Source organism: Triticum aestivum, chromosome 5B, assembly GCF_018294505.1.
Source record: "Triticum aestivum cultivar Chinese Spring chromosome 5B, IWGSC CS RefSeq v2.1, whole genome shotgun sequence".
Classification (NCBI taxonomy): domain Eukaryota; kingdom Viridiplantae; phylum Streptophyta; class Magnoliopsida; order Poales; family Poaceae; genus Triticum; species Triticum aestivum.
Genome location: NC_057807.1, coordinates 588,137,078 through 588,209,166, shown reverse-complemented (window position 1 = coordinate 588,209,166; position 72,089 = coordinate 588,137,078).

Here is a 72,089-nt window from a genome sequence, read left to right as displayed (position 1 = left end):
TTTGGGTAGCTCTTTGTGTGGCGATCGTCGCCACATTTCCCTGCGGTGTCCAGCACCTTATTCCATCTTCGGTTGAGCGTATCCTGCGCGGCTTTAAGCCTTTGCTTTTGTTTCTTCAGGCTCCTCGCTATGGCCAGGAGTTTTCTGCGGAGGTTATCTTGTTCCGAACGTTTTTCCAGGATGATGAATGCATCGTCGACCAGACTGTCCTCCTCTTTAAAGGTAGTATGATGAGTTCGGCCCTCTGGATCGCTGCGATTGGGCATCTGCTCCGGTCTGTGTTTGGCGTGACCTGGCTTATCTTGCTTCATCACTGGGTCCCTATGTTCGTTGTTGCCTTCGGAGTCAACCGAAGTGTCATCTTGTTTTGGGTTGTTATTGCTATTTTTACTGTGTCTGGACTTAGAGCGGCGCCTGTGCCATCGTTTTTGCTTTTGTCCGAGGGGTTTATCCTCCATTGTGTCCTTTTTTGTCACCATTGTCTTCTTTAGGCGTGTCTACCATATAGACGTCATATGATGAAGTGGCTGTCCAGCGCCCCGTGGGCGGCGGTTCCAGATCGTCCCCTGCATCAACATCCATACCGTCGATGTTATTGGGGTCGAAGTCAAGCATGTCTGTTAGGTCATAGACAGTGGCTACAAAGTGGGTGGTGGGTGGGACGCGATTTTCTTCGTCCTCCGTATCCCACACAGGCCGGATATAGTCCGGCCAAGAGTCTCCTGACAGAGAGAGAGAGACCTTAATGAATCTAGCACATCTCCGAAGGGTGAGTGCTGAAAGATATCCGCGGCGGTGAACTCCATAATCGGAGCCCAATTAGATTCGATGGGCACGGATGCACGCGGTCCGGGACATACGGCCGGAGACGAGTCCGGAGGTCCGGGGATACAGATTTCCTTAGGAGAGGAGTCTGTGTTCGGCTCCAATGCTGATGAGTGTGCGGCCTTCGGGGTGGGGTCCATCCACCCGTCCTCGGAAGGCACGACCTGCTCCGGAGCGAAGTCCGGAGCTGTAGGAGGTGCGATGTTCCGAATACTGTCCGACTGCAGATCTAGGTCATGCAAGTTGTGATCGTTCGACGCTCCTGACACGGGCCTGAATCCATCGAAGATCAAGTCTCCGCGGATGTCGGCAGTGCAGTTTTGGTTTCCAAACCTGACCTGATTGCCAGGGGCGTAGCTATCGATCTGCTCCAGATGGCCAAGCGAGTTGGCCCGCAGTGCGAAGCCGCCGAATGCGAAGGTCTGTCCGGGGAGAAAAGTCTCACCCAGAACGGCGTTGTTGAAGGTTGGAGAAGCCATCGAGCCTTATAGCGACGACACAGAGGAACTCTCAATGAAAGCGCCAATGTCGGTGTCAAAACTGGCGGATCTCGGGTAGGGGGTCCCGAACTGTGCGTCTAAGGCTAATGGTAACAGGAGGCTGGGGACATGATGTTTACCCAGGTTCGGGCCCTCTCGATGGAGGTAATACCCTACTTCCTGCTTGATTGATCTTGGTGATGTGAGTATTACAAGAGTTGAACTACCACGAGATCAGAGATGCTAAACCCTAGAAGCCAGCCTATGGTATGATTGTTGTTGTGTCCTACGGACTAAACCCTCCGGTTTATATAGACAAGGAGGGGGCTAGGGTTACACATAGTCGGTTTACAGAGGAGGAGATCTACATCCAAATCGCCAAGCTTGCCTTCCACACCAAGGAGAGTCCCATCCGGACACGGGACAAAGTCTTCAATCTTGTATCTTCATAGTCCAACAGTCCGGCCAAAGTATATAGTCCGGCTGTCCGGATACCCCCTTATCCAGGACTCCCTCACCCTTCCCGACCCAGTCTGAATGGGTCTTCCTGAATTTTCAAGCATTCCGTTGAAGAAACGCCACAGCTGGCTCCCTCGGAGCCTTGAGGGGGAAGATAGCATGGAAGTCAGTCAATTGATGAGCAAGATAAAGACACGTGCCCAGTCCGGATTATCAATAGTCGAGGTAATGGCGACTTCCATAGTACGAGGGGTTCAATCACTCCAATACAGAAGGCTTCCCATGTGGCACTATAATGGGGAGATGACACCTCCCATTGCGGTCGGAAGGGTCCGGGCACCCCCGCCGCTTTGGCCAAAATACTGGCTGAACTATACAAAGGGAAGAAAGAGGAATTCACTCGTATTAAGCGCCGAGATGGATATTCCATGTACAATCCTCCTAGCTGGGTGAGTTACAATCCCACCACTCTACTCAATCTACTCCCTGAGTCACTTTCCATTTACTTTTAATCCGTCCACCTATAACAAGAATGGCGGAAGATCACCAAGGGGCTCCACAGCCCCGCGCCCCAGCCAGAGGACCACAACAGGGACCTCGACCCCGGATTCGAAGAGGATCTGGACATATTCGTGACGCTCGAGGATGGGGTGTTCTACCAGGCGAGCTATGACGGCACGGAAGTGGCCATCACCACTGACTATCCCGGTCTTCTCCCTACCTCATATGTAAGTAATAAGGAGACATCTCCTCTAAAAGAGCTTCCTCGTTCTGCCTCACCCATCGCACTATCTCGTGCTCCAAAGGGGAGGCGCTCGACGCGCCATCCCGCACTAGAGGTGACTCTAAAGAGAGCAGCGCCTGCACTGGGCAAACTTTCAAAGAGGAAGGCAAGCGAAGACACATCGGAGCCATCATCAAAGAGGTATGGCTTCGTAAATATGCCCTTTGGCGGTCACATCCAACTGCGACATTATCCGTTCATGTCTTACCAGGAAGAGAACTCGTCGGACTATGTTCGGGAGGCCTACTAGTCACACTCCCAACAGCCAGGTTCTAAACCCTGCCGTGCCGATGAGGGCTAATACAGGAGTGCCGCCGAATTGTCCTTTGGCACAGGATTTGGATGATGTGTCCTTCACAAACTCGAAAGTGGAGAGCATAATGAACCATCGGCGCTGGAGGACTACTTTTTGCGACCTTGGCTTTACAAAAGATGCATTCAGTGCCTTCAGCTCGGCTGATGCATACATCCGAGCTGCTCGAGACGGGCTTGCCAGAGCCATAGACCAGCATTTGAAAGATATGCGGTTGAGCTCACATTGTATAAACCTGATAATTATATACCAGTAGCCCTCGAGACTTGAAGCAGTTGATTCAGCTGATTTAAGGATCATTGTAAAACCAGGTGCTTACAAAGAAGAACAACATGTTGTCTCAAGAGCTGGAAAAGTGTCGGACCCAGCTAGCTTCTGTGTGAGCTGAACTGGAGAAATCCAAGGAGGCATCGCTTGGTAATGTGTCCCTCCATCGAGAAAAACATAATTATATTCCAGCAATGCTAACACAGTTGCATATCTTATGGCAGGATCAACAGATCATCCGGGCAAGCGGGCAATAAAATCCAAAAGGCAACTGGCTGCTGGCGAATGTATACTTACACGGGCCAGGGAGGAGAAAAAAACTCCAGGATTCCAACACCTAGCTGGGCGAAGAATTGAAAGATGTGCGGGCCCAGCTGGCTGAGTCCATGAAGGAAAATAAGAGGCTGCGAGGCAGCATTTTATTATGTGTTCAAACTTACCTCCGCGTAATTCGGCAAGGAAAGGAACTGACAGGGTATACTGACTGGCCGCCCCGAAGAGGAGATGTCCGGATCTTCAGGCGATCTGCAACAATAGTTGTCACAAATGCACGAGTGAGCTCGGCAGGCGATGCAGAGTGTTGCCAAGGCCTTATGGCCATCCGCCTCCCCTCCAGGAAGTATGGAGGAGCTTGTACAACTATTTAAGGGAGCACGGCGACGTTTCCAATTATGGAAGATATCAGCCTGCCGGAAGGTGCGTGAGAGGCATGGGCCATGGTGAAAACACGGTATACCAAGCTTGATCCGAATCATATGGCCCGGGTTGGACCTTTAGGGTCAGATGGAAAATAAATTCTCGTTAGTTTGGTATATGACCAGGTAAAAGTAACCACAAAATATTCTCAATAGGATTGTAAGCTAGACAACCTGTTGGACGGCATAGAAGAGGAAATTTTTGAGTCCAAGTGAACTGTGTACTTTCCTTGACATATTTGTCCCTAGCCGGATTGTATAGCATTTGTCATGGTAGACCTTTTCACTTCGACCTCTGGATCCGAATGTGCGGAGTGTTTCCGAATACCTGAGTGGCAAAATAAACCGGGGTATGCATGGAAACCAGGCGTAGGGGTCATAGTTGCTTGAACAAACAAGTTGTATCCGGCTAGCTATGTCATATTACATTGTGACTGTAAGAAACATCTTCCAGAGAGAATAGTTTCGATAGGGGTTCCTTTCCCTGGGTGATCATGCGTTAATGTGCATGCCCGAACTGTGATTGAAAAATCGCAGTATACATAACATCTGGGGGTTCATAGTGTAATTAGTAAAAAACATCATTAGTCCGCCGACCGGATATTCCCTTAAGAATGCTAGCTTTCGGCTTCACCCAGTCTGAGGTACACATCTGGATGACCTGACAGTAACAACCACAGAGGTGCTCCCTTTATGCCCTGACCGAATTAACAGGAATGTAGGGCATAAGCACAGGATCCAGGCAACCCAGCTTGGCCAAAACTTAAGTCATATCAATGCATATAATGGCGAAGAAAAGGTACATATGAGGAAAATACACATCTACAAGAGCTGTCACAAATGCATGAGCGAGCTCGGCAGGCGATGTGGAGTGTTGCCAAGGCCTTATGGCCATCCGCCTCCCCTCCAGGAAGTATAGATGAGCTTGTACAACTATTTAAGGGAGCGCAGCGACGTTTCCGATTATGGAAGATATCAGCCTGCCGGAAGGTGCGCGAGAGGCATGGGCCATGGTGAAAACATGGTATACCAAGCTTGATCCGAATCATATGGCCTGGGTTGGACCTTTAGGGTCAGATGGAAAATAATTTCTCGTTAGTTTGGTATATGACCAGGTAAAAGTAGCCACAAAATATTCTCAATAGGATTGTAAGCTAGACAACCTGTTGGACGACATAGAAGAGGAAATTTTTGAGTCCAAGTGAACTATGTACTTTCCTTGACATATTTGTCCCTAGCCAGATTGTATTGCATTTGTCATGTCAGACCTTTTCACTTCGACCTCTGGATCCGAAGGTGCGGAGTGTTTCTGAATACCCGAGCGGCAAAATAAACCGAGGTATGCGTGGAAACCAGGCGTAGAGGTCATAGTTGCTTGAACAGACAAGTTGTATCCGGCTAGCTATGTCATATTACATTGTGATTGTAAGAAACATCTTCCAGAGAGAATAGTTTCGTTAGGGGTTCCTTTCCCTGGGTGATCATGCGTTAATGTGCATGCTCGAACTGTGATTGAAAAATCGCAGTATACATAACATCTGGGGGTTCATAGTGTAATTAGTAAAAAATATCTTTAGTCCGCCGACCGTATATACCCTTAAGACTGCTAGCTTTTGGCTTCACCCAGTCTGAGGTACACGTCCGGATGAACCGGCAGTAACAACCGCAGAGGTACTCCCTTTATGCCCTGACCGAATTAATGGGAACGTAGGGCATAAGCACAGGAGCCAGGCAACCCAGCTTGGCCAAAACTTAAGTCATATCGATGCATATAATGGCGAAGAAAAGGTACATATGAGGAAAAGACACATATGTGGTTAGCTTTAATGCTCAAAAAATAATAAAAATAAGCTTCTGTACAAGAAGCCCCCAGGTATAATGGACGTACATATTTGAGGATGCATGTGTCGTAGGTGCACGGTTTTAGCCGCACGAAAGCTTTAGGAGTAAAAAGAAGGAAAAGCGAAAAGAGAGGGATAGAAAAAATAATGAAAACAAAAGGGGGAAGAAGACTAACAAAGAGTTCGATGCTAGGCATAGAATCTTTGGAGTCTGGCCACGTTCCATGGGTTCGTCTCTAGGCGATTGTCTGATGCATCACGCAGGCGATACGCTCCTCAAGTGAGAACTTCGTCAATGATGAAGGGACCCTCCCACTTGGGCTTGAGTTTGTCCTTTTTCTTCTCCGACAAGCGTAGAACAAGTTTGCCAACATTATAAGTCTTGGCCTGTACTTCTCTGCTTTGATATCTGCGGGCCTGTTGTTGATAAAATGCGGAACAGGCTTTTGCGACGTTGCGCTCCTCCTCCAGGGCATCTAAGTTGTGCTGCCGATCAAGCTCGGCCTCTCTCTCTTCATACATGCGCACTCGAGGTGAGTCATGAATAATGTCGCAGGGTAACACAGCCTCTGCGCCGTACACCATGAAAAAAAGTGTATATCTGGTAGTACGATTGGGCGTGGTCCACAGCCCCCAGAGTACGGAGTCGAGCTCCTCGACCTAGTGCTTGTCTGATTCTTTCAAAGACCACACAAGTCTAGCCTTAATGCCGCTCATAATAAGACCATTGGCTCGTACGACTTGACCGTTTGTTTGCGGGTGATAGACGGAGGCGTAATCGAGCTTAATGCCCAGATTAACACACCAGGTTTTCACCTCATCGGCTGTAAAATTGGAGACGTTATCGATGATGATGCTGTGTGGAACACCATAACGGTGCACAACACCAGATATGAAGTCTATCACTGGTCCGACTTCGGCCATTTTAACTGGTTTGGCCTCTATCCACTTAGTGAATTTATCCACCATGACCAACATATATTTTTTCTTATGGCTTCCTCCTTTAAGGGATCCGGCCATATCAAGCCCCCAGACCGCGAAAGGCCAAGTGATGGGATTGTTTGTAGAGCTGTGGGTGGCATATGGCTTTGGTTGGCGAAAAGCTGGCATCCGATGAAACGTTGGACAAGGTCCTGTGCATCTGCTCGGGCCGTCGGCCAATAGAAACCTGTACGGAAGGCCTTGCTTACAAGGGCCCGAGCCGCGGTGTGGTGACCACCGAGACCGGCATGAATTTCAGTCAATAGCTGCCGCCCCTCTCCCTCGGAGATACATCTTTGAAGTACTCCGGTAGCGCTTTTCTTGTAGAATTCTCCGTCATGAACCTTGTAGGCTTTCGAGCGCTGGACAACGCGACGCACCTCATTTTGATCCTCAGGGAGTTCTTGCCTATTAAGGTAGGCCAAGAAGGGTTCGGTCCATGGGGCAATGACTACCATGATAAGATGGGCCAATGGTGTTATTTCGGTGGCTGAGCCCCCGATGATATTGGTGTGTTCGGAATCTGGGGTTATAGTCGGATCCGGACTGGTGTTGCCGCTCTCCCCTTGCCACACCACGAATGGCTTGAAGAGCCTTTCCAGAAAGATGTTAGGTGGGACGGGGTCACGCTTGCCACCAATGCGAGCAAGGACATCCGATGCTTGATTACTTTCTGGAGCCACATGATGAAACTTGAGCCCCTTGAACCGAGCCGACATTTTTAGAACGGTGTTACGTTAAGATGCCATTTTTGGATCTTTGGCATCGAAGTCTCCATTTATTTGAGATATTGCGAGGTTTGGATCCCTGCGCACTTCCAAGCATTGTATGCCCATGGAGACAGCCATCCGAAGACCATGCAATAAGGCCTCGTACTCGGCTGCATTGTTGGAGTCTGTGAATAATATTTGGAGTACGTACCAAACTATATCTCCGATGGGGGATGTTAGTACAACACCCGCTCCTAGGCCCGCCAGCATTTTGGAGCCGTCGAAGTGCATGACCCAGTTGGAATATGTGTTGTATTCATTAAGGAGTTCGACCTCTGTCCATTCAGCGACGAAGTCGGCCAGTATTGGGATTATTGGCCTAGCATGGTCTGTATGTTATGTCGAATGGGAGGAGCTCAATGGCCCACTTGGCAATCCGGCCCGTGGCATCGCGGTTGTTTATTATGTCATTGAGTGGCACTTCGGAGGCCACCGTGATTGAGCACTTTTGAAAGTAGTGTCGTAGCTTCCGGGATGCCATGAAGACCGCATATGCTATTTTTTTGGTAATGAGGGTACCCGGGTTTGCATGGTGTGAGGACAGTGGATACATAGTATACCGGCTTCTAAAGCCGGAATTTGTATCCGTCCTCCTTTCGTTCGACGACGAGCACCACGCTCATGACCTGGTGATTTGCCGATATGTATAATAACATGGATTCGTCGATGTTTGGTGCGGCCAGGATTGGGTTGCTCGCTAAAAGAGCCTTTATTTCTTCTAGTATGACCGTTGCTGTGTCCATCCACTCAAGTAATCGGTGCTTCGGAGAAGGCGATAAAGTGGCAATGCTTTTTCTCCTAGTCTAGAGATAAAGCGGCTTAAATCTGCCACACATCCGGCAAGTTTTCTGACTTGTTTAAGGTCTGTTGGTGTAGCCAACTATGACAAAACTCGGATTTTAGCTGGGTTCGCCTCAATTCAACTATTGGAAACGATGAAGCCCAGCAATTTTCTAGTGGGAACGCCAAAAACACACTTTTTCGGATTGAGCTTGATGTCATATGTACGGAGGTTGTCGAATATGAGAAGCAGATCATCTATTAAAGACTCGATGTGCCTAGTTTTGATGATGACATCATCTACATATGCTTCAACTGTCTTGCCGATCTGTTTCTCTAGGCATGTTTGAATCATGTGTTGGTGGGTGGTGCCGGCGTTTTTGAGTCCGAAGGGCATAGTGTTGAAGCAGAATGGCCCATATGGGGTAATGAATGCAGTTGCGGCTGTGTCAGACTCCTTCATTTTGATTTGATGGTATCCGAAGTATGCGTGAAGGAAACACAGTGAGTCGTGTCCGGCTGTAGCATCAATAATCTGATCGATGCGAGGGAGGGGGAATGGATCCTTAGGGCAGGCCTTGTTGAGGTCTTTGAAATCGACGCATTGGCGCCAGGATTTATCCTTCTTTGGTACCATCACCAGGTTTGCCAGTCAGTGCGGATGTTTAATTTCTCTGATGAATCTGGCCTAGATTAACTTGGCTAGCTCCTCCCCCATAGCTTGTCGTTTGGGTTTGGAAAAGCGTCGTAGTGTTTGCTTGACTGGTTTATATCCCTTCAGTATGTTTATGCTAGGTTCAGACAACCTGCGTGGGATTCCTGGCATATCAGAAGGGTGCCAGGCGAATATGTCCCAGTTCTCGCGCAGGAACTCTCGTACCGCAACGTCAACCATTGGGTCCAGTTGTGCCCCGATGGATGTTGTCTTCTTGGGGTCCGTCGGGTGGTCTTGAAATTTGACTATTTCATCTGCTGGTTTAAAGGAGGTGGATTTGGGTTTCTTGTCCAGCATCACGTCATCCCTATCCACCATGGAGCATAGTGCGATTAACTCTTCAGCCGCGAGGGCTTCAGACAGTGCCTCGAGGGCCAGGGCTGTGGTTTTGTTTTCGGCACGGAGTGCTATGTCCGGATCATTGGCAAGAGTGATAATACCATTGGGCCCGGGCATCTTGAACTTCATGTACCCGTAATGAGGTATAGCTTGGAAGCGTGTAAATGCATCTCGCCCTAATAAGGCGTGATATCCACTGCTGAAAGGGGCCACTTGGAAGGTTACCTCTTCAGACCGATAATTCTCTGGCGCGCCGAATACCATGCCAAGTGTGATTTTTCCCACGCATCACGCCTCCTGACTGGGAATGATTCCTCAAAAGGTCGTGCTACTTTGCTCAATGCGGCTTCTGTCTATTTCCATTTTGTTGAGGGTTTCCTCATGCGGCTTTTGTCACGGGAATCTGGCCCAAAAGTGATGGACCGTTTCTTGAGACTACTGTCGTATGTACATAAGATCGCGTGTATCTGCGTGGGTGGGTGGATTTAAGTCCGAACCCTAACCCAATTTGGGACCCGGAGTTTGAGAAACTTTCAAACTTAATAGTTCGGGCTTCAGGATATCATCTGATTTTTTAGGCATGTTGTCCAATTCTAGGCTCGGAGGGCCGGGCGTGTTGTTCCGTAGACGGGTATCCGACTCTTCAAGCCCGGAGATCCGAACATAGTTCTTCCTCAATACAGAGGGAGAGTTGTTGTTTCGCTCCTCGATTACTGCTACCTGATGGGTAATCGGTGGAGATTTGATTTCTCTCTGGTCGGGTTTAAGCCCAATCCGATCGTAGTCTATAGCGACCCCCAGTGCGGTGATGCGATCAAGGAGTTCGTTTAAAGACGACAACTCCGTCGGATCCATCCGTTTGGAGTGTTCGAAGTCAACACGAAGGCGATTTTCGATGACCTGAGAAGTCATCGTTGGCTCGACGGCCGAACGGCGGTCATGGTAAAGCTGCCCAGCCGGAGGGTTTGACCTAGGGCCAGAGCTCCTCCGAAGGTGATAGTGTCCTTGATAACGAGGGGAGCCATCAATCCTGTCTTGGACGTCACATCGGAACTCTCAATGAAAGCACCAATGTCGGTGTCAAAACCGGCGGATCTCGGGTAGGGGGTCCCAAACTGTGCGTCTAAGGTTGATGGTAATAGGAGGCGGGGGACACAATGTTTACCCAGGTCCGGGCCCTCTCTATGGAGGTAATACCCTACTTCCTATTTGATTGATCTTGATGAATATGAGTATTACAAGAGTTGATCTACCACGAGATCATAATGGCTAAAACCCTAGAAGTCTCGCCTATATGATTATGATTGCCCCTACGGACTAAGCTCTCCGGTTTATATAGGCACCGGAGGGGACTAGGGTTATACAAAGTCGGTTACAGAGAAAGGAATCTTCATATCCTGGGCGCCAAGCTTGCCTTCCACGGCAAGGAGAGTCCCATCCGGACACAGGTGAGAGTCTTCGGTCTTGTATCTTCATAGCCCATCAATCCGGCCCATGTCAATAGGTCAAATGCCCAAGGACCCCTTAATCCAGGACTCCCTCACCCAACACACCCAATACAATGCAAATTGTATAGGTGCACTAGTTCGGTGAAGAGATGGTGAGAAAAGTGTAGTAATGGTAGTAGATATTGATTTTTGTAATAGGAACAATAAATAAACATCAAGGTATCAATTGATAAAACAGAGCACAAACGGTATTGCAATGCTTGAAAATGAGGCCTAGGGTCCGTACTTTCGTTAGTGCAATCTCTCAACAATGCTAATATAATTGGATCATATAACCATCCCTCGACGTGCGATGAAGAATCACTTCAAAGTTTCTATCTAGCGGAGAACATAATAAGAAATTGTTTGTAGGGTACGAAACCACCTCAAAGCTATTTTTTATGATCAATCTATCCTAGAGTTCGTACTAAAATAACACCAAGCTATACTTTTCGATCGATCTAGCCAAGAGTTCATACTAAAATAACACCATATGATACACATCAACCAACTCTAATGTCACCTAGATACTCCAATGTCACAGCGAGTATACGTGAGTTGATTATACGATATGCATCAAACAATTTCAGATTCATAATACTCAACCCAACACAAATAAGCTCAAAGAGTGCCCAATATTTCTACCAGAGAAACAAAGACAAGAACGTGCATCAACCCCTATGCATAGATTATCCCAATGTCTCCTCGGGAATCTGCGAGTTGGTGCCAAAACACATATCAAGTGAATCAATATGATACCCCATTGTCACCACGCATATTCATAGCAAGACATACATCAAGTGCTCTCAAATCCATAAAAGCATTCAATCTGATAAAACAAAATCTCAAAGGGAAAACTCAATTCAGAATAAGATAGAGAGGGGAAACACCATATGATCCAACTATATTAACAAATCCCGCAATACATCAAGATCGTGACATCTCAAGAACACGAGAGAGAGATTAAACACATAGCTACTGGTACAAACCCTCAGCCCCGAGGCTGGACTACTCCCTCCTCATCGTGGTGGCTGTCGGGATGATGAAGATGGCCACCGGTGATGATCTCCCCCTCCGACGAAGTGCCGGAACGGGGTCTAGATTGGTTTTTCGTGGCTACAGAGGCTTGTCGCGGCGGAACTTCTGATATAGGGTTATTTCTGGTGGTTTCTCTATTTATAGGATTTTTTGGCGTCGGTTTAACGCGAAGATGGGCCTCAAGGTGAGCACAACCCACCAGGACGTGCCTGGGCCCCTTGGCACGCCCCGGTGTCTTGCCCTACTCCTACACCTTTTGGTCCTTCCATGAAGCTTCGGGGGTCTCTTTTGTTCCAAAAAAATCGTCAAAAAGTTTCAGGTCATTTGGAGAACTTTCATTTCTGCACAAAAAACGACACCACAGTAGTTCTGCTGAAAACAACGTCAGTCCGCGTTAGTTCCATGCAAATCATACCAAAGCCATATAAAATTATTGTAAACATGGCATGAATGCTTCATAAATTATAGATACGTTGGAGATGTATCAACATCCCCAAGCTTAATTCCTACTCGTCCTCGAGTAGGTAAATGATAAAAGAAATATTTTATGATGTGTGAATGCTAGCAAAGTGCATAAGTTTGATAAATGATAATTTCAATCACTTTTCCTAGCATCATAACAGGAACTCTTTCTCATAAAACTCATCATGATAAAGTAACAACTGAAATAGAATTTTTGATGTGGAATGCTACCTATCATATTCATCATAAAGTTTTTTCTTTTGTCATGCACATTTGGACTTGAATGATTCAAAGCAATAGTCTATAATTTTACATGAGGACATCAATACTCAAGCATATCAACAAGCAACCGTTTCTTTCAAAATATCAACACTAAAGAAAGCTATCCCTAGCCCATCATGCTCAATCATTGATCTATTCATGAAACGCACTCGCATATTAGCTACATCCAATGCTCAAGTACGATCATAGTGCCCCTTAGTTGGTGCTTTATAAGAGAAGATGGAGACATAAATAAAAATAAAAGTTGCATAAAGTAAATAGATAGGCCCTTCACAGAGGGAAGTAGGGATTTGTAGAGGTGCCAAAGCTCAAAAGTGAAAAATATAGAGATAAAACATTTGGGGTGGCATGCCTTTCCTATCAATGAAAACGACCGAGTAGTTCCCAATACTTTCCATGCTAGATGTATCGTAGGCGGTTTCCAAACAGAAAATAAAGTTTATTCCTTTTTCCACTATACTTTCACATTTTACGGCTAGCCGTATCTACGGGTACCGTCCATACCAACACTTTCCAGGGAATTTATTATTTGACAACATAAAGTAAATTCATTTTTCATTTCGGGACTGGGCATCCCTAATACCTTTGCCGTACTCTCGTGCAATGACAAGTGAATAAACACTCATCTTGAGAATAACACATCTAGCATTGAAAAATATCAGCCACCCCCTACCGTTTCATGAGCGGTACGAGCACACAAAAAGGAAATTTATTTTGAAAATTAGAGATGGCACATACAAATTTGCTTAGAACGGCATGGAAATACCACATATTGGTAGGTTCGGTGGATCATATGGAAAAACTTGGTTTAAGGATTTTGGATGCACAAGTAGTATTCCCACTTAGTACAAATGGAGGCTAGCAAAAAGATTAATAATCAACCAAAAAGAATTGAAAATTCACATAAGCGAGCATTAAGCATAACTAACACCGAATAATGCACCATAAGTAGGATGTAATTTCATTGCATAACTATTGACTTTCATGCTTGCGTAGGGAATCACAAACCTTAACACCAATATTATTACTAAAGCACAATTACTCACCAACATGACTCACTATCTCCATATCTCAAAACTATTGCAAGGAATCAGACTTATCATATCCAATGATCTACATGAAAGTTTTTATTATATCCTTCTTGGATATTCCTCATATTAGGAAATATTTCAAAGCTTGTGCAAATTGTCATCACTAGTGTAAACTCTCAAAATAATATAAGTGAAGCACAAGAGCATTTGACAAACTACTCCAAAAATATATAAGTGAAGATCAAATGAGTAGTGAAGTAAATAGGTAGCTATGTGAGAACTCTCTCTTATTTAAAAGTTTCAGATCTAAGTATTTTATTAAAATGACAAGCAAAACAAAATAAAATGAAATTCTAATAATGGCACACATCATGTGAAGAAGTAAAAACTTAGGCTCAAGCGAGGCTAACCGATAATTGTTGATGAAGAAAAGTGGGATGCCTACTGGGGCATCCCCAAGCATAGATGTTTGAGACTTCTTAGAATATTAACTTGGGATGCCTTGGGCATCCCCAAGCTTGAGATCTTGGTTCTTCTTCAGTCCTCTCATATCACGGTTTCCCTAAATCTCAAAAACTTCATCCACACAAAACTCAACAAGAACTCGTGAGATAAGTTAGTATAAATCAATGCAACACCTTATCATTCTCCACTGTAGCAAATCACTAAATTATAATTTGGCATTGCCTACTAAATGCCTCTGCATATTTAATACTCCTATCCTAAAATAGAATCATTAAACAAGCAAACATATGCAAACATAACAACAATCTGTCAAAATTGTATAGTCTGTAAAGAATGCAATATTCATCATACTTCCCTAACTTCAAAAATTCTGAAAAATTACCACACTGTAGAAAATTTATTGTAGATTACTATGCAAAAAATTCAACATTTTATCACATCCTGACTTTTCTAGAGAATTTTTGCAACAACAACAAACTTTCTGTTTTGAAACAGCCACAAGTAGACTCGCAAAATAAGCATGTCAAAGGTTATACTTGACATTTTTATTGAAATAAAAGATGCGAAACATTATTATAGATAACAACAAGCAAATCCTAACAAAAGAAAATGACGCTCCAAGCAAAACACATATCATGTGATGAATAAAAATATAGCCTCAAGTAAGGTTACCGATAATGTTGGAGACGAAATAGGGGATGCCTTCCGGGGCATCCCCGAGCTTAGTTGATTGGATCTTCCTTGAATATTACCTTGGGAGTGCCTTGGGCATTGAGGGAGTTCCGGATTAGGGGGTGTCCGGATAGCCGAACTATCATCATCGGCCGGACTCCAAGACTATGAAGATAGAAGATTGAAGACTTCGTCCCGTGTACGGATGGGACTTTCCTTGGCGTGGAAGGCAAGCTTGGCGATACGGGTATGTAGATCTCCTACCATTGTAACTGACTCTGTGTAACCCTAGCCCTCTCCGGTGTCTATATAAACCGGATGGCTTTAGTCCATAGGACGAACAACAATCATACCATAGGCTAGCTTCTAGGGTTTAGCCTCCTTGATCTCGTGGTAGATCCACTCTTGTAACACACATCATCAATATTAATCAAGCACGATGTAGGGTTTTACCTACATCAAGAGGGCCCGAACCTGGGTAAAACATCGTGTCCCTTGTCTCCTGTTACCATCTGCCTAGACGCACAGTTCGGGACCCCCTACCCGAGATCCGCCGGTTTTGACACTGACATTGGTGCTTTCATTGAGAGTTCCTCTGTGTCGTCACCGATAGGCTCGATGGCTTCTTCGATCATCATCAACGACGCAGTCCAGGGTGAGACCTTCCTCCCCGGACAGATCTTCGTATTCGGCGGCTTCGCACTGCGGGCCAATTCGCTTGGCCAACTGGAGCAGATCGAAAGCTACGCCCCTGGCCGTCAGGTCAGATTTGGAAGTTTGAACTTCACGACTGACATCCGCGGGGACTTGATCTTTGATGGATTCGAGCCATAGCCAAGCGCGCCGCACTGTCATGACGGGCATGATTTAGCTCTGCAGCCAGACAGTACCTTGGAGGCCGCACCCGAGTCTGCTCCGATCTTCAATTCAGAGCCGGCTGCGCAGATCGAGGACGGATGGCTAGACACCGCCTCGGGGGCTGCAACCTCTACGGCGATAGAGCCGAACACTGACCTTGTCCCTCACAAAGCTCGTGACTCCAAGGTGCCGGACTCCTTGCCGGACTCCAAACCTCCCGCGCCCCCTCCGATCGGATCTGATTGGGAGCCGATCATGGAGTTCACCGCAGCGGACATCTTTCAACACTCACCTTTCAGCGACATCTTGAGTTTGCTAAAGTATCTCTCGTTATCAGGAGAGCCCTGGCTGGACTGCGGTCAGGACGGTTGGGATGCGGACGATGATGAAATTCAAAGCCCACCCACCACCCACTTGGTAGCCACTGTCGACTATCTAACCGACATGCTAGACTACGACTCCGAAGACATCGACGGTATGGACGACGATGCCAGAGACGACCAAGAACCAGCGCCCACCGGGCACTGGAAAGGCACCTCATCATATGACATATACATGGTGGATATCCCAAAGGATGGGAATGGCGAAGGAACAGCGGAGGATGACCCCTCCAAGAAACGGCCTAAGCGCCGGCGTCAGCGGCGCCGCTCTAAATCCTGCCACAGCAAGAATGAAGATTCCGGCACCGGAGATAATAATACACCGGACAGTGCCGAAGACAAACCACTCCAGCAAGATCCAGCGCAGGAGGACGGAGACGCCAGCTCTCATGAGAGAGCGGCAGAAGAAGAGGTAGAGGATTATATGCCTCCCTCCGGAGACGAGGCAAGCCTCGACGACGATGAATTCGTCGTGCCTGAGGATCCCGTCGAACAAGAGCGTTTTAAACGCAGGCTTATGGCCACGGCGAACAGCCTCAAGAAAAAGCAGCAACAACTTAGAGCTTATCAAGATCGGCTAGTCGACAGATGGGCTGAAGTCCTCGCGGCCGAAGAGCATGAGCTCGAATGCCCCTCCAAAAGCTACCCTAAACGCAAGCTGCTCCCCCGATTAGAGGAGGAGGCGTATGAACCCGCATCACCAAGAGACAATACGGCTGACCGACCACCCCGTGGTCGCGACAGAGAGGCCTCTAGGCCCTTCACTAGACCCGTACCCCGGCATCGCTCGAAAAGCACAAGGCCACAGGGGAACACTCCGGACTTGCGAGATATATTGGAGGATAGGGCAAGACAATCAAGATCGATCTATGGATCACGTGAGCGCCCCAAGATACGTGACGACAACTGTCGCGCCGGACACAGTAAGTCCGGCCGGGCCGAACAAAATAGACAAAGCTCTTTCGAGCTCCGTCGTGATATCGCCCAGTACAGAGGCGCCGCACACCCACTAAGCTTCACAGACGAAGTAATGGATCATCAAATCCCCGAAGGGTTTAAACCCGTGAACATTGAATCTTACGATGGCACAACAGACCCCGCGGTTTGGATCGAAGACTATCTCCTTCACATCCACATGGCCCGCGGTGACGATCTTCACGCCATCAAATATCTCCCCCTCAAGCTTAAAGGACCAGCCCGACATTGGCTTAACAACTTGCCAGCAGAGTCAATTGGGAGTTGGGAAGACCTGGAAGCCGCATTCCTCGATAACTTCCAAGGCACGTATGTGTGGCCACCAGACACTGATGACCTAAGCCACATAATTCAGCAGCCAGACGAATCGGCCAGACAATTCTGGACACGGTTCTTAACTAAGAAAAACCAAATCGTCGACTGTCCGGATGCAGATGCCCTTGCATCCTTCAAGCACAATATCCGCGATGAGTGTCTTGCCCGGCACCTGGGACAGGAAAAGCCGAAATCCATGGCAGCCCTCACATCACTCATGACCCGCTTCTGCACGGGTGAGGACAGCCGGCTAGCACGCAGCAACAACCTCAGCAAAAATTCTGGCAGTCCGGATATCAAGGACCGTAATGGCAGGTCGCGTCGTAACAAAAACAAACGCCGCATTAACGGCGACAATAGTGAGGATACGACAGTCAATGCCGGATTCAGAGGCTCTAAACCCGGTTAGCGGAAAAAGCCATTCAAAAAGAACTACTCCGGGTCCATCCAATTTGGACCGAATACTCGACCGCTTGTGCCAGATACACGGCACCCCCGAAAAGCCAGCTAACCACACCAACAGGGACTGTTGGGTATTCAAGCAGACAGGCAAGTTAATTGTCGAAAACAATGACAAGGGGCTACATAGCGATGACGAGGAAGAGACCCGACCGCCGAACAATAGAGGACAGAAGGGTTTCCCCCCACAGGTGCGGACGGTGAACATGATATATGCAAAGCACATACCCAAAAGGGAGCAGAAGCGTGCACTCAGGGATGTATACGCGATGGAGCCAGTTGCCCCGAAGTTCAATCCATGGTCCTCCTGCCCGATCACTTTTGACCGAAGGCACCACCCCACCAGCATCCGCCACGGCGGATTCGCCGCATTGGTCTTAGACCCAATCGTCGATGGATTTCACCTCACCAGAGTCCTGATGGACGGCGGCAGCAGCCTGAACCTGCTTTATCAGGATACAATGCACTAAATGGGCATAGACCCCTCAAGGATTAAACCTACCAAGACGATCTTTAAAGGCGTCATAGCAGGTGTAGAAGCCAATTGTACAGGCTCAGTTACACTGGAAGTGGTCTTCGGATCCCCGGATAACTTCCGAAGCGAGGAGTTAATCTTCGACATAGTTCCGTTCCGCAGCGGCTATCATGCCCTGCTCGGACGTACCGCGTTTGCAAAGTTCAACGCGGTGCCGCACTACGCATACCTCAAGCTCAAGATGCCAGACCCTCGAGGAGTCAGCACAGTCAACGGAAACACTGAATGTTCTCTCCGCACGGAGGAACATACAGCGGCTCTCGTGGCAGAAGTACAATGCAGCCTCTTAAGGCAACTCTCGAGTCCGGCCGTTAAGCGGCCGGACACAGCTAAGCGCGCCCGGAGTAACCTACAACAAGACCACCTGGCATGTTCCGAGCACGCGTAGCAGTGCGGCCCCAACTCCAGCCCCTGTAAAACGTCAAGACAGGTCCTTCGCGTACACCATTACGCTCTGAAGATACCATGGGCATGGGGAGAGGGGCGCGACCACGATAGGCCCAGACTGCGGCTCAACCACACCAGGGGCTCTCAAGTGTATCGTTCTTTTTTTCCTTTTTCCTTTTTATTTTTACCCATAGGACTCCGTTCGTCAGAGGCCCTGTCCGGCAGTAGACCTGCCGAACTCACGATGCAACAGCCAGGGAAGAAGAAAGGCTACAACGAATATCCAGGTGGTCTCCATTACGAGCATTAAATCTGTTTTATGCACCATTCCGCAGCCTCCCCCTGGAGGGGGACATGTTTAACAGTCCCATCCCTTGCTTACCGCACCATTTGTATCGTTCTGCACTTACAGCAGTTTTTCTTGAATAAGTAATGCAACACCTTTTTGCTTTCAATTGCATTTCTCTTTTATACATATGCTCATTTGTGACATGTCGCATCCGTACGTTTTGGTACGGCTAAATACACCAGGGGCTTATGTTTCCCGCATCATGGTGTGATAAGTCCGAACACTTTCACAAGTGCGGCACCCTGAACTTATAGCATTATATGCATCAGCTCCGAATCATGTCTTGGGTCAATAGTTGGGTTTGCCCGGCTCCCATGTTTTGGTACCTTACGTTCTGTTGTATCGGCTAAGGTAGCACTAGGAGAACCACTGCGATTGCGCCCCAGTTGAGCTGGGTTAACGCCTCAGTGGAGAAAGCTAAAACTGACCGTCATGATGAGGCGAGAGCTGGTCGCTGTTCGAGAGGTTTTTTGCGAGTCCCTAAAAACTTATGCCGCTTAGAGCGAGGAGCCGGTTTTTGTCCGGCCCAGGCGTGGATAACGCCCCAAATTCGGCCTTCTGAAGACTAGGGGCTTCGCCGAAATTTAAAATTATAGAATTCTATGGCTAAGTGAGAGTGTTCAAGCATTGTAAGTCCGGTTGCCTTGTTCGTTGTGTTGAGCGCCTCCCTAGATGGACCCAAATATGGGAACAAGAGTGCTCAAATTTATCCCGAACACCCCAGCACTCGTGGCATGGGGGCTGAAGCCGACGACTTGCCATCTCTCAGATTTGATAAACAGCCGCACAGAAGGTAATATTTTAAATTAAAATGCGTTGCTTAGCACAAATGAACTAAGGTTTCAGCGCACAGGATAACAAAATGCGAGTCTACTCAAATATTACATCTTTGGAGCACTCACCCGCAATAGTGCGGGCGCCCTTCAGCACACTCTTATAATACATCTCGGGCGTGCGGTGCTCCTTGCCCTGCGGTGGCGGGTCCGTCACGAGCTTCTGGGCATCCATCTTGCCCCAGTGCACCTTTGCGCGGGCAAGGGCCCGACGGGCACCCTCAATACAAGCGGAGTGCTTGATGACTTCAACCCACGGGCACGCATCCACTAGCCGCCGCACCAGGCCAAAGTAGCTCCCAGGCATGGCCTCCTTAGGCCATAGCCGAACTATGAGGCCCTTCATGGCCTGTTCGGCCACCTTGTGGAGCTCGACCAGCTACTTCAGCTGGTCGCTAAGGGGCACCGGATGTCCGGCCTCAGCATACTGAGACCAGAAGACCTTCTCCGTCGAGCTCCCCTCCTCGGCCCGGTAGAATGCGGCGGCATCGGATACGCTATGAGGAAGATCTGCGAACGTTCCTGGAGAGCTCCGAATTCGGATAAGTAACAGGTAATTAACACTCACATGCTTACTTTGCATGAAAAATGCCTTACCCGCCGCTATTTTCTTCAATTCCTCGATTTCTTGGAGGGCCTTGTAGGCTTCGGCCTTAGCGGCTTTGGCACTCTCAAGAGCCGTTGCAAGCTCAGACTCTCGATTCTTCGAGTCACGCTCCAGGCTCTCATGTTTTTTCACGAGATCCTGGAGCTCTTGCTGTACCTCCGCCACCCGCGCCTCCTGCTTCTCTTGCTCGGTGCGCTCCGCGGCCGCATTGCGTTCGGCCATGGCCACCGCCTCTTTTAGGGTCGCCACCTAGTTAGTGGCCCCTGCAATAACCACGTTATCCTTGTCATTCTTTTTGCAACCAAAATCCTTTTCTGTAATGTACAATTTTAATAAGGTGTTACTCACCTTCCTTGTCCTCGAGCTGCTTCTTGGCACGGCCGAGTTTGTTCTAGGACCGCTCGAGGCTTTCCTTCAAAGTATTGACCTCCGCAGTCAGTGCGGCAGAGGTCAGCAGCGCAGCCTGCAATCCCATATTGACATATTTTTTATGACTCCTGCGTATATCTTCTTAAGATCCTCAGTCCGGCTTTTCTTTCCGAACACTGAACCGAGCATCAGGGGCTACTGTCTATGCGGTACTATTTTACACATATCAAAATTCTTACCTCAAAGCCTGTTAGAAGGCTGCTACAGGCTTCAGTCAGCCCGCTCTTGGCGAGTTGCACCTTCTGAATCACCGCACTCATAACAGTGCGGTGTTCCTCTTCGATGGAGGCTCCATTAAGCGCCTCCAGGAAGCTATCCGGCGCCTCCGATTGGACGGAGGCTGCCGGTGTCGCGGTCTTGCCCTTCTTACGAAGGGGCCGCCCGCCGGACTCCGGAGCCACTATGGGATCCGGAGCCGAGTCTGGTGCAAAGTCCGGGAGGTTGTCCTGCGACACCTCCGGGGCCTCCTCCTCCTGGCGGGTCCCTTCCCGGGATCCCACCTCGGCATCGTCCGTGTCACGGGGGGTGGAGGCGGTCGGAAGAGAATCCATATCCGACGCACCTAAGTACCCGATCGACGAAGCGGGAAGATCGTCCTTGGGCGGACTGCAGGGTTGTATGCGGTATTAGAAAGACATTGTGTGGCAAAAAATAGAAACCATGAAGTTATTCGGGAGTCCGGATACTCATGATCTCGCCAGGGGCTTGGCCCTTGGAGGCCAGTCCTCGTCGTCGTCACTGGCGTTGGCAGAGCAGTCCGGGGGAAGAGTTTTTCCCTTCTTGGCCCCTTCGTCCTCCCTCGTTGGGGAGGCCTTCCTTTTCTTCTCTCCCCCATCTGGGGGAGAGGCTTCCTTCTTCTCCTCCTCACCTTGGTGAGAGGAGTCGGCCTTGGAGTCATCGTCCGATAGCACCTGAAAACGGGAACTCTTTCGAGTCCCCGTGGCCTTCTGCTTGGCCTTCTTCTCCGGCACCACGTGGGGTGCCGGAGCCAGCAACCCCGTTAGGCGGGCGTCCGCTGGGTCCTCTGGCAACGGGGCCGGACAGATAGTCTGTTCGGCCTTCGCCAGCCAGTCCTGTCAAAGGTAAAGGGAGTTTAGATCCCGCATAGAGTCAAACTATGGAAAACGAGCGTTCTGTAAAGGACAAAATCACTTACCTCGTCAGCCGGACGCTGCGAGCTGAATCCGCGATCTTCGGTAGCGGATGCGGGAGCCTCGGCGCCCTTGAACAACACCTTCCAGACATCTTCGTACGTAGTGTCGAAGAACCCACTCAGAGTCTGGTGCTGCGCCGGATCGAACTCCCACATGTTGAAACCCCGTCATTGGCACGGGAGAATCCGGCGGATGAGCATGACCTGGACTACGTTGACAAGCTTGAGCTTCTTGTCCGCCAGCTTTTGGATACAGGCTTGGAGTCCGGTCAGCTCCTCCGAATCACCCCAGATCCGGCCACTCTCTTTCCAGGAGGTGAGCCATGTAGGGATGCCAGATCTGAATTCGGGGGCCGCTGCCCATTCAGGGTCACGCGGCTCGGTGATGTAGAACCACCCCGATTGCCACCCCTTAATGGTTTCCACGAAAGTGCCCTCCAGCCAAGTAACGTGGGACATCCTGCCCACCATGGCGCCTCCGCACTCCGCTTGGCTGCCCTTCACAACCTTCGGCTTGACGCTGAAGGTCTTGAGCCACAAACCGAAGTGGGGCTGGATGCAGAGGAAGGCCTCGCACACGACGATAAACGCCGAGATGTTGAGGATGAAATTCGGGGCCAGATCATGGAAATCCAGGCCGTAGTAGAACATGAGCCCCCGGACAAAGGGATGAAGTGGGAAGCCCAGTCCGCGGAGGAAATGGGGAAGAAATACTACCCTCTCATGGGGCCTGGGGGTGGGGATGAGCTCTCCCTCGTCGGGGAGCCGGTGCGCGATGTTTCTGGACAAATATCCGGCGTTGCACAACTTCTGGATCTGCCCCTCCGTGACGGAGGAGGCCATCCACTTGCCTCTCGCTTCGGACATAGTTGGAGAAGGTTGAGGTGAGAAGTGCGGACTTGGGCGCTGGAGCTCGAGTTCACGGAGTTGTATAAGCCAAGGAGGAAGAAGGCGCAGGTAAAAGGGTTGGATCTTTATCCCCTTATATGGGCGGACACAAACATGCGTCCCCACCAGCCTGATAAAACTCGCTTATCCCCCAAGTGCCACAATCAATGGTGCGGTTGGGTTACCCACGTCCGTATTGATGGGAATCCCGGAATAAGGGGAACACGATCTCTGCTTCGACAAGACGTGCCAAGGAAACCACTTCGCTAAACGCGCTGAGGTGGTACAATAAAAACGATTCTAGTAAAGGCTTGGTAGTGGTGTGACGTCACGCCGCAAAATATGTCAGCAGATTGAACTTGTGTAATATTATTCTCTCTACGGTGGTGCATGGAATTTATTTTTGCAGAGCCGGACACTATCCTGGTGTTCACAATCTTCTATAAATTATTCGGAGGAAGAACCCGCCTTGCAATGCCGAAGACAACATGCGCGCCAGACTCGTCGTCATTGAAGCCTGGTTCAGGGGCTACTGAGGGAGTTCCGGATTAGGGGGTGTCCGGATAACCGAACTATCATCATCGGCCGGACTCCAAGACTATGAAGATACAAGATTGAAGACTTAGTCCCGTGTCCGGATGGGACTTTCCTTGGCGTGGAAGGCAAGCTTGGCGATCTGGATATGTAGATCTCCTACCATTGTAACCGACTCTATGTAACCCTAGCCCTCTCCGGTGTCTATATAAACTGGATGGCTTTAGTCCATAGGACGAACAACAATCATACCATAGGCTAGCTTCTAGGGTTTAGCCTCCTTGATCTCGTGGTAGATCCACTCTTGTAACACACATCATCAATATTAATCAAGTAGGACGTAGGGTTTTACCTCCATCAAGAGGGCCCGAACCTTGGTAAAACATCGTGTCCCTTGTCTCCTGTTACCATCTGCCTAGACGCACAGTTCGGGACCCCCTACCCGAGATCCGCCGGTTTTGACACCGACAGGCATCCCCAAGCTTTGGGACTTGTCACTCCTTATTTTCCTCATATCAATATCTCACCCAAAACATGAAAACTTCAATCACACAAAACTTCACGGAACTTTGTGTGATAGGTTAGTATGATAAAGAGCAAACCATTCACTTTGGTACAGTTGGGGATATAACTATTGGGTATGACCCGCCCAGGAGGAGCCGGGTCATACCGTTGGCGGTTCATAACAAGAAGGCCCATGAAGATGGCGGTTCATGAAGCAAGCTTACTGAAGGCCCAAGACCCGGAGGAGACTTGAGGTCCACTAGCGTAAACCGCCATATGTTAACTTGTATGTTAAGGAAAGTGTAGTAATGTCACCAAGCCGGAAAAGTTGTGTATGAGCCGGCTGGGACTCTGTAAGCCACCGGGCATCAGCCTGTGTATATAAAGGGGTGACCCGACGGCAGGTTAAGGCGAGAAATGACAAGTCGAGAACTAGGTCAAGCGTATTCGCTCCCTGGTAATCGAAACCCAAGCAATACAACCTAAAGCAGGAGTAGGCCTTTGCCTCATTTTGAGGGGCCAAACCTGGGTAAACTCTCTGTGTCCCTTGTGCCGTTTTAACCCCTTCAAGCTAACCTCGCAGCGATGGATCCACACCGAAGTCCTCATGCTAGGGCATCTGCCGTGACAATTCCACGACAGTTGGCGCCCACCATGGGGCCAGCGCACAGTTGTTTCGAGTTCTTGAAGGGAAGCTTCGCAGGGCTCAAGCGATACGCCATGGGTCAGATGACTAAGAGTCATCGCAGTGAGTTCTACATCAATGACGAGGTCTGGAGCCCCGAGGCCGGCTCAATCGAGTTCGGGTACCGTGTCCCCTTTGGTGGAATCCATTTCTTCATTGGCAAGATTGGTGAGTCGGAAGCTAAGCTGGACATCTTCACCAACATCGTCGAGACGGCTCGGCGTGCGCGATCCGCCAAGGCTCAAGCCGCCCCAAACATGTCTTTGTTGGCTTTGTTCAAGGAGCAGATCTAGAAGGAGGATCTGAGTCTGGTGGTGAGACGGTTGTTTATTCAGGCGACGAGTCCTCAACTGGTAAGACCAACTCCATCTATCAGGTACAGGACGGTGGGCTTGGGGGCTGTTCTGATGGTGACAGTATTCCGGACCCTTACGAGCTACCAAACCGGGTTGCAATCTTCATGGCCAGTACACAGCCAGGGCAGAATTCTTCAATGGCAGCAGAAATGATCTCCGGGTCAGCAATGGCAGCGCCAGCCGGGGCAGGAGGCCCTGTGCGCTTGCCGGCTTAAGTTTTATCTAATATATTGGATGCCCTGGCAACATTGTTAACGGCGGAGGTAAACCCGGTGAACCAAACTCAGCATAATGCGGACATTGCAAAGTTGCGTGACGAGTGCTACATCTTGAGCATGCGTTGGTTTTTCCCTTGAAGAGGAAAGGGTGATGCAGCAAAGTAGCTGCCATGTCTTGAGCTTGCGTTGGGTTTCCTTGAAGAGGAAAGGGTGATGCAGCAATAGTAGCGTAAGTATTTCCCTCAGTTTTTGAGAACCAAGGTATCAATCCAGTAGGAGACTCCTCACAAGTCCCGCGCACCTACACAAACAAACAAGAACTCGCAACCAACGCAATAAAGGGGTTGTCAATCCCTTCACGGCCACTTGCGAAAGAGAGATCTGATAGACATAATATGATAAGATAAATATATTTTTGGTATTTTATGATATAGATTGGAAAAGTAAAGATGCAAATAGAAGTAAATAGCAAGCTTATATGATAAGAGATAGACCCGGGGGCCATAGGTTTCACTAGTGGCTTCTCTCAAGATAGCATAATTATTACGGTGGGTGAACAAATTACTGTCGAGCAATTGATAGAAAGGAGAATAATTATGAGATTATATAGGCATAATCATGTATATAGGCATCATGTCCGTGACAAGTAGACCGACTCCTGCCTGCATCTACTACTATTACTCCACACATCAACCTCTATCCAGCATGCATCTAGAGTATTAAGTTCATAAGAACAAAGTAACGCATTAAGAAAGATGACATGATGTAGAGGGATAAACTCATGCAATATTATATAAACCCCATCTTTTTATCCTCGATGGCAACAATACAATACGTGCCTTGCTGCCCCTGCTGTCACTGGGAAAGGACATCGCAAGATTGAACCCAAAGCTAAGCACTTCTCCCATTGCAAGAAAGATCAATCTAGTAGGCCAAACTAAACTGATAATTCCAAGAGACTTGCAAAGATAACTTAATCACACATAAAAGAATTCAGAGGAGATTCAAATATTTCTCATACATAAACTTGATCATAAACCCACAATTCATCGGATCTCGACAAACACACCGCAAAAAGAGTTACATCGAATAGATCTCCAAAAAGATCAAGGAGAACATGGTATTGAGATCCAAAGAGAGAGAGGAAGCCATCTAGCTAATAACTATGGACCCGAAGGTCTGTGGTAAACTACTCACAACTCATCGGAGAGGCTATGGTGTTGATGTAAAAGCCCTCCGTGGTTGATTCCCCCTCCGGTGGAGCGCCGATGAAGGCTCCAAGATGGGATCTCGCGGATACAGAAGGTTACGGAGGTGGAAATAGTTTTTCGTGGTTGCCCCTGATGTTTTTGGGGTACGTGAGTATATATAGGAGGAAGAAGTACGTCGGTGGACGCTCGAGGGGCCCACGAGACAGGGGGCGCGCCCAGTAGGGCGGGGGGCGCCCTCCACCCTCGTGGCTTCCTCGATTGCTTCTTGACTTGCACCCCAAGTCCTCTGGATTGCGTTTGTTCCAAAAAGATCGCTCCCGAAGGTTTCATTCCATTTGGACTCCGTTTGATATTTCTTTTCTTCAAAATACTGAAATAGGCAAAAAAAAACAGCAATACGGGCTGGGCCTCCGGTTAGTAGGTTAGTCCCAAAAATGATATAAAAGTGTAAAGTAAAGCCCATAAACATCCAAAACAGGTAATATAATATCATGGAACAACCAAAAATTATAGATACGTTCGAGACATATCAAGCATCCCTAAGCTTAATTCCTGCTCGTCCTCGAGTAGGTAAATGATAAAAACAGAATTATGTGGAATAGTACCTAGCAAAATTCTCAATGTAATTTTCTTTATTGTGGCATGATTGTTCAGATCCAAATGATTCAAGATAAAAGCTTATAAAACATAAAAATAGTAATACTCAAAGCATACTAACAAATAATCATGTCCTATCAAAATAGCATAGCCAAAGAAAGCTTATCCCTACGAAATCATATAGTTAGGCCATGCTTCATTTTCATTACACAAAATACTCCCATCATGCACAACCCCGATGACGAGCCAAGCAATTGGTTCATACTTTTTAACGTGCTTCAGCTTTTTTCACTCTTATGCAATACATGAGCGCAAGCCATGGACATAACACTATGGTGGTACATGGTGGTGGTTGCGAGGAAAAAAAGGGAGAAGATAGTCTCACATCAAATAGGCGTATCAACGGGCTATGGAGATGCCCATCAATAGATATCAATGGGAGTCAGTAGGGATTGCCATGCAACGGATGCACTAGAGCTATAAATGTATGAAAGCTCAACAAAAGAAACTAAGTGGGTGTGCATCCTACTTGCTTGCTCACGAAGACCTAGGGTATTTTGAGGAAGCCCATCGTTGGAATATACAAGCCAAGTTCTATAATGAAAAATTCCCACTAGTATATGAAAGTGACAACACAAGAGACTCTCTATCATGAAGATCATGGTGCTATTTTGAAAAACAAGTGTGGAAAAGAGATAGTAGCATTGTCCCTTCTCTCTTTTCTCTCTTTTCTTTTTTTCTTTCTTTCCTTTTTTTTCTTTTCTCCTTTCCCCCCTTTTTTCTCTTTTTTTATTTGGTGGGCTTCTTTGGCCTCTTTTTTGTGGGCTTCTTTGGCCTCTTTTATTTTTATAAAGTCCGAAGTCTCATCCCGACTTGTGGGGGAATCATAGTCTTCATCATCCTTTCCTCACTTGGGACAATGCTCTAATAATGAAGATCATCACACTTTTATTAATTTACAACTCGAGAATTACAACTCAATACTTAGAACAAAATATGACTCTATAAGAATGCCTCCGGCGGTGTACCGGGATATGCAATGAATCAAGAGTGACATGTATGAAAATTATGAGGGTGGCTTTGCCACAAATACGATGTCAACTACATGATCATGCAAAGAGCAATATGACAATGATGGAGCGTGTCATAATAACGGAACGGTGGAAAGTTGCATGGCAATATATCTCGGAATGGCTATGGAAATGCCATAATAGGTAGGTATGGTGGCTGTTTGAGGAAGGTAAATAATGGGTGCATGATACCGGCGAAATTTGCGCGGCATAATAAGGGCTAGCAAAGTGGAAGGGTGAGTGTGCGTATATCCATGGACTCACATTAGTCATAAAGAACTCATATACTTATTGCAAAAGTCTACTTAGCCCTCGAAGCAAAGTACTACTGCGCATGCCCCTAGAGGGATAAATTGGTAGGAAAAGACCATCGCTCGTCCCCGACTGCCACTCATAAGGAAGACAATCAAAAGAGTACCTCATGCAACAAATTTGTCACACAACTTTTACCATACGTGCATGCTACGGGACTTGCTAACTTCAACACAAGTATTTCTCAATTTTATAATTACCCACTAGCATGACTCTAACATTACCACCTTCATATCTCAAAACAATTATCAAGCATCAAATTGATCCTAGTGTTTAATGCACTTTCTATGATAGTTTTTATTATACCCAACTTGGATGCTCATCATTCTAGGACCAAATTTATAACCATAGCAAATACCATTCTATTCTAAAAGACTCTCAAAATAATATAAGTGAAGTATTAGAGATCAACAATTTCTTCAAAATTAAGCCACCGTTGTGCTCTAAAAGATATAAGTGAAGCACTAGAGCAAAAACTATCTAGCCCAAAAGATATAAGTGAAGCACATAAAGTATTCTCATAAATTCTAATCAAGTGGGCTTCTCCCAAAAGGTGCGTACAGCAAGGATGATTGTGGTAAACTAAAAATCAAATACTAATATCATACAAGATGCTCCAACCAAAACACATATCATGTGGCGAATAAAAATATAGCTCCAAGTAAAGTTACCGATAAACAAAGACGAAAGAGGGGATGCCTAGGCTTTTGGCTATTCTTGAATATCTGGTGGTTCCATGGGCATCCCAAAGCTTAGGCTCTTTCCACTCCTTATTCCATAGTCCATCAAATCTTTACCCAAAACTTGAAAACTTCACAACACAAAACTCAACAGGAAATCTCATAAGCTCCGTTAGTGAAAGAAAGAAAAACCACCACATAAGGTACTGTAATGAACTCATTATTTATTTATATTGGTGTTAAACCTACTGTATTCCAAGTTCTCTATGGTTCATACCCTTAAATACTAGCCATAGATGCATCAAAATAAGCAAACAACACACAAAAGGCAGAATCTGTCAAAACATAACAGTCTGCAGAAATCTGTAACTTTCGAATACTTCTGGAACTCCAAAAATCCTACCAAAATAGGAAGTCCTGGGTAATTTGTCTATTGATCTAAATCAAAAATAATCAATGCAAAAGCACGTTTATGTGATTTATTGAATGTTTTCTCGTGAGCGCAAAGTTTCTGTTTTTCAGCAGAATCAAATTAACTATCACCATAGGTTATCCTATAGGTTCTACTTGGCACAAACACTAAATAAAACATGAGAACACATCTAAACAGAAGGTAGATGCAAAATTTATTACTAAACAGAAACAAAAACAAAAAACACAAATAAAATTGGGTTGCCTCCCAACTAGCACTATCGTTTAATGCCCCTAGCTAGGTATAAAAGCGAGGATAGATCTAAGTAGTGCCATCTTTGGCACTTGATTCATAAGTAGCTCACATGATAGATTTATAAGGTAATTTAATTTTATTTCTTGGAAAGTGCTTCATGCCTTTCCTTAATGGAAATTGGAATCTAATATTCACTTCCTTCATATCAATAATTGCACCAATCGTTCTAAGGAAAGGTCTACCAAGAATAATAGGACATGAAAGATTGCAATCTCTGTCAAGAACGATAAAATCTACGGGCACCAAATTTGTATTTGCAACAATGAGAACATCATTGATCCTTCCCATTGGATTTTTAATGGTGGAATCCGCAAGGTGCAAATTTAAAGAGCAATCATCAAGATCATGGAAACCTAGAATATCACATAAAGTTTTCGGAATAGTGGAAACACTAGCACCCAAATCACATAAAGCATAACACTCATGATCTTTAATTTTAATCTTTATAGTAGGTTCCCACTCATCATAAAGTTTTCTAGGTATAGAAACTTCCAAATTAAGTTTTTCATCAAAAGATTGCATCAAGGCATCAACAATATGTTTGGTAAAAGCTTTATTTTGACTATAAGCATGAGGAGAATTCACAATGGATTGCAACAAGGAAATACAACTTTCTAAAGAACAATTATCATAATTGAATTCCTTGAAATCCAAGATAGTGGGTTCAACGCTATTTAAAGTATTGACCTCTCCAATCCCACTTTTACCAAATTTAGCATCAAGATCTAAAAACTCTGAATCATTGGGACGCCTTTTAACTAAAGTTGACTCATCTCCAGTCCCATCAATATTAAGATTCATATTGCAAAACAAAGATCTAATAGGGGACACATCAATAACATTAAGATCATGCCTTTATAAAGCAATGTTTCTTAGCACGCAATCTAGCGGTTCTTTCTTTGCACTGATCAATGGAAATTCTCATAGCTTTGAGAGACTCATTGATATCATGCTTAAGAGGAGTAGATCTAAGTTTTAAAGAATCAACATCAAGCGAAAGTCTATCAACGTTCCTAGCCAAATCATCAACTTTAAGCAATTTTTCTTCAAGCAAGGCATTAAAATTCTTTTGAGAGATCATAAATTCTTTCACACTATTCTGAAAATCAGAGGGAATCTTATTAAAATTACTATAAGAATTATTGTAGGAATTTCCATAATTATTAGAGGAATTACTAGGGAACGGTCTAGGATTAAAGTTTCCTCTATAAGCATTGTGGCCAAAATTATTCCTACCAACAAAATTCACATCCATAGATTTATTATTATTCTCAATCAAGGTAGATAAAGGCATATCATTGGGATCAATAGAAGCACTCTTAGTAGCAAACAATCTCATAAGTTCATCCATCTTTCCACTCAAAACATTAATTTCTTCTATAGCATGCACTTTTTTAATAGTAGATCTTTCAGTGTGCCATTGAGAATAATTAGCCATAATATTATCAAGGATTTTGTAGCTTCTCCTAAGGTGATTTCCATAAACGTGCCTCCCGCGGCCGAATCTAAAAGATTTCTAGAAGCAAACTTCAATCCGGCATAAATTGTTTGTATGTTCATCCATAAATTCAAACCATGAGTAGGGCAATTGCGAATCATCAATTTCATTCTTTCCCAAGATTGGGCAACATGCTCATGATCAAGTTGTTTAAAATCCATAATATTGTTCCTAAGAGAGATGATCTTAGGAGGAGGAAAATACTTAAGAGATAAAAGCATCTTTGCACTTATTGCATGAATTAATACTATTCTTAGGCAAAGACGAAAACCAAACTTCAGCATGATCTCTAAGTGAAAACAGAAATAACTTCAATTTAACAATATCATTATCTGTATCTTTCTTCTTTTGCATCTCACACAAACCAACAAAGTTGTTTAGATGGGTAGCGACATCTTCACTAGGAAGGCCGGAGAATTGATCTTTCATAACAAGATAAGATAAATATATTTTTGGTATTTTATGATATAGATTGGAAAAGTAAAGATGCAAATAAAAGTAAATAGCAACCTTATATGATAAGAGATAGACCCAGGGGCCATAGGTTTCACTAGTGGCTTCTCTCAAGATAGCGTAATTATTACGGTGGGTGAACAAATTACTATCGAGCAATTGATAGAAAGGCGAATAATTATGAGATTATCTAGGCATGATCATGTATATGGGCATCACATCCATGAAAAGTAGACCGACTCCTTCCTGCATCTACTAGTATTACTCCACACATCGACCGCTATCCAGCATGCATCTAGAGTATTAAGTTCATAAGAACAGAGTAAAGCATTAAGAAAGATGACATGATGTAGAGGGATAAACTCATGCAATATTATATAAATCCCGTCTTTTTATCCTCGATGGAAACAATACAATACGTGCCTTGCTGCCCCTGCTGTTACTAGGAAAGGACACCGCAAGATTAAACCCAAAGCTAAGCACTTCTCCCATTGCAAGAAATATCAATCTAGTAGGCCAAACCAAACTGATAATTCGAAGAGACTTGCAAAGATAACTTAATCACACATAATAGAATTCAGAGGAGATTCAAATATTTCTCATAGATAAACTTGATCATAAACCTACAATTCATCGGATCTCGACAAACACACCGCAAAAAGAGTTACATCGAATAGATCTCCAAGAAGATCAAGGAGAACATGGTATTGAGATCCAAAGAGAGAGAAGAAGCCATCTAGCTAATAACTATGGACCTGAAGGTGTGAGGTAAACTACTCACAACTCATTGGAGAGGCCATGGTGATGATGTAGAAGCCCTCCATGGTCGATTCCCCCTCCGACGGAGTGCCAACGAAGGCTCCAAGATGGGATCTCGCGGATACAGAAGGTTATGGTGGTGGAAATAGTTTTTCGTGGTCGCCCCTAATGTTTTCGGGGTACGTGAGTATATATAGGAGGAAGAAGTACGTCGGTGGATGCCCCAGGGGCCCACGAGATAGGGAGCGTGCCCAGTAGTGGGGGTGCCCTCCATCCTCGTGGCTTCCTCGATTGCTTCTTGACTTGCACTCCAAGTCCTCTAGATCACGTTTGTTCCAAAAAGATCACTCCGGTTTCATTCCGTTTGGACTCTGTTTGATATTCCTGTTCTTCGAAATACTGAAATAGGCAAAAAAAAGCAATACGGGCTGGGCCTCCGGTTAGTAGGTTAGTCCCAAAAATGATATAAAAGTGTAAAGTAAAGCCCACAAACATCCAAAACAGGTAATATAATAGCATGGAACAATAAAAAATTATAGATACGTCGGAGACGTATTAGTAGCGTAAGTATTTCCCTCAGTTTTTGAGAACCAAGGTATCAATCCAGTAGGAGGCTCCATGCAAGTCCCTTGTACCTACACAAACAAACAAGAACCTCGCAACCAACGCGATAAAGGGGTTGTCAAACCCTTCGGCCACTTGCGAAAGTGAGATCTGATAGAGATAATATGATAAGATAACTATTTTTGGTATTTTTATGATATAGATTGAAAAGTAAAGATTGCGAAATAAAGTAGATCCGAAACTTATATCATAGAGAATAGACCCGGGGGCCATAGTTTCACTAGTGGCTTCTCTCAAGATAGCATAAGTATTATGGTGGGTGAACAAATTACTGTCGAGCAATTGATAGAAAAGTGCATAGTTATGAGAATATCTAGGCATGATCATGTATATAGGCATCACATCCGCGACAAGTAGACCGACTCCTGCCTGCATCTACTACTATTACTTCACACATCGACCGCTATCCAACATGCATCTAGAGTATTAAGTTCATAAGAACAGAGTAACACATTAAGCAAGATGACATGATGTAGAGGGATAAACTCAAGCAATACGATATAAACCCCATCATTTTCTCCTCGATGGCAACAATACAATATGTGCCTTGCTGCCCTTGCTGTCACTAGGAAAGGACACCGCAAGATTGAACCCAAAGCTAAGCACTTCTCCCATTGCAAGAAAGATCAATCTAGTAGGCCAAACCAAACTAATAATTCGAAGAGACTTGCAAAGATAACCAATCATACATAAAAGAATTCAGAGGTGATTCAAATATTTCTCATAGATAAACTTGATCATAAACCCACAATTCATTGGATCTCGACAAACACACCGCTGAAATAGTTACATCGAATAGATCTCCAAGAAGATCGAGGAGAACATTGTATTGAGATTCAAAGAGAGAGAAGAAGCCATCTAGCTAATAACTATGGACCCGAAGGTCTATGGTAAACTACTCACAACTCATCGGAGAGGCCATGGTGATGATGTAGAAGACCTTCGTGATCGATTCCCCCTTCGGCGGAGTGCCGGAAAAGGCTCCAAGATGGGATCTCACAGGTACAGAAGGTTGCGGCGGTGGAAATAGGTTTTCGTGGTGCTCCTCGATGTTTTCGGGGTACATAGATATATATAGGCGAAGGAAGTCGGTCAGGGTAGCCACGAGGGGCCCACGAGGCAGGGGGCGTGCCCTGCACCCTCGAGGCGCCTCGCTGCTTCTTGACGTCCACTCCTAGTCTCCTGGATTGCGTTTTTTCCAAAAAGATCGCTCCTGAAGGTTTCATTTCGTTTGGACTCCATTTGATATTCCTTTTCTGCGAAACACTGAAATAGGCAAAAAAACAGCAATTCGGGCTGGGCCTCCGCTTAGTAGGTTAGTCCCAAAAATGATATAAAAGAGTATAGTAAGCCCATAAACATCCAAAATGGATAATATAATAGCATGGAACAATCAAAAATTACAGATACGTTAGAGACGTATCAAGCATCCCCAAGCTTAATTCCTGCTCGTCCTTGAGTAGGTAAATGAAAAAAAACAAATATTTTGATGTGGAATGCTACCTAGCATATTTCTCAATGTAATTTTCTTTATTGTGGCATGAATGTTCAGATCCAAATGATTCGAAATAAAAGTTCATATTGACATAAGAATAGTAATACTTCAAGCATACTAACAAGTAATCATGTCTTCTCAAAATAACATGGCTAAAGAAAGTTTATCCCTACAAAATCATATAGTTAGGCTATGTTTCATTTTCATGACACAAAATACTCCCATCATGCACAACGCCGGTTTCAGCCAAGCAATTGGTTCATACTTTTTAACGCGCTTCAGCTTTTTTCAACTCTCACGCAATACATGAGCGTAAGCCATGGATATAGTACTATGGGTGGAATAGAATATAATGATGGAGGTTGTGTAGAGAAGACAAAAAGGAGAAAATCTCACATTGACAAGGCTAATCAACGAGCTATGGAGATAACCATCAATTGATGTCAACATGAGGAGTAGTTATTGCCATGCAATAGATGCACTAGAGCTATAAATGTATGAAAGCTCAACAAAAGAAACTAAGTGGGTGTGCATCCAACTTGCTTGCTCATGAAGACATAGGGCATTTTGAGGAAGCCCATCGTTGGAATATACAAGCCAAGTTCTATAATGAAAAGTTCCCACTTAGTATGAAAGTGACAAAATAAAAGACTCTCTATCATAAAGATCATGGTGCTACTTTGAAGCACAAGTGTGGAAAAAGATAGTAACATTGTCCCCTTTTTTGGGGGCCTTTATCTTTTTTTGAACTTTTTTTCTCGGCCTTTCTTTTGGCCTTTTTTATAAGGGACGATGCTCTAATAATGATGATCATCACACTTCTATTTATTTACAACTCATGGATTACAACTCGATACTAGAACAAGATATGACTCTACATGAATGCCTCCGGTGGTGTACCGGGATATGCAATGAGTCAAGAGTGACATGTATGAAAATTATGCATGGTGGCTTTGCCACAAATACAATGTCAACTACATGATCATGCAAAAGCAATATGTCAATGAATGAGCGTGTCATAATAAACAGAATGGTGGAAAGTTGCATGGCAATATATCTCGAAATGGCTACGGAAATGCCATAATAGGTAGGTATGGTGGCTGTTTTGAGGAATATATAAGGAGGTTTATGTGTGATAGAGCGTATCGTATCATGGGGTTTGGATGCACCGACGAAGTTTGCACCAACTCTGAAGGTGAGAAAGGGCAATGGACGGCACCATAGAGGCTAGCAATGATGGAAGGGTAAGAGTGCGTATAATCCATGGACTCACATTAGTCATAAAGAACTCATATACTTATTGCAAAAAATTTATTAGCCCTCGAAGCAAAGTACTACTACGCATGCTCCTAGGGGAAGGGTTGGTAGGAGTTAACCATCGCGCGATCCCGACCTCCACACATAAGGAAGGCAATCAAAAGAGCACCCCATGCAACAAATTTGTTACACAACTTTTACCATACGTGCATGCTACGGGACTTGCCAACTTCAACACAAGTATTTCTCAATTGCATAATTACCCAACTATAATGACTCTAACATTACCACCTTTATATCTTAAAACAATTATCAAGCATCAAGTTGATCATAGTATTCAATTCACTTCCTATGATAGTTTTTATTATACCCAACTTGGATGCTCATCATTCTAGGAACAATTTTGTAACCATAGAAAATACCATGCTGTTCTAAAAGACTCTCAAAATAATATAAGTGATGCATGAGAGATCAATAATTTCTACAAAATAAAACCACCGCCGTGCTCTAAAAGATATAAGTGAAGCACATAGAGTATTCTAATATATCCGAATCATGTGTGTCTCTCCCAAAATGTGTGTACATCAAGTATGATTGTGTTAAACCAAAAATCAAAGACTCATATCATACAAGACTCTCCAAGCAAAACACATATCATGTGGTGAATAAAAATATAGCTCCAAGTAATGTTACCGATAGACGAAGAAGAAAGAGGGGATGCCTTCCGGGGCATCCCCAAGATTTGGATTTTGGTTGTCCTTGTATTATCTTGGGTTTACATGGGCATCCCCAATCTTAGGCTCTTTCCACTCCTTATTCCATAGTTCATCAAATCTTTACCCAAAACTTGAAAACTTCACAACACAAAACTCAACAGGAAATCTCATGAGCTCCGTTAGTGCAAGAAAGAAAAACCACCACTTAAGGTACTGTAATGAACTCATTATTTATTTATATTGGTGCTAAACCTACTGTATTCCAACTTCTCTATGGTTCATACCCCCCGATACTAGCCATAGATTCATCAAAATAAGCAAATAACACGCGAAAAACCGAATCTGTCGAAAACAGAACAGTCTGTAGCAATATGTAACTTTCGAATAATTCTATAACTCTAAAACTCCTACCAAAATGGGAAGTCCTAGGCAATTTGTCTATTGATCTACTTCAAAAAGAATCAACTCAAAATCACGTTTTTGTGATTTATTACAATTTTTCTCGTGCGCGCAAAAGTTTCTGTTTTTCAGCAAGATCAAATTAACTTTCACCCAAGATGATCCTATAGGTTCTACTTGGCACAAACACTAATTAAAACATAAACACATCTAAACAGAGGCTAGATGAATTATTTATTACTAAACAGGAACAAAAAGCAAGGAACAAAAACAAAATTGGGTTGCCTCCCAACAAGCGCTATCGTTTAACGCCCCTAGCTAGGCATAAAAGCGAGAATAGATCTAAGTATTGCCATCTTTGGTATTCAATTCTTCAATAGAACAATTATAACCCTTAGGAGATTCTGTCTTTTTAGTAATGATTAAACTCCTAGGCAAGAAATCAAGATATTCGATTGTAGCAAATAGTTCCGTAATGAAAGCAAAGAAGTTGGAATGAACACTTATTGATTTGAGATCCGCATTTTCCTTACTAGAAGATTCACCCTTATTTTTAGGAACATACCTTAATTTGGCAATTTTTGTAGGAGGAGTTGGAGTATTTCTCACGGATGAAAAGGCAGACCCTAAGTTGGTAATAATATCCTCAAGTTTACCGATTCTTGTAGAATCTCGATCTATTATTTCGTTAACTATAGGTTCCTTCTCCTTAAAAAATTTCAGAGTAACTCCAACCTTAGATCCATATTGGGTAATTTGGTTGTGGATATTTTTATCCAAATTTTGAACTAACTCAATAGTTGCAACTTTATTTTCAATAATTTCAAGCCTTTGTATCACATGTTCTAAAGTTAAAATAGTTCCATTAACCAAAAGAGGTGGTGGACCAAACAAATCTAACATGTCATTATAAGCATCAAAAGTATGGCTACCCAAAAAATTCCCTCCTGTAATGGTATCAAGAATGTATCTATTCCAAGTCGTAATGCCTACATAAAAATTGCGAAGAAGAACGGAAGTAGATTGCTTCCTAGTAGATCTATTTTGAGCATTGCAAATTCTGTGCTAAGGATCTTTTAGATTTTCTCCCTCCCTTTGTTTAAAATTAAGAACTTCATGATCGGGAATAGTAACGATGATAGGAGGACTTGCCATGACGACAAAATAAATGATCTGACACACGAGCACACAAGAGACAAGCGAAAAAGAGGAGAACGGAAAAGAGAGGGCGAATAAAACGACACGGGTGAAGTGGGGGAGAGGAAAACGAGAGGCAAATGGCAAATAATGTGATGCAAGGGAGATGAGTTTGTGATGGGTACTTGGTATGTCTTGACTTGAGCGAAGACCTCCCGAACGGCGCCAGAAATCCTTCTTGCTACCTCTTGAGCATGTGTTGGTTTTTCCCTTGAAGAGGAAAGGGTGATGCAGCAAACTAGCGTAAGTATTTCCCTCAGTTGTTGAGAACCAAGGTATCAATCCAGTAGGAGGCTCCACGCAAGTCCCTCATACCTACACAAAAAAAGAAGAACCTTGCGGCCAACGCGATAAAGGGGTTGTCAATCCCTTCACGACCACTTGCGAATGTGAGATCTGATAGAGATAATATGATAAGATAAATATTTTTGGTATTTTTATGATATAGATTGAAAAGTAAAGATTGCAAAATAAAGTAGATCAGAAACTTATATGATAGAGAATAGACTCGGGGGCCATAGGTTTCACTAGTGGCTTCTCTCAAGATAGCATAAGTATTACGGTGGGTGAACAAATTACTGTCGAGCAATTGATAGAAAAGTGCATAGTTATGAGAATATCTAGGCATGATCATGTATATAGGCATCACGTCCGCGATAAATAGACCGACTCCTGCCTGCATCTACTACTATTACTCCACACATCGACCGCTATCCAGCATGCATCTAGAGTATTAAGTTCATAAGAACAGAGTAACGCATTAAGCAAGATGACATGATGTAGAGGGATAAACTCAAGCAATATGATATAAACTCCATCTTTTTATCCTCGATGGCAACAATACAATACGTGCCTTGCTGCCCCTGCTGTCACTGGGAAAGGGCACCGCAAGATTGAACACAAAGCTAAGCACTTCTCCCATTTCAAGAAAGATCAATATAGTAGGCCAAACCAAACTGATAATTCGAAGAGACTTGCAAAGATAACCAATTATACATAAAAGAATTTAGAGGAAATTCAAATATTTCTCATAGATAAACTTGATCATAAACCCACAATTCATCGAATCTTGACAAACACACCGCAAAAAGAGTTACATCAAATAGATCTCCAAGAAGATCGAGGAGAACATTTTATTGAGATTCAAAGAGAGAGAAGAATCAAAGAGAGAGAAGAAGCCATCTAGCTAATAACTATGGACCCGAAGGTCTATGGTAAACTACTCACAACTCATCAGAGAGGCCATGGTGATGATGTAGAAGCCCTCCATGGTCGATTCCCCCTCCGACGGAGCGCCAGAAAAGGCTCCAAGATGGGATATCACGGGTATAGATGGTTGCGGCGGTGGAAATAGGTTTTCGTGGTGCTCCTCGATGTTTTCGGGGTACATAGATATATATATATAGGAGAAGGAAGTCGGTCAGGGGAGCCACGAGGGGCCCACGAGGCAGTGGGCCTCCTTGGGCGCGCCCTGCACCCTCGTGGCTGCCTCGGCTGCTTCTTGACGTCCACTCCAAGTCTCCTGGATTGCGTTTGTTCCAAAAATATCGCTCCCGAAGGTTTCATTCCGTTTGGACTATGTTTGATATTCCTTTTCTGCGAAACACTGAAATAGGCAAAAAAAACAGCAATTCGGGCTAGGCCTCTGGTTAGTAGGTTAGTCCCAAAAATGATATAGAAGTGTATAGTAAAGCCCATAAACATCAGAACCGGGTAATATAATAGCATGGAACAATAAAAAATTTATAGATACGCTGGAGACGTATCAACGAGATAGCCCAAGCCATGGAGGAGCTAAACGCAGAGAACACTCGGATGGCAACGGAGCGAGCCGCCTTGTAGAAGGAGGCAGAACGGCTTCAGGCAGAGAGTTTTCGCTTAAGCCTGGACTGGGACGCATCAAACACTGTCTTTAACAGAAGGCATGTGAGTTAATTACACCTGGTTTATGACACGAGGAACCTATTCAACATGCCTAGGGCAGGAACCAGTAACCCGCCTGGTGTGGATCGGACTGTTGAGGTGCCGGCGGCTGGAGAACCGGTTCAACCACATGCTACAGATCCCCCACGTTTGAACTTGACCCCTCCTCATCATGTTCCAACGCCCCCGGGGCATTTTTCTAACCCTTTGGATAACATGATAGTTGCGGCTACTCGACTGGCGGCTCTCCCAGTTCAGGATGAGTCACCAGCGGTGATGGAAATATGGAGAACCAGAGAACTTCTTCAGACGGATGTGCCTCAACAGTCGGCTTATTCATATAGTCATGATCGTCTCCATTCAACACCCCGTCCAAGCCGGAGTTATAGCAGGCATATTGAAGAACCAGCCATTTCAAGCAGTGAGCGGCACCGCAATCAGCCTCATAGGCGTGACCCGCAGCGTGCTGGTAGTGATGCTCAGGCTGTGGTGGACCAGGGCAGAGCATGGCGTGAGGCAGAACTGGCGGCTCAGCTAGCAGCTCAGCAGTATTCTCCGGTTTATCCGTCGGCATCTATGGAGGCAAGAGTAACTTCTAGAACCTTGGGTGTGCCGTGTCTAGTGCCATCTATACGCAATGAGTGCTTGCCTAAGGATTTCAAGGGCCCCCGTAAGGTGCCTAATTACACGACGGATCAGCCCCCGGAGGCTTGGATTGAGAGCTATGAGATGGCTATGGAGATGTTGGATGTTAGTGATGTTGCATGTGCTAACTATTTCCCCATGATGTTGGATGGGCCGGCTCGTACTTGGTTGAAAAGCATGCCCGCTAACTCCATTGGGTCATGGGCAGAATTGAAAAGGCGGTTTATTCAAAATTTTAAAGACACGTGCAAGAAGCCTATGTCAATTCTGGTTCTGGATTCCTGCGTTCAAGGTGAAGGTGAGTCGACAACCAATTGGGTGCGCCGAATCCCAGCTATTATACACTCATCAGACAGTATCAATGCCGGTTTAGCAGTCTAGATGTTAGAGAAGAATTGTTGCTTTCTTCCCCTTAAGCAGAAATTGGGGTGGCTTAAGCGTAATTGCAATGATATGGGGGAGCTCATGGCGGCTCTCGTCAACTATGTCGACTCTGATAGCACTAAGGACCCTGAATCTGATGAGGAGAATATTGGGAAGGGGAAGAAGAGTGGCAATGCAAAGGGACATCATAACACAACGGGTCAAGGTGGTAATGGTAAACATAAGGCAGACGACGGTTTAGACTTCGTGTCTAACACCAACATGCAGAATAACAACCAGCATCATAAGAGGAAAACACAGGCGCCCTGGTTTGGAGGGCTGAAATTCAACCTTGAAGCCATGATGAATCAGCCTTGTCCGAAGCACGGGACCCAGGATAAGTCGGCCAGTCATCTGTGGAAGGATTTCTTCATCATGAGGGAGTATAAAAACTCTATCTTCTTTTAGAACAATCATGGCCCGCACGGCGGTTTAGGTTCCGGCTCTCACGGACCTGGCTTTAGAGGTGGCGGCTCAAGCTCTGGCTTTCAAGGCCAAGGTAATCATAGTGTCTTTAATCAGCAATCTGGCCAAGGGAATCAACAGCAGCAGTCTGGTTACCAGAGTAATCCAAAGCAGCTAAATGGTGGTTAATATCATGTGTTCACCACAAGCCTGTGCAAGCGAGATCAGAAAATCCATAAGAGGGTGGTGGACTCTGTTGAGCCGGCGGTGCCTCGTTATTTAAGGTGGTCTGAGAAGCCTATTGTATGGAGCCGTGAGGATCAACCACCCCGGGTTGACAATCCAGGACAGTTGGCACTGGTGGTTGCTCCATAGGTAGGAGGATATAAGCTTTCGAAGGTGCTAATGGATGGGGGCAACCATATCAATATCCTTTACTATGAGACTTTTCGTCGTATGAATTTGACTGACAAAGATCTTAAGGCGTCTTGTACTGTTTTCCATGGGGTGGTGCCTGGTAAGTCGGCGTATGCCGTGGGTAAGATAACATTGGAGGTGGCTTTTGGAGATGATCATGATTCCAGAGCTGAGAAATTGACCTTTGAAGTGGTAAATATCAGAAGTTCGTACCATGCTTTGTTTGGGCGGCCAGCTTACACCAAGTTTATGGAACGACTGTGTTATGTTTATTTGCAGCTTAAGATGCCGGGTCATAAGGGCGCCATCATGGTGCATGTTGATAGAAAGATTGCTCTGTATTGTGAAGAAGGTGATGCTGCGCATGCTAACTCAGCTTGTGCTACAGAGGAGTTGAAGTTTTATAAAGACAATGTTGACCCAGCGGATATGACGCCTTTGAAGAATCCAAATACAGAAAATGACCCCTATTGAAGTTTAAATCAGCAGATGACACTAAGTTGGTTGATTTTGTGCCCGACGACTCATCCAAGCAGTTCAACAGCAGTGCTAATATGCATCCGAAATAGGAAAGCGCGCTCATCGAGTTCATCCGTGAGAACCAGGACATCTTTGCATGGAAACCTTCTGACATGCCAGGTGTACCGAGGGAACTCGTGTCGTGACCGGTTTTCCGGGTATTAATTCCCAGAAAATGGCCCTTGTACTCATCAGCCCCAGGATTACTGTTAGCTGATAAGGCACCAACTTGATACAGAAATTCCAAGCAAAACACAAAATATGTAGTACAAGACCATTATGGCCTGTGAGTACAACAAATGGTTTCTAGTGGTTGATGGCGGAAGCGGGTTGTGAATCATCAGTGTCTATGGGACTCCATTTCCCACAGGAACAGCTGACCAGGTTAACTCCTATCTTCGCGAGGCTGTTATCACCGTTGCTTAGGTTCCGGGCTGTCATCACAGTCGCTCCTCTCCGCGCAAGAAATCTGGCCAAGACAATAGCGAGGGACAAGCCAGTGAGTACTTTGAATGTACTCGCAAACATTATGGACACGGGTATAATATAACAACAATGTTCTGAAATATTTTATGCTCATGACGTCTGTCACAAAAGATAATAAAAACTCTGATGCATGCAAGCAGGTTATTTATGAATATGCAATCTCATAGTAATAATAAAATGCACCGATTGGGTGTCTGAAGCGACGCCTCGAAGGGTTAGTAAACAAGAGAAATGCCTCAGTCGGGCGTCTGAGCGACACCTCATAAAGGGCTTATAAAATAAATAACAAGCATGCCACAGTCGGGCGTCTGAGCGACACCACATAAAGGGCTTATATAAAAAAAATAACAGCATGCCACAGTCGGGCGTCTGAGCGACACCACATAAAGGGCTTATAAAGTAAATAATCATAGTAAATATCCAGGAGGTAAAACCGTCCCAGGGATACTCAATACTTTAGATAATATCGAGGGGTTAGTCCATAATAATAATAATCATAGTCATCATAAGTCACAAGTCACGATCCATGTTCTGGTTTAACAGTTTCTCCTCCGAAGACCGACACTAAGACCGACACTTGACCCATCCCAGACTGTAGTCCTTAACCATGGACACGGCTATTTGAATAGGTTTAATCTCTGCAGAGGGTGTACTCTTTACGCACGAGTAACGGATTCCTTTAGTTCATCGGGACTAATTCCGTCTACGATCTTTTTGTTGAAAACACATCTAACTTGCACACACCAGCTTAACTCACACGTGTCTAGAATCACCCACGACACCTGTCAAGCAAACTCTAAGTGGGGAGGCTACAACCTCGCGTAGCATGGGATCAAATTTATATTGCGCGCTCTAAGGGGTGGCCTCCCCTCTCGGTCTCAACCGGGAACACCCATGCCCCCGGACCAGGTGGCCTGCCTACCAGCTACAACCAGTATCTTCCACCATGGCCTCTCTGTACGGTGTGTGCTAGAAAGAGGTTGACAACTTACTGAACCGTAATCTACTTGTTGTAGAGACGAGTGGTAGTACGAAACAAGTATGGGGGTTACTATAACAAGACTCGATCTAGGGTCGACTCAGGAGGTTTAAGTATTCCCTGCATGATTAGCATAACGAATATATTTCATCCAACAGACAGAGTCACCACTCATCATACCCCTCATGCTATGCCGGACACACTCGTCTCGACGAGGAACTAGGGACAAGCTCGGGTCTACCCAAGACAGAGACTTTCCCGTTTTCCTTCCGGTAGGCACGAAAGGCATACGAGGATGATCATCATCCCAAGCATGTCCATTTCCAACAGCAAGGAAATTCCAATAAGCATTCATGCAAATGATCATATCGCCACATAAAATAACGAGTCCTATGTAATGAGGTGGTGTCATGATTGTGTCAAACAATGCATGCAAAATATTATGCCAGGGTTCAGGATGCTTGCCTTCAATGTGTGGAAAGGCAGGGTGCACTCCCAAACTTTTGAAACTTTTCTCCTCTCTCCAAAATCCTATTTAATAATATTTTTGAATCAATATATAGTTTCAAAAAAAGTACCAAAAAGTTGTCTGAATTTTTTTGAAATAAATCTTAAAATAAACTAGACAATATTTGAGAGAGGTAGGAAAAAGAATCAACTCATTTGGAGTTGTATTTAAAAAGTTATAGCCAGTGAAAGTTTAGTCAAAAATCTGGTTTTAAAATAAAACAGAAAATAAAACGATTTGAATATACACGTACACGTCGAAAGCGTATTTTGGATTTACGCTTCCACTTACTCCAGCGTGGTCGGTGCGCGTGTCACTGATAGTGGGCCCGCCTGGCCCACTGGTCAGGTTTGACCAGTCTATCTCTCCCTCCTCTTCCTCTGCCCAAACGGAGGCGAGGCAACGGCGATCAACGCCGGCGAACGGCGGCTCCCCGCGGGCTCCAGAGGGTCGGGATGGATCCGCAAGACCGGGGCGGTTCTTCCGATGGTCGAGGGAGTGATGGGGATGGAGGGAGTCGTCACCGACGAGCTTCGCCGCGGCCGGCGGCGTTGGGAGTAAAGTGGTTTTGGGGCTGTGGTGGTTCCCGATCAAAATCAAGCAGGGGGGAGGGTTCACGGGAGGAAGAGAGAGCTTCTGGTGGAGAGAGTGGAGAGGGGGAGGCCCTGGTGGCGCCGGACTGGCCGGGGCAGCGGCGGCGGCTGCGGTTGTCGGAGATGGGGAAGGAGACCTCCCCGAGTTGATTGGCTGCCAATGGGGGTCCTAGAGAGATGGCTTGGGACTGCCTGCGTGCGGGGATGAGCTCGGGGCGCCTTATATAGGCGATTAGAGTCGGTTCCGCGGCGGCCGTGGATAAGGTCGCCGGCGACCGTCTTTCTGTAGCTTGCAGGGCGACGTGGAGGCGACGAGAGCTAGCCGACGAGCGAGGGGATAAGCTTGCGTGGCTCCCAGGGGCAGGTGGCGAGCCGGGGTGGCTCGGACGGCGCCGATCGTGGCAGAGGCGCACTGCGGACGCCGGCGTGCCGCCAAAAGTGCCCTAACAGCGGCGCTGTAGGGTGCCAGGGTGGTCGGGGTGGAGTGGCGGTGCAGGAGGGGAGTGAGTGGCGTGGCTCTATAGGGCGGGCAAAACCAGGGGCGCCACGCGTCGGCTCGGGCGCGGCACGTGCAATACGCGTGCTCTGCTCGCGCCCAGAGCACGCCCGGGACGTGTTCGACGAAATGCCAGGGCATGCTAGAGGTCGCGGGTGAGGCTGGCAAGAAACAGGGCTAGGTTATGGGTTAGTCAGAAGTTAAATGGACATGGTGGTTAGGTCAGGTGGCCAAGTTCACAATGTAGACTTGAAATCATGCCAAATCTGGCTATGCACTCAGGGTGTTTGTCAAAATGCCAAGGGCATCTAGGCAAAACTTGGGGTGGCCAAATTCTCCAGATCAGTGTCTCTTTGGATGGATAAGGGGGTGGCGAAGCTAGTTTGACAAAAGGAGAAACTTGTTAGTGCAAGTTGTGCAAAACTTCAGTTCTGGACAGGAGGTAAATGGCATCATCTCATGGACCAAAAGTATTCCAATGGTTGCATGCTCCTGGACTTAGGGGGTTTGTAGGGTGGTCTACAAGCAGGGGAAAGAATCGAGGGCCAAAGAGCAAGCAAGAATGTGGTTGTTGTACAAACCATCATGTTGGACCAGAATCAAGATGAGGTTGATTCACTCAAAATTTTCAAATAACATCACTGGGTTTTTGCATAAAGTGGAATCATATGTTGCTACTAACATCCCATAATTTTGGAGGAAGCTAGAAAGAAATATTTAAATGAGTTGCAGTGCAAAATTTGCCCACTGGACCAGAGAAGAAAATTGGGTGTAGAGCTCAAAATATTTCATGAATAAAAGATATTTTTGCATAAAAGTGATTTTAAAACATCACCTGACATCTCCAAATTTTGGTTGGAATTTTAAGAGAATTTATCAAATGGTTGTAGTTTAGATATGGCCAAATAATCTTGGAAAACCATTTTTCAAGAAAATAAAGATCAAGCAAATTAATTATGTAATTAGTTCTACTAATAAAAGAAAAGTTTTTCTTGAGAGGTTAAACAAGCCCAAAACAATTTTGAAAGGTTTTCTTTTTGGGGAAAACTCCATAATAACAAGAGAGAAAAAAAGTCCAAAAATCAAAAGGGAGCCCAGAAAATAAAAAATTTAATTTCCTGGTAAAATTTTAATTAACAAAACAAGGTCAAAATTTTGGGGTGTCACAACACTACCCCCCTTAAGAAAAATCTCGTCCTCGAGATTTGCTAAGAGCGGTTTTGAAAAACAAATACCCCACGGTTACGTGTCTTTGCAAGCATGCTATGTGTTCGAGCGGAGGTGAGTCTGCTGCCGTGGTGCTGTGTGAAATAAAGTAATCCACGGCGTGAGGAGATATACGATGCAGCAACTCAGGGAAAAGAGATCTAACTCCATGATTTTCGCGAGAGAACAATAATATAATAGAGTCAAACCGCAACAGAACTACTCACATTAATAGAAACTAAATAATTTACTCGCCGCACAAACTCGGGGTACCACGCATAAGTTACAACACATAAGTAAAAGTTGCAAGAATAAACATAGCAGCGACGTCTATAATGCAAATGGTAACTGGACGGGGTCCCGAGAAAATATCTCTGGAACTGGAACGCACTCCTCTTCTATCGGGGAAAGCGGATTGATCAGACGATGAATGTGTCTCTCTTGGTCTGGCCTCAGTGGTCTGCCGATGGCGATCTGAGGATTTAAGTCCGCGAGACTCTGGAGGTAACCCATTACTCGCTGGGTCAAACGTTCTTGAGCGATGACGTACTGGACCAGGTTGGCCAGTACTGGGTCTCTCTCAATCCGTCTACCGGGAAAAGATGTTACTTCTCCGGGTGCTGCACGGCTCGGAAAGTAATAATACCCTCGTTCGCTGGCATAGGGTACCGCGAATCGAAGGCGAGCGAGTGCTTCGCAAGCAGCAGCTTCTATGGCCATATGTGGGGTTGGCATTGATTTCCCCACGAAGGAGACTTCCGTTGGATCTTGGTTGGAGTCTACGGGAGGGATGTGTACTGCTGCCCAATATTTCGAGGTGGAAGGTGTGATTCTCGATTTGAACAGCTCGTACTGGGGTGGCTGGGTAGAACCCATGGTACTGCAGGTAAAGTCCCACAATATTTTGACAAAGCTACCCGGGGTTGCATCTGGGGTTCTCAGATAAATACTAGGGCTTGGCATGGCAAGAAAATGTTGTGAGGGTGGTGCACAAGGGGTGGGGTGCTTGGTAAGGTCACGAGGTGGCCTTTTTATAGCACTGAAGCTGGGTCATTTTACCGTGGTGTAAGGTAATAAATTTGCCAGCTTAGCTCCAAGGGTCGAGGTCAAGTCACAGATACATACCTCACTAAAGTGACGTATCACTGTGGGGGTTGTCGGGGTGGTCTTGGTAGCTGTGCTTGAGAAAATGTGCAATTGTATGCTGACATAAATATGCAAGGTTACTATCTAAAACAGAGGCACAACAACCGGCTGCGTTAATTCACAAGGTCACATGATTACAAAACGAGGATACACTGAGACTCGGCATTACTCGGGTGACTTAGTCTACCTCGTTTATATCCAAACGGGCGTGCCTTGTGGATGTCGAGGTTTCTCCACGGGTCTCACCGTTGGAATTAGCCGGAGATGGTGGAGGAACTGCAGGGTCGGGGTAGCGATGATGACCATCGCGGGGATTGTTAGCCACAACCCCGTTGGAGTGTGCTCCCAAAAGGCGACGAAGCACTTCTGGGGTCATCAAAGCATCTCGGTTGACGGCTGGGGCTGATCTTAAGGTCTCGATTGGTTGTCCGAATAGCACGACTGGGTTGTCGGCGTCGGGCTCGTCTTCTCCTCTCGCTGGGGCTCGACGAACCAGCTCTCCACGAGTTGTGATCAGATCAATGGTGATTTGATTGAATAGTGCCGCTAGTGCACCTACATAGCGCACTAGGTGCAACAATGCAGGATCCGTCTCGTGATCCCCGTTGGCAACTTGGGGTGGTCTACCATACCCTTCACGTCTGGGTTAGTAGTAGAACGAGCGACAGTTAACTCTGGGCGACAACTGCCGGAGTTGAACTATAGCCTCTCGAGCAGCTATCTGGATGGCTTGTGGCTCGAAGGAAGTTGTCCTTCCGGTGAACCTGTAGGGGCATTCTGGAGATAGACCCCTACCGTAGATGTGCACAGTGGCCCAGAATTGACGGCTTTCACCGCCCATGGGTCCTTGGTACACAACATATTCTGGATCTCTTCTAACGCATAGGCACGACGGGTGAGGTTTGCGAGTATGGTCACAAAACCTCCAAGGTTGGTTGCTGTGGTCTCGTTGTGCACTACGGGGCCTGGCATTATGGCTCGGTTTGGGGTAGAGGCTGTGCTGTGCTATCGTTGAGGCTAGCATGCCCTTTTTATAGAAAAAGGTGGATGGAGTCTTCCTTCGCACGCTTGCCAATAAGACAGATTTTGTGTCGGTCACTGGCGCGGGATCGACAGGCTAGGTTGATAGGTTGGGCACCGACTGCAAAAAGTGTCGGTGTCACTATGTGGCTATCTTGCACGGGAAGCTTGGTTGGGGTTTTGGTTAGGGTCTGGTGGGTTGGTTTGCCTAAGTTTTTTCCGACCTGGCTAAGATAGGATTAGCCAATGGTCAGCCTGGCTCTGATACCAAGTTTGTCGCGACCGGTTTTCTGGGTATTAATTCCCAGAAAATGGCCCTTGTACTCATCAGCCCCAGGATTACTGTTAGCTGATGAGGCACCAACTTGATATAGAAATTCCAAGCAAAACACAAAATATGTAGTACAAGACCATTATGGCCTGTGAGTACAACAAATGGTTTCTAGTGGTTGCTGGCGGAAGCAGGTTGTGAATCATCAGTGTCTATGGGACTCCATTTCCCACAGGAACAGCTGACCAGGTTAACTCCTATCTTCGCGAGGCTGTTATCACCGTTGCTTAGGTTCCGGGCTGTCATCACGGTCGCTCCTCTCCGCGCAAGAAATCTGGCCAAGACAATAGCCAGGGACAAGCCAGTGAGTACTTTGAATGTACTCGCAAACATTATGGACACGGGTATAATATAACAACAATGTTCTGAAATATTTTATGCTCATGACGTCCGTCACAAAAGATAATAAAAACTCTGATGCATGCAAGCAGGTTATTTATGAATATGCAATCTCATAGTAATAATAAAATGCACCGATCGGGTGTCTGAAGCGACGCCTCGAAGGGTTAGTAAACAAGAGAAATGCCTCAGTCGGGCGTCTGAGCGACACCTCATAAAGGGCTTATAAAATAAATAACAAGCATGCCACAGTCGGGCGTCTGAGCGACACCACATAAAGGGCTTATAAGAAAAAAATAATAGCATGCCACAGTCGGGCGTCTGAGCGACACCACATAAAGGGCTTATAAAGTAAATAATCATAGTGAATATCCAGGAGGTAAAACCGTCCCAGGGATACTCAATACTTTAGATAATATCGAGGGGTTAGTCCATAATAATAATAATCATAGTCATCATAAGTCACAAGTCACGATCCATGTTCTGGTTTAACAGTTTCTCCTCCGAAGACCGACACTAAGACCGACACTTGACCCATCCCAGACTGTAGTCCTTAACCATGGACACGGCTATTTGAATAGGTTTAATCTCTGCAGAGGGTGTACTCTTTACGCACGAGTAACGGATTCCTTTAGTCCATCGGGACTAATTCCGTCTACGATCTTTTTGTTGAAAACACATCTAACTTGCACACACCAGCTTAACTCACACGTGTCTAGAATCACCCACGACACCTGTCAAGCAAACTCTAAGTGGGGAGGCTACAACCTCGCGTAGCATGGGATCAAATTTATATTGCGCGCTCTAAGGGGTGGCCTCCCCTCTCGGTCTCAACCGGAAACACCCATGCCCCCGGACCAGGTGGCCTGCCTACCAGCTACAACCGGTATCTTCCACCATGGCCTCTCTGTACGGTGTGTGCTAGAAAGAGGTTGACAACTTACTGAACCGTACTCTACTTGTTGTAGAGACGAGTGGTAGTACGAAACAAGTATGGGGGTTACTGGAACAAGACTCGATCTAGGGTCGACTCAGGAGGTTTAAGTATTCCCTGCATGATTAGCATAACGAATATATTTCATCCAACAGACAGAGTCACCACTCATCATACCCCTCATGCCATGCCGGACACACTCGTCTCGACGAGGAACTAGGGACAAGCTCGGGTCTACCCAAGACAGAGACTTTCCCGTTTTCCTTCGGTAGGCACGAAAGGCATACGAGGATGATCATCATCCCAAGCATGTCCATTTCCAACAGCAAGGAAATTCCAATAAGCATTCATGCAAATGATCATATCGCCACATAAAATAACGAGTCCTATGTAATGAGGTGGTGTCATGATTGTGTCAAACAATGCATGCAAAATATTATGCCAGGGTTCAGGATGCTTGCCTTCAATGTGTGGAAAGGCAGGGTGCACTCCCAAACTTTTGAAACTTTTCTCCTCTCTCCAAAATCCTATTTAAAAATATTTTTGAATCAATATATAGTTTCAAAAAAAGTACCAAAAAGTTGTCTAATTTTTTTTAAATAAATCTTAAAATAAACTAGACAATATTTGAGAGAGGTAGGAAAAAGAATCAACTCATTTGGAGTTGTATTTAAAAAGTTATAGCCAGTGAAAGTTTAGTCAAAAATCTGGTTTTAAAATATAACAGAAAATAAAACGATTTGAATATACACGTACACGTCGAAAGCGTATTTTGGATTTACGCTTCCACTTACTCCAGCGTGGTCGGTGCGCGTGTCACTGACAGTGGGCCCGCCTGGCCCACTGGTCAGGTTTGACCAGTCTATCTCTCCCTCCTCTTCCTCTGCCCGAACGGAGGCGAGGCAACGGCGATCAACGCCGGCGAACGGCGGCTCCCCGCGGGCTCCAGAGGGTCGGGATGGATCCGCAAGACCGGGGCGGTTCTTCCGATGGTCGAGGGAGTGATGGGGATGGAGGGAGTCGTCGCCGACGAGCTTCGCCGCGGCCGGCGGCGTCGGGAGTAAAGTGGTTTTGGGGCTGTGGTGGTTCCCGATCAAAATCAAGCAGGGGGGAGGGTTCACGGGAGGAAGAGAGAGCTTCTGGTGGAGAGAGTGGAGAGGGGGAGGCCCTGGTGGCACCGGACTGGCCGGGGCAGCGGCGGCGGCTGCGGTTGCCGGAGATGGGGAAGGAGACCTCCCCGAGTTGATTGGCTGCCAATGGGGGTCCTAGAGAGATGGCTTGGGACTGCCTGCGTGCGGGGATGAGCTCGGGGCGCCTTATATAGGCGATCGGAGTCGGTTCCGCGGCGGCCGTGGATAAGGTCGCCGGCGACCGTCTTTCTGTAGCTTGCAGGGCGACGTGGAGGCGACGAGAGCTAGCCGACGAGCGAGGGGATAAGCTTGCGTGGCTCCCAGGGGCAGGTGGCGAGCCGGGGTGGCTCGGACGGCGCCGATCGTGGCAGAGGCGCACTGCGGACGCCGGCGTGCCGCCAAAAGTGCCCTAACAGCGGCGCTGTAGGGTGCCAGGGTGGTCGGGGTGGAGTGGCGGTGCAGGAGGGGAGTGAGTGGCGTGGCTCTACAGGGCGGGCAAAACCAGGGGCGCGACGCGTCGGCTCGGGCGCGGCACGTGCAATACGCGTGCTCTGCTCGCGCCCAGAGCACGCCCGGGACGTGTTCGACGAAATGCCAGGGCATGCTAGAGGTCGCGGGTGAGGCTGGCAAGAAACAGGGCTAGGTTATGGTTAGTCAGAAGTTAAATGGACATGGTGGTTAGGTCAGGTGGCCAAGTTCACAATGTAGACTTGAAATCATGCCAAATCTGGCTATGCACTCAGGGTGTTTGTCAAAATGCCAAGGGCATCTAGGCAAAACTTGGGGTGGCCAAATTCTCCAGATCAGTGTCTCTTTGGATGGATAAGGGGGTGGCGAAGCTAGTTTGACAAAAGGAGAAACTTGTTAGTGCAAGTTGTGCAAAACTTCAGTTCTGGACAGGAGGTAAATGGCATCATCTCATGGACCAAAAGTATTCCAATGGTTGCATGCTCCTGGACTTAGGGGTTTTGTAGGGTGGTCTACAAGCAGGGGAAAGAATCAAGGGCCAAAGAGCAAGCAAGAATATGGTTGCTGTACAAACCATCATGTTGGACCAGAATGAAGATGAGGTTGATTCACTCAAAATTTTCAAATAACATCACTGGGTTTTTGCATAAAGTGGAATCATATGCTGCTACTAACATCCCATAATTTTGGTGGAAGCTAGAAAGAAATATTTAAATGAGTTGCAGTGCAAAATTTGCCCACTGGACCAGAGAAGAAAATTGGGTGTAGAGCTCAAAATATTTCATGAATAAAAGATATTTTTGCATAAAAGTGATTTTAAAACATCACCTGACATCTCCAAATTTTGGTTGGAATTTTAAGTGAATTTATCAAATGGTTGTAGTTCAAATATGGCCAAATAATCTTGGAAAACCATTTTTCAAGAAAATAAAGATCAAGCAAATTAATTATGTAATTAGTTCTACTAATAAAAGAAAAGTTTTTCTTGAGAGGTTAAACAAGCCCAATAACATATTTGAAAGGTTTTCTTTTTGGGGAAAACTCCATAATAACAAGAGAGAAAAAATGGTCCAAAAATCAAAAGGGAGCCCAGAAAATAAAAAATTTAATTTCCTGGCAAAATTTTAATTAACAAAACAAGGTCAAAATTTTGGGGTGTCACAACACTACCCCCCTTAAGAAAAATCTCGTCCTCGAGATTTGCTAAGAGCGGTTTTGAAAAACAAATACCCCACGGTTACGTGTCTTTGCAAGCATGGTATGTGTTCGAGCGGAGGTGAGTCTGCTGCCGTGGTGCTGTGTGAAATAAAGTAATCCACGGCGTGAGGAGATATACGATGCAGCAACTCAGGGAAAAGAGATCTAACTCCATGATTTTCGCGAGAGAACAATAATAATAGAGTCAAACCGCAACAGAACTACTCACATTAATAGAAACTAAATAATTTACTCGCCGCACAAACTCGGGGTACCACGCATAAGTTACAACACATAAGTAAAAGTTGCAAGAATAAACATAGCAGCGACGTCTATAATGCAAATGGTAACTGGACGGGGTCCCGAGAAAATATCTCTGGAACTGGAACGCACTCCTCTTCTATCAGGGGAAAGCGGATTGATCAGACGATGAATTTGTCTCTCTTGGTCTGGCCTCAGTGGTCTGCCGATGGCGATCTGAGGATTTAAGTCCGCGAGACTTTGGAGGTAACCCATTACTCGCTGGGTCAAACGTTCTTGAGCGATGACGTACTGGACCAGGTTGGCCAGTACTGGGTCTCTCTCAATCCGTCTACCGGGAAAAGATGTTACTTCTCCGGGTGCTGCACGGCTCGGAAAGTAATAATACCCTCGTTCGCTGGCATAGGGTACCGCGAATCGAAGGGGAGCGAGTGCTTCGCAAGCAGCAGCTTCTATGGCCATATGTGGGGTTGGCATTGATTTCCCCACGAAGGAGACTTCCGTTGGATCTTGGTCGGAGTCTACGGGAGGGATGTGTACTGCTGCCCTATATTTCGAGGTGGAAGGTGTGATTCTCGATTTGAACAGCTCGTACTGGGGTGGCTGGGTAGAACCCATGGTACTGCAGGTAAAGTCCCACAATATTTTGGCAAAGCTACCCGGGGTTGCATCTGGGGTTCTCAGATAAATACTAGGGCTTGGCATGGCAAGAAAAGGTTGTGAGGGTGGTGCACAAGGGGTGGGGTGCTTGGTAAGGTCACGAGGTGGCCTTTTTATAGCACTGAAGCTGGGTCATTTTACCGTGGTGTAAGGTAATAAATTTGCCAGCTTAGCTCCAAGGGTCGAGGTCAAGTCACAGATACATACCTCACTAAAGTGACGTATCACTGTGGGGGTTGTCGGGGTAGTCTTGGTAGCTATGCTTGAGAAATGTGCAATTGTATGCTGACATAAATATGCAAGGTTACTATCTAAAACAGAGGCACAACAACCGGCTGTGTTAATTCACAAGGTCACATGATTACAAAACGAGGATACACTGAGACTCGGCATTACTCGGGTGACTTAGTCTACCTCGTTTATATCCAAACGGGCGTGCCTTGTGGATGTCGAGGTTTCTCCACGGGTCTCACCGTTGGAATTAGCCGGAGATGGTGGAGGAACTGCAGGGTCGAGGTAGCGATGATGACCATCGTGGGGATTGTTAGCCACAACCCCGTTGGAGTGTGCTCCCAAAAGGCGACGAAGCACTTCTGGGGTCATCAAAGCATCTCGGTTGACGGCTGGGGCTGATCTTAAGGTCTCGATTGGTTGTCCGAATAGCACGACTAGGTTGTCGGCGTCGGGCTCGTCTTCTCCTCTCGCTGGGGCTCGACGAACCAGCTCTCCACGAGTTGTGATCAGATCAATGGTGATTTGATTGAATAGTGCCGCTAGTGCACCTACATAGCGCACTAGGTGCAACAATGCAGGATCCGTCTCGTGATCCCCGTTGGCAACTTGGGGTGGTCTACCATACCCTTCACGTCTGGGGTAGTAGTAGAACGAGCGACAGTTAACTCTGGGCGACAACTGCCGGAGTTGAACTATAGCCTCTCGAGCAGCTAGCTGGATGGCTTGTGGCTCAAAGGAAGTTGTCCTTCCGGTGAACCTGTAGGGGCGTTCTGGAGATAGACCCCTACCGTAGATGTGCACAGTGGCCCAGAATTGACGGCTTTCACCGCCCATGGGTCCTTGGTACACAACATATTCTGGGGGCTCTTCTAACGCATAGGCACGACGGGTGAGGTTTGCGAGTATGGTCACAAAACCTCCAAGGTTGGTTGCTGTGGTCTCGTTGTGCACTACGGGGCCTGGCATTATGGCTCGGTTTGGGGTAGAGGCTGTGCTGTGCTAGCGTTGAGGCTAGCGTGCCCTTTTTATAGAAAAAGGTGGACGGAGTCTTCCTTCGCACACTTGCGAATAAAACAGATTTTGTGTCGGTCACTGGCGCGTGATCGACAGGCTAGGTTGATAGGTTGGGCACCGACTGCAAAAAGTGTCGGTGTCACTATGTGGCTATCTTGCACGGGAAGCTTGGCTGGGGTTTTGGTTAGGGTCTGGTGGGTTGGTTTGCCTAAGTTTTTTCCGACCTGGCTAAGATAGGATTAGCCAATGGTCAGCCTGGCTCTGATACCAAGTTTGTCGCGACCGGTTTTCTGGGTATTAATTCCCAGAAAATGGCCCTTGTACTCATCAGCCCCAGGATTACTGTTAGCTGATGAGGCACCAACTTGATATAGAAATTCCAAGCAAAACACAAAATATGTAGTACAAGACCGTTATGGCCTGTGAGTACAACAAATGGTTTCTAGTGGTTGCTGGCGGAAGCGGGTTGTGAATCATCAGTGTCTATGGGACTCCATTTACCATAGGAACAGCTGACCAGGTTAACTCCTCTCTTCGCGAGGCTGTTATCACCGCTGCTTAGGTTCCGGGCTGTCATCACGGTCGCTCCTCTCCGCGCAAGAAATCTGGCCAAGACAATAGCCAGGGACAAGCCAGTGAGTACTTTGAATGTACTCGCAAACATTATGGACATGGGTATAATATAACAACAATGTTCTGAAATATTTTATGCTCATGACGTCCATCACAAAAGATAATAAAAACGCTGATGCATGCAAGCAGGTTATTTATGAATATGCAATCTCATAGTAATAATAAAATGCACCGATCGGGTGTCTGAAGCGACGCCTCGAAGGGTTAGTAAACAAGAGAAATGCCTCAGTCGGGCGTCTGAGCAACACCTCATAAAGGGATTATAAAATAAATAACAAGCATGCCACAGTCGGGCGTCTGAGCGACACCACATAAAGGGCTTATAAAGAAAATAAATAACAGCATGCCACAGTCGGGCGTCTGAGCGACACCACATAAAGGGCTTATAAAGTAAATAATCATAGTGAATATCCAGGAGGTAAAACCATCCCAGGGATACTCAATACTTTAGATAATATCGAGGGGTTAGTCCATAATAATAATAATCATAGTCATCATAAGTCACAAGTCACGATCCATGTTCTGGTTTAACAGTTTCTCCTCCGAAGACCAACACTAAGACCGACACTTGACCCATCCCAGACTGTAGTCCTTAACCATGGACACGGCTATTTGAATAGGTTTAATCTCTGCAGAGGGTGTACTCTTTACCCACGAGTAACGGATTCCTTTAGTTCATCGGGACTAATTCCGTCTACGATCTTTTTGTTGAAAACACACCTAACTTGCACACACTAGCTTAACTCACACGTGTCTGGAATCACCCACGACACCTGTCAAGCAAACTCTAAGTGGGGAGGCTACAACCTCGCGTAGCATGGGATCAAATTTATATTGCACGCTCTAAGGGGTGGCCTCCCCTCTCGGTCTCAACCGGGAACACCCATGCCCCCGGACCAGGTGGCCTGCCTACCAGCTACAACCGGTATCTTCCACCATGGCCTCTCTGTATGGTGTGTGCTAGAAAGAGGTTGACAACTTACTGAACTGTACTCTACTTGTTGTGGAGACGAGTGGTAGTACGAAACAAGTATGGGGGTTACTGGAACAAGACTCGATCTAGGGTCGACTCAGGAGGTTTAAGTATTCCCTGCATGATTAGCATAACGAATATATTTCATCCAACAGACAGAGTTACCACTCATCATACCCCTCATGCCATGCCAGACACACTCCTCTCGACGAGGAACTAGGGACAAGCTCGGGTCTACCCAAGACAGAGACTTTCCCGTTTTCCTTCCGGTAGGCACGAAAGGCATACGAGGATGATCATCATCCCAAGCATGTCCATTTCCAACAGCAAGGAAATTCCAATAAGCATTCATGCAAATGATCATATTGCCACATAAATTAATGAGTCCTATGTAATGAGGTGGTGTCATGATTGTGTCAAACAGTGCATGCAAAATATTATGCCAGGGTTCAGGATGCTTGCCTTCAATGTGTGGAAAGGCAGGGTGCACTCCCAAACTTTTGAAAGTTTTCTCCTCTCTCCAAAATCCTATTTAAAAATATTTTTGAATCAATATATAGTTTCAAAAAAAGTACCAAAAAGTTGTCTGAATTTTTTTGAAATAAATCTTAAAATAAACTAGACAATATTTGAGAGAGGTAGGAAAAAGAATCAACTCATTTGGAGTTGTATTTAAAAAGTTATAGCCAGTGAAAGTTTAGTCAAAAATCTGGTTTTAAAATAAAACAGAAAATAAAACGATTTGAATATACACGTACACGTCGAAAGCGTATTTTGGATTTACGCTTCCACTTACTCCAGCGTGGTCGGTGCGCGTGTCACTGACAGTGGGCCCGCCTGGCCCACTGGTCAGGTTTGACCAGTCTATCTCTCCCTCCTCTTCCTCTGCCCGAACGGAGGCGAGGCAACGGCGATCAACACCGGCGAACGGCGGCTCCCCGCGGGCTCCAGAGGGTCGGGATGGATCCGCAAGACCGGGGTGGTTCTTCCGATGGTCGAGGGAGTGATGGGGATGGAGGGAGTCATCGCCGACGAGCTTCGCCGCGGCCGGCGGCGTCGGGAGTAAAGTGGTTTTGGGGCTGTGGTGGTTCCCGATCAAAATCGAGCAGGGGGGAGAGTTCACGGGAGGAAGAGAGAGCTTCTGGTGGAGAGAGTGGAGAGCGGGAGGCCCGGTGGCGCCGGAATGGCCGGGGCAGCGGCGGCGGCTGCAGTTGCCGGAGATGGGGAAGGAGACCTCCCCGAGTTGATTGGTTGCCAATGGGGGTCCTAGAGAGATGGCTTGGGACTGCCTGCATGCGGGGATGAGCTCGGGGCGCCTTATATAGGCGATTAGAGTCGGTTCCGCGGCGGCCGTGGATAAGGTCGCCGGCGACCGTCTTTCTGTAGCTTGCAGGGCGACATGGAGGCGACGAGAGCTAGCCGACGAGTGAGGGGATAAGCTTGCGCGGCTCCCAGGGGCAGGTGGCGAGCCGGGGTGGCTCAGACGGCGCCGACTGTGGCAGAGGCGCACTGCGGACGCCGGCGTGCCACCAAAAGTGCCCTGACGGCGGCTCTATAGGGTGCCAGAGTGGTCGGGGTGGCGTGGTGGTGCAGGAGGGGAGTGAGTGGCGTGGCTCTACAGGGCGGGCAAAACCAGGGGCGCGACGCGTCGGCTCGGGCACGGCATGTGCAATACGTGTGCTCTGCTCGCGCCCAGAGCACGCCCGGGACGTGTTCGACGAAATGCCAGGGCATGCTAGAGGTCGCGGGTGAGGCTGGCAAGAATCAGGGCTAGGTTAGGGTTAGTCAGAAGTTAAATGGACATGGTGGTTAGGTCAGGTGGAAAAGTTCACAGTGTAGACTTGAAATCATGCCAAATCTGGCTATGCACTCAGGGTGTTTGTCAAAATGCCAAGGGCATCTAGGCAAAACTTGGGGTGGCCAAATTCTCCAGATCAGTGGCTCTTTGGATGGATAAGGGGGTGGTGAAGCTAGTTTGACAAAAGGAGAAACTTGTTAGTGCAAGTTGTGCAAAACTTCAGTTCTGGACAGGAGGTAAATGGCATCATCTCATGAACCAAAAGTATTCCAATGGTTGCATGCTCCTGGACTTAGGGGTTTTGTAGGGTGGTCTACAAGCAGGGGAAAGAATCAAGGGCCAAAGAGCAAGCAAGAATATGGTTGCTGTACAAACCATCATGTTGGACCAGAATGAAGATGAGGTTGATTCACTCAAAATTTTCAAATAACATCACTGGGTTTTTGCATAAAGTGGAATCATATGCTGCTACTAACATCCCATAATTTTGGTGGAAGCTAGAAAGAAATATTTAAATGAGTTGCAGTGCAAAATTGCCCACTGGACCAGAGAAGAAAATTGGGTGTAGAGCTCAAAATATTTCATGAATAAAAGATATTTTTGCATAAAAGTGATTTTAAAACATCACCTGACATCTCCAAATTTTGGTTGGAATTTTAAGAGAGTTTATCAAATGGTTGTAGTTCATATATGGCCAAATAATCTTGGAAAACCATTTTTCAAGAAAATAAAGATCAAGCAAATTAATTATGTAATTAGTTCTACTAATAAATGAAAAGTTTTTCTTAAGGGGTTAAAAAAGCCCAAAACATATTTGAAAGGTTTTCTTTTTGGGGAAAACTCCATAATAACAAGAGAGAAAAAAAAGTCCAAAAATCAAAAGGGAGCCCAGAAAATAAAAAAATTAATTTCCTGGCAAAATTTTAATTAACAAAACAAGGTCAAAATTTTGGGGTGTCACAACTCGCTGAGCACACTCTTAATGTGGATCCCAAGTTTAAGTCGGTTAAACAGTTTCTTCATCATTTTAATGAAGAGAGATGTAAGGCCACTAGTGAAGAAGTGGCCCGGCTCTTGGCAGTAGGGTTCATCATTGAAGTTTTTCATCTTGAGTGGTTGGCTAACCCGGTGCTCGTACTTAAGAAAAACGACACTTGGTGTATGTATGTGGATTATACAGACCTTAATAAGGCTTGTCCAGCTAATCCTTTTGCTCTCCCTCGTATTGATTAGATTATTGATGCTACGGCGGGTTGCGAGCATTTGAGTTTTTGGATGGTTATTCTGGTTATCATCAGATCAAGATGGCAGTTAAGGACCAGGAGAAGACAGCTTTCATCACTCCCTTTGGAGCCTTTTTCTATGTGTCTATGCCTTTTGGGCTCAAGAGTGCCCATGCGAGTTACCAACGGTGTGTTCAAAATTGCCTTCATGATCTGATTTGGCGCAATGTTCACACTTACGTGGATGATATTGTTGTGAAGTCCAGGAAGAAGGAAACTTTGATAGATGATTTGAAAGAGACCTTTGACAATCTCCAGGTCTATAAAGAGATGCTTAACCCGGCCAAGTGTGTTTTTGACGTGCCAGCAGGCATGTTATTGGGTTTCCTAGTTTCTGAGAGGGGCGTTGAAGCTAACCCGACGAAAATCAAGGCTACCACTTCTTTGGCTAAGCCGACGTGTATCAATGACGTCCAGCGTTTTGCGGGTCATATTGCGGCTTGGATCCGGTTTATAAGTCGCCTGGGTGAGAAGGCTATCCCTCTATATCAAATGATGAAGAAAACAGATGACTTTGTCTGGAGCGATGCTGCTAATGAGGCGTTTAAGAAACAGCTGGCTGAGCCGCTAGTTCTTGTAGCTCCTATTGAGAAGGACCCTTGCTTTTATATGTGGCTGCAAATAATAGAGTTGTTAGTGTGGCAGCTGTGGTTCAAAGGAAGGAGTCAGGCAAGGATTTTCCGGTTCAAAGGTCGGTTTATTATGTTGTTGAGGTGCTCGTTGAATCTAAGCAGAGATACCCACATTGGCAGAAATTGGTTTACGGCGTGTTCATGGCTAGTCGCAAGTTGAAGCAATATTTTCTTTGTCATCCCATCACTGTGGTTAGTTCTGCTCCATTGGGGATATTATTCAAAACAGAGAAGCCACAGGTTGGGTAGCTAAGTGGGCCATTGAGCTTGGACCCCCATGGTTTGAAGTATGTGCCTCGGACGGCTATAAAATCTCAGGCACTTGTGGATTTCATCAATGATTGGACAGAGCTGTAGATGCCTGAGGATAAGCCGAACAATACATATTGGACTATTCATTTTAACAGGACCAGGCAATTGGAAGGCTCGGGGGCTGGAGTTATATTGACTTCCCCACGAGGTGATAAATTTTGTTATGTTTTAAGGTTGATGTTCCCTTGTACTAATAATGCAGCTGAGTATGAAGCCTTACTCCATGGTCTTCGGATGGCTAAAGAGATGAATCTAAGCTAGGTACGATGCTTTGGCGACTCAGATTTGGTTGGTCAGCAAGTGTCAGGAACTTGGGATTCAAAGGATCCACTCATGGCGGCTTATCGCCTAGAGGTTGATGCTATTGCTGGTCATTTCAAAGGTTATCAAGTGGAGCATGTTGGTCGAAGGAAAAATGAGGCTGCTGATGCTTTAGGCCGGATTTGGATCTTAGCGTAAGCCGGTTCCCCTAATGTTTTCCTTGATGTTTGATACGTCTCCAACGTATCTATAATTTTTGATTGTTCCATGCTATTATATTATCTGTTTTGAATGATTATGGGCTTTATTATACACTTTTATATTACTTTTGGAACTAACCTATTAACCGGAGGCCCATCCCATATTGCTGTTTTATTGCCTGTTTCAGTATTTTGAAGAAAAGGAATATCAAACGGAGTCCAAACGACGTGCCAATTTTTGAGGATGTTTTATGGACCAAAAGAAGACCAGGGGCATCGGAGTTGGGCCAGAAGAGCTCCAGGCCGTCCACGAGATAGGAGGGAACGCCCCTCGCGGGGACGCCCCCCTGTCTCGTGGACGGCCCGAAGACCCCCCCTGACGTGAAACCAACGCCAATAATTCCTATAAATACTGAAACTTTCAGGAATTAACCTAGATCGGGAGTTCCATCGCCGCAAGCCTATGTAGCCACCAAAAACCTCTCGAGAGCCCTTCCCGGCACCCTGCCGGAGGGGGGGGGGGGGTTCCTTCACCAGTGGCCATCTTCATCATCCCGGCGCTCTCCATGACAAGGAGGGAGTAGTTCACCCTCGGGGCTGAGGGTATGTACAAGTAGCTATGTGTTTGATCTCTCTTTCTCGTGTTCTCTCTCATGTTCCCTCTATGGCACGATCTTGATGTATCCCGAGCTTTGCTATTGTAGTTGGATCTTATGATGTTTCTCCCCCTCTACTCTCTTGTGATGAATTGAGTTTCCCTCTTGAAGTTATCTTATCGGATTGAGTCTTTTATGAGAACACTTGATGTATGTCTTGCCGTGCTTATCTGTGGTGACAATGGGATATCATGTGCCTCTTGATGTATGTTTTGGTAACCAACTTGCGGGTTCCACCCATGAACCTATGCATAGGGGTTGGCACACGTTCTTGACTCTCCGGTAGAGACTTTGGGGCACTCTTTGAAGTACTTTGTGTTGGTTGGATGAATCTGAGATTGTGTGATGCATATCGTATAATCATGCCCACGGATACTTGAGGTGACAATGGAGTATCTAGGTGACATTAGGGTTTTGGTTGATTTGTGTCTTAAGGTGTTATTCTAATACGAACTCTTTTATAGATCGATCCGAAAGAATAACTTTGAAGTGGTTTCGTACCCTACCATAATCTCTATGTTTGTTCTCCGCTATTAGTGGCTTTGGAGTGACTCTTTGTTGCATGTTGAGGGATTGTTATATGATCTATCTATGTTATTATTGTTGAGAGAACTTGCACTAGTGAAAGTATGAACCCTAGGCCTTGTTTCCTATCATTGCAATACCGTTTACGCTCACTTTTACCATTAGTTACCTTGCTGTTTTTATAATTTCAGATTACAAAAACCTTTATCTACTATCTATTTTGCACTTGTATCACCATCTCTTCGCCGAACTAGTGCACCTATACAATTTACCATTGTATTGGGTGTGTTGGGGACACAAGAGACTCTTTGTTATTTGGTTGCAGGGTTGTTTGAGAGAGACCATCTTCATCCTACGCCTCCTACGGATTGATAAACCTTAGGTCATCCACTTGAGGGAAATTTGCTACTGTCCTACAAACTTGTGCACTTGCAGGCCCAACAACGTCTACAAGAAGAAGGTTGTGTAGTAGACATCAAGCTCTTTTCTGGCGCCGTTGCCGGGGAGGTTAGCGCTTGAAGGTATATCTTTAGATCTTGCAATCGAATCTTTTTGTTTCTTGTTTTATCACTAGTTTAGTTTATAAAAGAAAACTACAAAAAATGGAGTTAAGTTTGTCTCATACGCTTCATCTTTTTAATATCTTTCGTGAGAATGATGGAAAGGAAAATTGTGCTCAAGTGCTAGAAGAAGAATGCATTAGAATGTTTGGTACTATATCTTTGTATGATGAGCATGATTGCAATGTTGTTAGTATGAATTCCTTGAATATCCATGATGCTAATGATATGCAAAGCCACAAGCTTGGGGAAGCTATGTTTGATGAATATGATATTTTTTGTCCCCCAAGTTTTGATGAGAATATTTATTATGATGAAAGCATGCCTCCTATTTATGATGATTATATTGATGAAAGTGGGTTTGGAAGAGTGTCAACTTTAGGAAGTAGTGATCCCACTATTTTGGAGGATGTTGAATCTTATTGTGATGAATATGAAAGTGGATTTGGAAGAGTGTCAACTTTATTTAGTGATGATTCCACTATTTCGGAAGAGGTTCCAATTGATTATGAGAACAAAGTTGCTATCTATGATGATTATTGTGATGGCTTTTATGCTATTAGGAATAATGATAACCATGAAACTTGTCATCATGATTTTAGTTTTCAATTGGATTATGCCTCACATGATAATTATTTTGTTGAGTTTGCTCCCACTACTATTCATGAGAAGAATTTGCTTATGTGGAGAGTAGTAAATTTCTATGCTTGTAGATCATGAAAAGAATGCTTTAGGTGCTAATTATATTGTTGAATTCATTCATGATGCTACTGAAAATTATTATGAGGGAGGAACATATGCTTGTAGGAATTGCAATAATGTCAAGTTTCCTCTCTATGTGCTTAAATTCTTGAAGCTATGCTTGTTTTACCTCCCTATGCTAGTTGATTATTGTTCCCATAAGTTGTTTGCTCACAAAATCCCTATGCATAGGAAGTGGGTTAGGCTTAAATGTGCTAGTCATATTCTTCATGATGCTCTCTTTATGTTTCAATTCTTATCTTTTATGTGAGCATCATTGTCATCATCATGCCTACCTAAAAAGGCATTAAAGAAAAGCGCTTGTTGGGAGACAACCCAATATTTACCCTTACTGTTTTTGTCTGTTCACATGATTATGCTACTGTAGTAATCATGTTTTATAGCTTTTGTTTCAATAAAGTGCCAATTAGAACCTTTGGGAAGACTTGGGTGAAGTTTATGTGATCTTGCTGTAAAAAACAGAAACTTTTGCGCTCACGAGAATGGCTGCCATTTTTTACTGGAGAGTGCTTTTAGGTTTATTCTTTTTGCAGATGATTAATAGACAAATTCCTCAGGTGCAGCAATTTCATAATTTTTGGTGTTCCAGAAGTATACGTTTGATACAGATTACTACAGACTGTTCTATTTTTGACAGATTCTGTTTTCATTGTGTTGTTTGCTTATTTTGATGCATCTATGTCTAGTATTAAGTGGTATGAACCATATATAAGTTAGAATACAGTAGATATTACACCAATATGAATTTAGAATGAGTTCATTACAGTACCTAAGTGGTGATTTATTTTCTTATACTAACGGAGCTTACGAGTTTTGTGTTGAGTTTTGTGTGGTTGAAGTTTTCAAGTTTTGGGTAAGGATTCGATGGACTATGGGATAAGGAGTGGCAGGAGCCTAAGCTTGGGGATTCCCAAGGCACCCAAAGATAATATTCAAGGACAACCAAGAGCCTAAGCTTGGGGATGCCCCGGAAGGCATCCCCTCTTTCGTCTTCGTTCATCGGTAACTTTACTTGGAACTATATTTTTATTCACCACATGATATGTGTTTTGCTTGGAGCGTCATTTTATTTTGTTAAGTATTTGCTTGATGTTAGTTAGAATAATGTTTTGCACCTTTAGTTTCAATAAAAAAGTCCAGGATAGCCTTTGCCATGCTTATTTTGCTAGTATACATGTTGCTGTTTGGAAATAGAAAGTTTACCACTGTTGCACAAATTCCCTAGAAAGGTCTGTGCATGGTCTAACGTTGAATCTTTTTGCATATTAAGCTCTGATAAATTTATTACAGTGGGAATTTTAGTTCATAATTTTTGGAGTCAGGGAAGTATTGATACCCTTGCATTCTTTACAGACTGTACTGTTTTGACAGATTGCTGTTATGGTTGCATTGTTTGCATATGTTTGCTTGTTTAATGATTATATTTGAGGATAGGAGTATTAAATATGCAGAGCCATTTAGTATTCAATGTTGAATAATAATTTTAGTGATTTGTTATAGTAGAAAGTGTTAAGGTTTTGCATTGGTTTATACTAACCGATCTCACGATTTCTTGTTGAGTTTGTTGTGAATGAAGCTTTTGATAAAAAGAAGAGAAACCATGATATGAGAGGAATTAAGGAGACATAAAAGATCAAGCTTGGGGATGCCCAAGGCACCCCAAGATAATATTTCAAGAAGTCTCAAGCATCTAAGCTTGGGGATGCCCCGTTAGGCATCCCACCTTTCTTCTTCAACAACTATCGGTTAGTATCGGTTGAGCCTAAGTTTTTGCTTCTTCACATGAGTTGTGCTATCCTTGCATTGTCATTTATTTTCTTTTGCTTGCTGTTTGAATAAGATACTAAGATATGAAATTCTTTAATGAGAGAGAGTCTTCACATAGTTGCATATATATTTAGCTACTCATTGATCTTCACTTATATCTTGTTGGAGTAGTTTGTCGTATGCTCTAGTGCTTCACTTATATCTTTTAGAGCACAACGGAAGTTATATTTTGTAGAAATTGATAGTCTCTCATGCTTCACTTATATTATTTTGAGAGTCTTAAACGGCATGGTTATTTGAATAAAAACTATCATAGAGAGTGAATTGGATGCTATGATCAATTTGATGCTTGATAATTGTTTTGAGATATGGAGGTAGTAATATTAAAGTCATGCTAGTTGGGTGATTATGGATTTAAAGAATGCTTGAGTTGAAGTTTGTGATTCCCGTAGCATGCACGTATGGTGAACCGCTTTGTGATGAAGTTGGAGCACAATTTTATTTATTGATTGTCTTCCTTATGAGTGGCAGTCGGCGACGAGCGATGGTCTTTTCCTACAAATCAATCACCCTAGGAGCATGCGTGTAGTGCTTTGGTTTTTGATGACTTCTAAATTTTTACAACAAGTATATGAGTTCTTTTTATTAATGTTGAGTCCATGGATTATACACACTACTTTCACCCCTCCATTATTGCTAGCCTCTCTTGTATCGTGCAACTTTCGCCGGTACCATACACCCACCATACTCCTTCCTCAAAACAGCCACCATACCTACCTATTATGGCATTTCCATAGCCATTCCGAGATATATTGCGATGCAACTTTCCACCGTTCCGTTTATATGACACACATTACTTTTGTCATATTGCTTTTTGCATGAACATGTAGTTGACATTGTATTTGTGGCAAAGCCACCGTTCATAATTCTTTCATACATGTCACTCTTGATTCATTGCATATCCCAGTACACTGCCGGAGGCATATAGAGTCATATTTTGTTCTAAGTATTGAGTTGTAATTGTTGAGTTGTAAAAAAAAGTGTGATGATCATCATTATTAGAGCATTGTCCCAGTGAGGAAAGGATGATGGAGACTATGATTCCCCCATAAGTCGGGATGAGACTCCGGACGAAATATATATAAAAAAAGAGGCCATAAAAAAAGGCCCAAATAAAAAAATGAGAGAAAAAGAGAGAAGGGACAATGCTACTATCCTTTTACCACACTTGCGCTTCAAAGTAGCACCATGATCTTAATGATAGAGAGTCTCATATGTTGTCACTTCCATTTACTAGTGGGAATTTTGCATTATAGAACTTGGCTTGTATATTCCAATGATGGGCTTCCTCAAAATGCCCTAGGTCTTCGTGAGCAAGCAAGTTGGATGCACCCCACTAGTTTTCTTTTGTTGAGCTTTCATATATTTATAGCTCTAGTGCATCCGTTGCATGGCAATCCCTACCCACTCACATTGATATCTATTAATGGGCATCTCCATAGCCCGTTGATACGCCTAGTTGATGTGAGACTATCTTCTCCTTTTTTGTCTTCTCCACAACCACCGTTCTATTCCACATATAGTGCTATGTCCATGGCTCACGCTCATGTATTGCGTGAAAATTGGAAGAGTTTGAGATTATTAAAGTATGAAACAATTTCTTGGCTCGTCATCGGAGTTGTGCATGATTAAATACTTTGTGTGATGAAGATGAAGCATAGCCAGACTATATGATTTTGTAGGGATAACTTTCTTTGGCCATGTTATTTTGAGAAGACATGATTACTTTGCTTAGTATGCTTGAAGTATTACTATTTCTTATGTCAATGAACTTTTGTTTTGAACTATTTGGTTCTGAACATTCATGCCACAATAAAGAAAATTACATTGAGAATTATGCTAGGTAGCATTCCACATCAAAAATTTCTTTTTTATCATTTACCTACTCGAGGACGAGCAGGAATTAAGCTTGGGGATGCTTGATACGTCTCCAACGTATCTATAATTTTTAACTGTTCCATGCTATTATATTGTCTGTTTTGAATGATTATGGGCTTTATTATACACTTTTATATTACTTTTGGAACTAACCTATTAACCGAAGGCCCAACCCATAGTGCTGTTTTATTACCTGTTTCAATATTTCGAAGAAAAGGAATATCAAATGGAGTCCAAATGACGTGCCAATTTTTGAGGATTTTTTAAGGACCAAAAGAAGACCACGGAGCATCGGAGTTGGGCCAGAAGAGCTCCGGGCCGTCCACGAGATAGGAGGGCGCGCCCCTAGGGGGGGCTGTCTCGTGGACGGCCCGGAGACCCCCTGACGTGAAACCAATGCCAATAATTCCTATAAATACTGAAACTTTCGGGAATTAACCTAGATCGGGAGTTCCGCTGCCGCAAGCCTCTATAGCCACCAAAAACCTCTCGGGAGCCCTTCCCGGCACCCTGTCGGAGGGGGGATCCTTCATCGGTGGACATCTTCATCATCCTGACGCTCTCCATGACGAGGAGGGAGTAGTTCACCCTCGGGGTTGAGGGTATGTACAAGTAGCTATGTGTTTGATCTCTCTTTCTCGTGTTCTCTCTCGTGTTCCCTTTATGGCACGATCTTGATGTATCCCGAGCTTTGCTATTGTAGTTGGATCTTATGATGTTTCTCCCCCTCTACTCTCTTGTGATGAATTGAGTTTCCCTCTTGAAGTTATCTTATCGGATTGAGTCTTTTATGAGAACACTTGATGTATGTCTTGCCGTGCTTATCTGTGGTGACAATGGGATATCATGTGCCTCTTGATGTATGTTTTGGTGACCAACTTGCGGGTTCCACCCATGAACCTATGCATAGGGTTTGGCACACGTTCTTGACTCTCCGGTAGAGGCTTTGGGGCACTCTTTGAAGTACTTTTATGTTGGTTGGATGAATCTGAGATTGTGTGATGCATATCGTATAATCATGCCCACAGATACTTGAGGTGACAATGGAGTATCTAGGTGACATTAGGGTTTTGGTTCATTTGTGTCTTAAGGTGTTATTCTAGTACGAACTCTTTTATAGATTGACCCGAAAGAATAACTTTGAGGTGGTTTCGTACCCTACCATAATCTCTATGTTTGTTCTCCGCTATTAGTGGCTTTGGAGTGACTCTTTGTTGCATGTTGAGGGATTGTTATATGATCTATCTATGTTATTATTGTTGAGAGAACTTGCACTAGTGAAAGTATGAACCCTAGGCCTTGTTTCCTACCATTGCAAGACCGTTTACGCTCACTTTTGCCATTAGTTACCTTGCTGTTTTTATAATTTCAGATTACAAAAACCTTTATCTACTATCTATTTTGCACTTGTATCAACATCTCTTCGCCGAACTAGTGCACCTATACAATTTACCATTGTATTGGGTGTGTTGGGGACACAAGAGACTCTTTGTTATTTGGTTGCAGGGTTGTTTGAGAGAGACCATCTTCATCCTACGCCTCCTACGGATTGATAAACCTTAGGTCATCCACTTGAGGGAAATTTGCTACTGTCCTACAAACCTGTGCACTTGCAGGCCCAACAACGTCTACAAGAAGAAGGTTGTGTAGTAGACATCAATGTTTTGCATAACCCATCAGTAAAGTTGCCTATAGAGGAGGACTTGGCAGTTCCTGACCCGGAGGCATAGTTGGTGGCGTCTCTCCATGTTATCCCTGATTGGACTGTTCCATATTTGGCTTATATGACCCAAGGCGAGTTACCTAGGATGAAACATTGGCTAGGAAAATAACCCGGAGGTCTAAGTCAATGGCTATTGTCAATGGTGAGCTACACAGATGCAGTGTTACAGGAGTGTTTCAATGATGCATTTCTCCTGAGGAGGGCCGTGAAATTCTAGGGGAGATTCATGGAGCCATTGTAACTAGGTTAGCTTAAAGGGGTTAAACAGGACAAAGGACATCGGAGTTTATACTGGTTCGGCCCCTTGCGGTGAAGGTAAAGGCCTAATCCAGTTTGAGGTGGTATTGCTTATGTCTCGATTACCAGTGAGAGATTCCGCTTGACCTAGCTTTCGATCTCTTGTTTCTTGCCCTGAACCGCCACCGGGTTGTCCCTTTATGTACACAGCTTGACGCCTAGCAGCTCACGGAGTCCCGGCCGGCTCATAGACAACATGTCCGGCTCGGTGACTAAATATACTTGACTTACAATATAAGTCATACACATATGGCGGTTTAGCCCTATGGGCCCTAAGTCACCCTTGGGCTTTAGGCCCTTGCTTCATGAACCACCATCTTCGACATCCTCATGGGCTTTGTATGGATGAACCGCCGTAGGAATAACCCGGCCCCTCCTGGGCGGGTCATACCCAATAGTCATATCCCCAACAGTAGGCCCCAGATTGATTTGAACTCGTTCATGTCAATCTTCAACACTTAGAAAAATCCTTCCTTCTTTATTTTTGCGAGATCTCATAACCCGCCATGACGTCATCTCCTGCGATTGTGATAACCCGCCATGACGTCACCTGTCATTAATATCACACAATACCCAATATATCTTAATAAATCCTTATCTTTAATAGCCATCCCAAAAATCGAGGTGTCCGAACAGCTGGATAATCATTGTTTGGCCTCCTCATTTTTCAGATTTTTTATCGAAAAGGACCGGTTGCCGAACGCATTTGACAGAAAGGACTACCTGCAGATATAAGTGACAAAAGAGACCCCCTCGGCTGTGGCGGCAGGCGCGGCAGCCGACACGTGGCACCTGCCGCCATGCTAGGTGGCGGACGAGCCTGCCGCCACAGGACGAGGCGACCAGTTGCAGATTACGGATTTTGGTGCCACCCTGCCGCTGCGACGGAATGGGCCAGGCGAGCTGGGCCACGCCGCCACGGGAGGAGGCAGCCGACACTACTGCTGTCGCGCCCAGGCCGACAGCACCTGCTGCACGCGCGACAAGACGGCGGGCCATGCCGCCACTGCTAGAGGCGGCCGGCTTCTGCATGCATGCGCGGGAAAAATTGCGGCACAGATTCCGGTGAATAATGGTGCTGATTCTGATACAAATTCTGCTGATTCCGATGATTGGAAAGTTGATGCTGCAGCGGAGGTGACATCACCAAATTTAGCCGAGGCGGCAGTTGCTGCTTTCTTTTGCTTTCCGCCGCAAGTTCCGATGATCTGGAATCGGATTCCCGCATGCCTGCGTGATTTGCGCTTCCGTCTGTAGCCGAAGCGACACTACTCAGGCGTGCTGATTTCTACGCGTGATTTCATGCCGCACACCCAAGAGCATTGATGTTGCTGCGTGTGATGAGACACCACGATGCTGGACTACGAGGCTGCGGTAGGTGAGTTCTTGCTCAGTCTACCGACAATACAGTGCTCCTCTTGTATTTATACGCAAAATGGCGGCTCCTCCGTGCGCATACACTCTCTCTCGGAATCTCTGGTTGCCTTCTCTACCTCTCTGCTCTCTCTAAGTCTACAAGAATACACAGAAGAGTCCGTTCACTTTCAGTCGTGATTTTGGCTGATTTAGAGTTGGATTTAGAAGACGCTGAAGTTGGAGAAAAGGTAGACTAAGGTAAGATCTATCCATTTTTTTTGGTTCCGTTCAGAAGAATGATGTTTTTGTTCTGTTTGAGTAGTTCCTAAGTGTGTATTGTTGTTGTTTAGGCATTATTTCAGCAGTAGTAGGAGTTATTTGGAGTTTCTGGAGTAGGATTTGCCGTGCAAAGTGAAGTACGAACGGGAAGAACGAGGTATGAGATTTGCAATATATGAATTTTTTATGCATGCATGGTGGTAATTAGTTAGTCTTTTAGCTCGTCATTAGCTATGCGATGCAAGTGCTCAGAGGTTAGAGAAATTTGCAGACGACAGATACAACATTTATACTCATTTTTTAGAAGAGTAGGTTGAAGATGTTGTATCATTGTTAGCTGCGTCCATTAGTATTGAGATGTGAGAGGAGATCTTAATATGGTAATTAAGAAAAAAATAGCACTACAACTGTTCATTGCATGTGGTATGTTATTTCATGTGGTATGTTTATTACTAAGTCTATAATTAGGAAAGCGTAGGTCTACATACAAGCAAGTGCTATTTTTATAAGTTTGATAGCAGAAAGAAAAATCCGTGTGTAATATTGATGTTCATGTCATAATAGGTTGACTCCGTTCATATAATACTGGTGACGGATATTTATTCGAACTATTTTCACGCTTAATTGCATTCACAAGCACATCCATATTGGAGCT